Source organism: Notechis scutatus, chromosome Z (genome assembly GCF_049901735.1).
Source record: "Notechis scutatus isolate UNSWTSFEM ecotype Mainland chromosome Z, rNotScu1.2, whole genome shotgun sequence".
In the NCBI taxonomy this organism is placed as follows: Eukaryota; Metazoa; Chordata; class Lepidosauria; order Squamata; family Elapidae; genus Notechis; species Notechis scutatus.
The window spans coordinates 42104670-42176758 of record NC_142025.1 but is presented as its reverse complement, the minus strand read 5'-3'; the positions used below and the strand labels follow the sequence as shown (position 1 = coordinate 42176758).

Genomic DNA, 72089 nt, shown 5'->3' with positions numbered 1-72089 from the left:
ACACCTACATTTATTCATACTTTAGAAAGAGAAATCGATTTATAATTGTAGTTGCAACTTCTATAAAGAAGTTTGGAAGCCACTTTTTATATCTTTTTTTTTCTTTTCTATTTTTCTGCTATTGTTTTCTTTTCCTTTCCTTTTTTCCTTTTTTCCTTTTTTTAATTTTTGTGTGTGTGTGTGTTTTAGGGACAGCTTTGCTACATATGCTGCAAACCATACCTTCTGAGCGTTTCCTAATATTGGAATGATTTATAACTTACAAAACCAAGATGATTTTCAAAGGTGTACGGTAAGCTTCAATTTCAATACCTTTCAGAACATTCCACTGATTGCATCTCCACCCCAAACTGTAAAAGTCAGCTTATGGCACATGCAATACATATCAAATGGAATTTAAATCAGTCTTATGAAAGATAAACTATAATTTAGAATTAGATATGATGAAAAAATATTAAAAGATCTACAGGCCAGTTCTTCAAATCTTAGATCAACACTACTACATAAGCAGTATTTATGTGTGTATGGTATATAGTTCTCAAAGAACTATATACCATACACACATTTTTAACTTTAAATAATATATAGCACTTTTAACATCTCTATCACATATATAAGTTTGAATGCATAAGATGGTTGCCATTCTCCCAAGTAAAGTAAAGTAGTGCTTCTCCTTTTTCTTTACAAATGATTTTTTTTCCCCTTGGATAACTGTATTTTTGGGCAATTTCCCCCATGACTTGCTGAGGATATTTTCACAAAAAGGTGACACATATTAAACTGTATCCTGTGGATCTGTCACTATGTAAATGCCATATTTCTTTAGATTGAATGGCAGAAATATGATTGTATCAGTAGGATCCTAGAATTTCTTGCCATTATAACTGCCTGGAGAATTCTATCCTACAATGGACGTGCCTTCTTTCATTCTTACATCTTTGGCTAGATTTTTAAGTGCCTTCCAAATGTCCAGTTTCCTACCCCTTTAATTTTAAATTCTTGACCCTATCTGATTGATTCATAGCAGCCGCCAAATTATATAAGTAATATCAGTGGCTTTTCCTGATATTCCTCAGAGATTTTTATGATTTTGTAGTACCAGCTTCATGACATAGAGTCCTAGAACGGAACAACCTTTTTCTGAGTGTAGATCACAGACATTAGATTATGAGACCAATCACCAGAGATCACATTCTTCACACTTCTTGCCAGTTTAATGCAGCACAAAAGGCAAAGTAGCATGATGGTGTCATAGTTTGTATAAAACCAGAATGTTCTTTTTTATTTTTGCAACATACCATACTTACTTTTCAAAGAGATCTGGACATGCAAGGCTCCTGTGCAAAGTTTAGATTCTCATTCCGTAGATAGAATTACATAAGAAAGAGGAAAGCAAATAGGCAGAATGAGAAAAACGTTGCAAGATAGGGGATAGTTTATAAACTAGACTAGATGGGAAAGAGGAGCAGTGATTGTCATCTCAGTGCAGTTATGCTAGCAGACAATGAGTAAAAGAAACTTATAGACTGCCAATATGTTGCAAGCTGCAGCATTTTAAGAGAAGTTGCTTTAAGGCAAAAAAAAAATACTTTTTTTATTTTCCTTGGCTTCAATAAGTAAGAGTGGCTGACTTCAAAATGAAACTCAGATTTCAAGAATTATGCCAATTAATCATGATCAACACTCAACATATTTTGTTTCCAGACATTTGGCACCACTCAAAAAAAAGAATGCTGTTAGATTGTGGGCTCTCCATTTGATCTGTATGTTATAAATTCTGTAAAACATTTAACAAGGAAGAAAATATTGTTTCAGTAGAATAAGGGAATGGTAATAATAGCTTTTTTAAATCAAGAGAAACTGAACATTGTCCCCAAAATAGAATAATAAGTTCTGAATGACATCTTGTGCCAAATTTCATAATTGTACTTATCAATTGATGATACAGATATCAGAATCAGAGGAGATATTCAGCAGGTTCTGACCAGTTCTGGAGAACCGATAGCGGACATTTTGAGTAGTTCAGAGAACCAGTAGTGAAAATTTTGAGTAGTTGGAATATCACCTCTGACTGGCCCCACCCCCACTTATTTTCTGCTTCCTGAGTCCCAGCTGATTGGCTGGGTCTTCTTTTGTTGCCCTGCACAGGAGAACAGAGTTGGAAAGAAGGTTAGTGGGGGTGGGGAGAGAATGAGGATTTTACAGTATCCTTCCCCTGGACTGGGGTGGGAAGGGAGATATTACAGCATCCTTCCCCTGCCATGTCCACCAAGCCACGCCCACCAAGCCATACCATGCCCACTGAGCCATGCCCATAGAACCACTAATAAATTTTTTTGAATCCCATCACTGATCAGAATGCATCTAGTACATATACACAGTTGGTGAAGATGTTCTCACAATTTTCAGAGCATTTGTCAAAGTTATCTAAAACAAAAACTAAGCCTAAGTTTCCTCAGTTCTCTTTGCTGCTCCAACTGAATTCATTCATAAATGAGATTGAAATTTTGTTTATTCATTTTCTGAATCCCATCTTCCTATTTCCTGACATTAAACATAAGTAATGAAATTCTGTGTTAATCTTGTTTTCCTGGTCATGCTCCAGTGATGAGAACTTGACACCTATTTGGGAGATTCTGAGAAAATCAGGCCTCTGAAGGTAGTCCATTTTCTTTGCTGTTTCAGTTTCCTGGGACACAGAGATGGTACATGCATGATCACACAAGGATTGAAAGGAGGGCAGAAATCGGTGGTGAAGTGAAAACTGTGTCATACACAGATATTTTTAAGTATTCCATTAAGAGACCAAAAATAAAAAAGGACTCTTATTGGGAAGAAAGTAAAAATGTCCCAATTGAAAGAAATTAGGTAGTGAAAATATGGAAGAATTGCAGTCAATTTCTAATCTTTTAGATATTGCAAATGCCTGAAAGGCAAAGGAAGGATTGCCAGTACACAACATATCATTTATTTTTGATTATATTAATTAGTTGTGGTACCACAACAAAAGGCAAAATAAGACTTTTTCTAGCAATAGCTTTCAGTTGGACTTCTTTGTTCGTAGAATAGCTATAAAGAAGATAGGATTATTCGTTGCTATTAAGGAGCTCCATAAGCAATGAAAGAAGTCAACTACATACAATTGTTTGGGGTTTGTGTGTTTATTTGTTTTCTATAAACAAAACATGATAGAATAGGCACACTGGATGTTGCTGGTAGCTTGTTCTTGAGAGCAGAACACAATTTCTTTTGGTTCCAAGAAAAGTATGGAAATATAACTATAAAGTTAGATTGCTCATTATGTGAAGGATCTTTTTTTTACAGGTTTTACTTAGAGTTTTAGCAAATTGAAACCACAGACTGTGATATTTAAACAGTGGAGGAAATAGACAACTGTGCTTTGATAAAATTGATATGATTTGAAGTCTCTCTAACCCTCTATAAGTAAGTCAAAATCAATATTTATTCACCTGTAAAGGTAGCTAAATGAATAGAAACTTCCATAAACTTAGAATTATGAGTCAGGAAACATTTCAGTTGCTCTTTTGAGATGCTTGATTAATTTATCAAAAGGTGAAAGTTCTTGTCTTTCTAGAATTAATTTGTAGACTTTGTTTGCCTTGAGTTACATGTCTGCCTGCTTCCTGTCTGTCTGCTTGCCTGCCTGCCTATCATCTATCTATCTATCTATCTATCTATCTATCTATCTATCTATCTATCTATCCATCCATCCATCCATCCATCCATCCATCCACATTCCATAATTATTATTTTTAACAAGTACCAAATAAACCATGATAGAATAAAAATATAATGTTGCTGAAATAATATCAGCATGCACCAAATAAAAATCTGAGCCCCTAGCTTGTTGCTGGATCAACTCTTAATAAACACTTCAAACTTTGGTTACTTTAATGTAATGATTGAATTTGTACATAAAAATAATAAAAGAGAGGAAGAGAAATTACGCAAGCTAGTCCATCATCATAAGCACTCATGGTCAAGAGGTACCTCATAGTTAAGAGGTAGCATGAATGAAAAATGTACTTTTAAACAAATCAATAAATATGTGTTTTTCTCTTGCAATAATGAAAATAAATCAATACACGTCTCAACCTTCCCTCTTCTAAAATAAGATAAGTTCACCATTGGCATATGATGATACGTGTCTCTGATCCTGACTGCTGATGATAAACATTGCAGTACTTTAACATAAAAACTTTACATTGCCTGAGTTAGTTAAAGTTTGGGACAGGTTGAAAATAATTTTAAAAATCCAATAGATAATATTGAACTGATAGTAACTGTCTAAAATTTCTTTAATGTTTTCTTACTTTTCATACTCCAGAGATAATGAAGCATTAGGTGAAATCTATATGAATGTAGTATAGAATTTATATTCTATGCCATTTGGATGAAAACAAAAAGCTAAGGTATACCATGCCCGATGGAAAGAAGTTTAGTTTAAGCCAGTTGTTGACCAATAAAAGCCAAGCTCTGTCTTCAGCTGTAATTAGCCCTGCATTCAGATACAACCTAAGGAGAATTTTGTCTGAACTCTTTCTAGATTATTAAAATTATAATGGAATCATCTTAAGAACATATGGGACTTGGAATAGAACTTTAGTCTCAAAAACATATTGTCACTGAGTTGTCAGTGACATGCTTTTTGGGGTCCTCTATGAACTTATTGCATAAAAAAATTCCAACATGTTAAACTCGAGACCTGGCCTAACATCCCCATCTATTTGTTTTGGAGCAAAAATTACCAGTTTAGTCCTATTATAATGAATGGGTAGGTACTCCTTCCTGCTGGGTCTTAATCAAGACCCAGAATACTATTCTAATCCTTTTAAAGATATGGGGCAAGAGTACTGGACCATCAACATAAAGTAAAATAGAACTGTATTGGGGCTGAAATTCCATCCTATCAAGACAATCTACTAATGAATTAAGGTTAAATGTAAGTAATGTTATTTATCATGATGTCATAATTTCATTCATCATACGATCGTTCATAAATTAGGCTCTTCCTGGCTTACTCACTCATCCACATGTATATATCCTATACCAGCCCCCAAAATTACCTTAAAAGATATGTTTTATTTGATCTCAATACATTGTGACTATGTATAAAAGAAGAGAGAAAATCGAATTCTCCGCAACTTAAAATCAGGACAATTATTGCAGCCATATCAGTGGTGAGATTCAATTTTTTTTACTATCGGTTCCATGGACATTGCTTGGTGGGCATGGTAGGGGAAGGATACTTTAAAATCTCCATTCCCATCCAACTCCAGGGGAAGGTTGCTGCAAAATCCCATTCCCTCGCCACTCCACTAACTTGCTTTCCAGCTCCGTTCTCCTGTGCAGGACAACAAAAGAAGACCTGGCCGATCAGCTGGGACTTGGGAGGCAGAGAATAGATGGGGACAGGGCCAGTCAGAGGTGATATTTGCCAATTCTCCTAACTACTCAAAATTTCCACTACCCGTCCTTCATAACTGGTCAGAACCTGCTGAATACCACCTCTGAGCCATATGATGAACAAGATAGCCAAGATGGAAATTTCCTTATTATATCTTTCTTTTTGTATGTTTGTGTGCATGTGTGTGTTCTCCTAGTATTTAGTATGTTTTATTACTTAAAACTGTTTCAATATTAATAAGAAAAACTTAAAAATAAAATAGATAAATAAAGATTTCAGATCATATGCACAATTACTCTAAAGATAGGACATTGGAAACAAAGAATAATAATCACCAGTTGTCAAGACAATCCTTCTGCTTCTGGATTAGATGGATTTTTGTCTGATGATAGAATAACCAAGGCATTTCTTAGATTCTTATGATTAAACAACAATACTAAAATTAACTATGCTATAATTTTCATTATTAAAATACCATTTTGACACTTTGATAAAAGAGATACTGTGCTACTATAAAAACCAATAAAGCTACATTGTAATTATTCATTAATTCAGGTTCTGTAGGGAAAGAGTTTTTATCGCAGAAAAATCCTGAAAGGTGAATGAGGAAGCTATGCAAGTTATAATAAAAAGAAATGAAAAAATAAAATAAGAAACATGTACTGTACTATGTTCGTAGACCTAAAATTTTCTCCTTTGATGTGATCTGAAATATAAGGTCCATATAAGTATTTGCTATTTGCTATTAATATTTAGTATATGAAATCATCAACTCATGGAAAGAACGACTTCATTTTAACAACTCCTTACATTGTAGGCACAGGGCTAGAAAGTGAAGAAAAAAATGAAGAAGACAATAGGAAGCTACTTCCATATTAAGACAAGAATGTTTTAAATATATGCCTCAGAGGTGATATTCAGCAGGTTCTGATCAGTTCTGGAGAACCAATAGTGGAAATTTTGAGTAGTTCGGAGAAAGGTAGCAGATATTTTGAGTAGTTTGCAGAACTGATATATACCACCTCTGACTGGCCCCACCCCCATCTATTCTCTGCCTCCAAGTTCCAGCTGATTGGCTGGGTCTTCTTTTGTAGCCTTGCACAGGAGAATGGAGCTGGAAAGCAGGTTAGTGGGTTGGAGAGGGAATGGGTTTTTGCAGTAATCTTCCCCTGCCACGCATCAAGCAACGCCCACAGAACCAGTAGTAAAAAAATTTAAATCCCACCACTGCCACAACTGTAGCTGTTTACCTAAAATTTAGTTTGACTTAGGGATCAGGACATTCATATAAATTTTACTGTGTAATTAAGTGTAATATCTTATAGGATATTCATGATTTAAAAAGACTATTCAAAAGAAATCTGGAAATTATATTTTCTTTCATTGGAAAGAATAAACATGCGATTTTTTTTTATAGACAATGCTATTGTAAAGTTGTCTGCTTGTTGTCAGAGTAATACAGCATATTATTGAAATTCATGTACATTAATATATAAATGGAGTATATAAAAGTAAATTGTATTTCATTAATAGAATTCAGTATCAATACTACATGAGAATAATTGTCATTTAAATCCAGTACTCCTCCCAGTGTTTGACAGATGCTATTTTTTGTTTCTTTTCCTTAGTATCAAAATCTCTAGGACTGGCTAATTTAATAGCCCCATAATACGTCTAGGTTTGGTAGAGAGAGAGGATGGTGTGGGGAAAAGGTAAGTCCCAACAACAGCATATTTGCAGTACAATTTGTTTTCCACTATAGATGCTGCATCAACCTACTGCCGTTAGAACAAGAGATGTCAAACTACCCATCACACCAAGAAGAGCCAACTAGTGCTGAGAATATTGTTATACTAGTGCTTGGAACAAACTGAATTTAGTATGAGGACACTTTGCTTCTGCCAATAAATTTCTTAAACTAAACTGACCACTGTGAAATCTCAGGAAAAGAAGATGCAGTTACTTTAAGGAGTTACTAACAGGTACATGAGTACTTTCACTTGCTCTGAGCCAACTTTTTTTCTCCAAACTGTGGCACAGTTCTTTGATATATTTTTTTGAAAACAGAAAGACCTACTAACTTTTTTCTGAGTTCTTCAAACTCAGTTCTCCATTAATACGACAGTAAAGAAACTTTTAAAAATATTTTATTTCTTTAATACATTTATTATATTTGATAAATAATTTTATTTTAATAAGTAACTTTTATTCTATTCTCATTAATAGTCATGTTGGCAGTGCAGTGAGATAATATAATTATTAGTCATGTTGGCAATGCAGACATGTTGTCATGGTATCCCTTAAATCATATCCCTTAAATCATATCCCTTAAATCATATCCCTTAAATCATATCCCTTAAATCTGGAATACCTACCCGACTCTGTAGTTTCTTCCCCAAACCCCAAAAACTTTAACCTTAGACTGTCTACTATTGACCTCACCCCTTTCCTAAGAGGTCTGTAGGGGGCGTGCATAAGCGCACCAACGTGCCTACCGTCCCTGTCCTATTGTTTCTCTTATTCTTTTATTTTTCTTATATGTAACCATTTCATGTATTCACAACTATGTATACATTTATACTTATTATCTTGTAAACAATTGGCAAATCAAATAAATAAATAAATAAATAAATATAAAATATCAATAGTGCTAGTACTTTTGTTTGATATAGCTGATGTATGAATGCAAGACTTCCTTCTGTGATGCAGAGCATGCATCCTAGAAGCCACACCTAAAAGTTAATTTTGTATGATAAGAAGAAGCTGCCAAATATTTTTGTGGGCAGGTATCAGGTGTTGAATGTCAAACATCAAGCAATACAATTCTGTTCAAATTTGGTCAGAAATAAATCCTACTGTGCTCATAGTACTTAGAGACCCAAGTACATGGGATTGCAGGCTTAAATAAAATGATGGAGAACTTCAGGTTAATTTGATGCTTTTTTACTCATAAATAAGTCCTGATATTTCATCAAGGTTATTTCCAAGTCAATATAAGAAAGTCATATCATTACACTAGCACATTGCCAATTATCATGTGGTACTCTCCCTGGGCTTAGAAAATAAGGTATCAATTTTCCTTTGTTTTGTATGTATTGCTATGTATTTTTACTTATGTATTGATGGAAATATCTGAAGACTGGAATATTTAGCTATGTAATAGTTTATAGGCCAACTTACAGAGTTTTTAAAAGTTGGTTTGAGGTCTCCATATTTTCCACAAATGATATGGAAATTTGCTACTTGCCTTTTTTAATTTGCAGGGGCATCCAGGGTATTCACACGTCATAAAATTATTATAGAAGTGATGCAAATTATATAACTTGCCTCTAATAGATATATTCTATTCTAATAAAGATCTATGTTCTTTTTTTTTGGTAACCATTTTTTTTCCACTTAATAGTTTATATTCAAGAAAGCAATCTAGTCTCTTTCTCTTACTCCTGGTTTATATATTCCATGAACTATTCCCATGGAAGAAGAAAAAATCCCAAAATAAAATATTTGCATTCCTTGAAAATAATTTGTTTAAACATTCTTATGTAATTAATTGGATTACTGTGTAGAATTATACTATGGCAGCTAAATGTAGCTGTGGAAGATGAATAAAAAGAAGCATCTAATTGGAACTGCAGAATAATATTATTTTTAATTATATATAAATATAAAACAAATTAGGTTTTGTCCTGCTCTGTACATTTTCACTAGAAATAGAAAAAGATGCTGCCCCATTTCCTTGAAATATGGTTCATGCAGTTATAGTTTGGAACATTTATATATATTTTCTATTTTTTTCTAGTTTTCTTTTCTTTTTTCCTTTTGTTTTCTTCTACTTTTAGCTTTCTCTTTCTGATTTCTTTTTCCCTGCTTACTTTTAGTTTATGTTAGTTTTTAATCTACTTGTTCTAAAGATTTAATAAAAATTGTTTAATAAAACTTAATCATTGTGCAGTTGTTCTGTTGTCCAGACAAACTGAGTATAGATACTTTAGAGCAGGGGTCCCCAACCACCGGTCCACGGACCGGTACCGGTCCGCTGAACAAGTCCTACCGGGCCGCTGGCTTGCTGGCGCCGCCATCTTTTTTTGATGAAAAAGTGCTTCCGGTGAGCTTTTCCGGGTAGAAAGCTCACCGAAGCACGTTTCATCAAAAAAGATAGCGCTTCCGTGAGCTTTTCTGGGAGAAAGCTCACCGGAAGCACGTTTTCATCAAAAAGATGGCGGCGTAAGCGCCGGTGAGCTTTTCTGGGCAGAAAGCCATTTCTACTCAGAAAAGCTCACCGAGGTGTGGCGCCATCTTTGATGAAAAGTGCTTCCGGTGAGGTCACCGGAAGCACTTTTTCATCAAAAAAGATGGCGGCGCCCAGCTGATGCTGGTATTGGGCGCGGCGCCCAGCTGATGCCGGTACCGGGCCACGGCATAAAAAAGGTTGGGGATCACTGCTTTAGAGTACTATTTTTATTGGCTGTGCCTGTACAGTTTCTTTAAAGAATCCATTTCTCTTTCCTACAGTGTATTATATTCTGATTTTAGGCTTCTCCATCTTTTTTTCTTCATCTTGACTTTCCTTTCCTTGAGAAGAAACCTGCATCTCTCTCTCTATATATATGCATCTTTGAAATCCTGGTCAGAGCCTTCTGGACAAATGCCTGAAGGTATGATCTGCTTTTCCTGATAAATTAGGATTTTCTCTACCTTTGAAAACAGAGGCTTCTATTTCATAAGTCAATATATTTCTACTAAATATTCCTTTTTATGTAATGGGGATTATACCTTATTAAACTCAGACTTTCCTGAGGGATTATTGCCCACTTCAGCACAAAAGTATAATTTGGATAGACATGAACGGAAAGCAACTATAGAATCATCTTGCAATCCCATTGTGCTGTTTTTAAGCAGCTCCCTTAGATCAAGTTTTTATAAATACAGAATAACAGTGTTAGAAGGAGGTCTATTAATCGAAACCTGCTGCTCAAGTAGGAAACCCTATACCATCCCAGATAAATCTGTTCCAGTCCAATCTGTTCTTGAAAATATCCAGTAATGGAGCATCCGCAACTTCTGGAGGCAGGCAGTTCCACTGATTAATTGTTATATCTATCTAACTTAATTCTCTCTTTGATAATCTTCTATCCGTTCTTTCTTGTCCTGCTCTGAGATGCTTTGGAGAATAGGTTGACCGCCTCTTCTCTGTGAGATCCCCTCAATTATTGGAAGACTGCTATCATGTCACCCTTAGTCTTTCTATCATGTCAACCCTAGTCTCTATCTTTGTTAGACTAGACAAACCCAGTTCCCACAATAGTTCATTGAAATGTTTAACTTTCAAGCTCCTAATCATCCTGGTTGCTCTTCTCTGCACTCTTTCTAGAGTCTTGACATCTTTTTTGTATAGTGGTAACCAGAAATGACAGAGTAGTCCAAGTCTGATCTTACCAATATAGTATAAAACCTCTCACATCATGTCGATACTAACCCTCTATTGATGCAGCCTTGGCTTTTTTTTTGACAGTACCAGCACATTGCTTGCTCATACTTACTGACTCACATAATCTAGATCCCTGATGTCGAACTCAATTTCATTGAAGGCCGCATCAGGGTTGTGTTTGACCTTGGGTGGCTTGGGTGGGCATGGCTAGAGTGGGCATGGCCAGCTCGACGTCACTCATGTCGGGGGCGCCTGTGGTGGCCCAAGCGCTCTGCCAGCAAAAACAGGCTCCTGATCTCCATTTTGGGCTAGGATGGCCTCCTGCAACCCTCTGCCGGAGAAAACGGAGCTCGCAAGAGCCACATATGGCCCTCCCGAGTTCGGTTTTTTTCTGGCAGAGGAACTGTGGGCCGGTCCTTTGCTGTTTCCATAGTGGTTCCGTGGGCCAATTCTAAGCATCCCGTGGGCCGGATTCGGCCCCCAGGCCTTGATTTTGACATGCCTGATCTAGATGCTTGGGTTATTGTTATTATTCTTAAACAGCATATTATTTCCATTAGTCACACCACAAAACTCTATGATATGTTTTCCTTAATTTTTCCCAAATCTTTTTCATATCTGTCAGCTCCCTGAGATGGATAAATACACTGATATTTACATATTCATACATACATGCATAAGATTTCCAATTCTGTGCGTCCCAAGCTGTGTGCTCCTTGCTCCAAAGTACGCTTGTATTTTGAGAATTTGCCATAATCCAAGATTTTCAAGAAGTTTAAAGGAGGTCTGAGGCACATTGCTTCTGCAGCTGCTTACCAAATATTGTTTTAAAAATCCACAAAAATTCTAGCTGGAGTCTTGCCTGTCCACCATTATGTTTCCAAATCTGTGTTCTATAGATTTATTTGTACAACTTATTCTTGATTTTCCAACAGTTCCAGGCTTGGAAATTAGTCTGTTCATTTGTTCATTCTATCTACAGTTGTTGAAGAGTACTTGAAAATAAAACAAGAAATCTCACTTCATTCTAACAGAGTGAGAAGATGTTCTCTTTTGTAAAAACAGAAAGAGAAAAAAGAAATTACAAATAATTACATCAAATTACAAATTGCATCACTCCTTTGCATTCCTCCAATAGTGCACCCCACAGTGTACCCCACACAGCAAAACAAAAGTTCCACATTGCCTGTTATTTGCCTTATTGAGGTAAAATATTATTACCTTATAGAACTAGCATCGATTTTGCTTTCTGATAAAATGTCAAGCAACTTATATTACAGCCTTCCTGTTTTTATATTCTGACCACCCACATAAAAATCCAATATTTTGCAGTAATTTTGCTTCAGTTTGATCTTTATGGATACCAACCATCTCAAGTGATGCTTTTATTCCTTTTAGCAAGGAGATAGTTTTGCTAAGAGTAGAAAAGCTTTTTGCTTTGGAGGAAAGTTTTAATTGTAGAATGTTGTGGTCAAATACAAAAGGGAGTGGGGAATTGGATTGATTGGATTGGATTTATTTGATATAGGACTGCCATTCCAAATAGCTTTAATTAGTGCATCTGCAAAAAATATAGAGGGATATTATTACATTCATCATTTAAGATATTTAAATATTATTCATTTATTATTATATTTTAAGATATAAATTACACTGAATTATATTAACAATATATGTTGTATTTTATTTAGGTCCATTTCTTCTAGTCTTTCAATCATCCAAATCCTGCTTTTGATCTTTAAAGCATAAAGGGTTTGAGAAGTCAATATCTAAAAAGGGATTTCTCCCTGTACATTCTGTATGAGTATTCCTGCAATACTAATAATCATCCTCAATTTGCAAACACAATTGAGTCCAAAATTTCTGTTCTAAGTTGTTAAGTGAGTTTTGGCCCATTTTGCGACTTTCTTGCCACAGTTGTTTAGTGAATCTGGTTTCACCATTGACTTTGCTTTTCAGAATGTCTCAAAAAAATGATCATATGACTCTGAGACACTGCAAATGTCATAAATATGAGCCAGACATCAAACATCCAAATTTTGACCATGTGACCATGGAGATGCTACAACGGTTGTAAGTGTGACAGTCACTTTTTTCGGTGCTGTTGTAACTGTTGTAACTTAGAACAATCCCTAAAGGAATGGTTGAAAGTCTACCTGTACTAGTTACATATTATATAATATACATTTTATATTATATAAAACAAACAAGACTGGGAACTCTCTCCTAACCCCAGCATAATTTCAATGTTATTATTCATTTACATCACAAGCTTTTGCCAGTTGTAGTTAGCCAGAGCAAAAACATGCCCTGGCATCATACTTTCCTGCTGTGAACCCAAGACATTGCGTTATGGTTTTCTGTGCTCTACTAGTAATATTTGCTTTTATGATAATATCCAACAGTAGCTGCAAGATTTATAAAATCTGTTACTCAGCACTATTCATTTCATAAAAAATGAAGTTTGGTGACTAACTATAGAAAGAACCAGGATGGCATTTACTGGCCATTTCAAGCTAATATGGGCACATCCTATCCAATCCATGGTTATGGTCAACAATGTAGAGAAAAGTAAAGTCTTACACTTAGGCAAGAAAAACCAAGAGTACACATGCAGACTGGGTGAAACCGGGCTTGGAGTAACTGTGAGAGGGATCATGGAGTCTTAATAGACAATCAATTAAATATGAACCAACAGTATGCGGCAGCAGCCAAAAAGGCCAATGCAATCCTAAATTGCATTATTAGAGGGATACAATCAAGATCAAGGGAGATACTAATACCATTCTATAAAGCCTTAGTAAGACTGCATCCAGTTTTGGTCATTATACTATAAAAAATTTGTTGAGACTTTAGAAAAAGTGCAGAGAAGAGCAACCAAGATGATTAGGGGACTGGACGCTAAAATATACAATGAACAGTTGAAAAACTGGACATGGCTAGTCCACTGAAGGACCAGGGGAGACATGATAGCAGTGTTCCAATATTTGAAGCATTGCCCCAGAGAAGAAGGGGTCAAGCTATTTGTCAAAGCACCTGAAAGCCAGACAAGGAATAATGGATGGAAAATAAACAAGGAGAGATTTAACCTGGAAATAAGGAGAAATTTTCTGACAGTGAGAACAATCAATCAGCTTGCCTTCTGAAATTGTGGGAGCTTCATCACTATAAGCTTTCAAGAAGAGGCTGCAAGCTTTTAAGGAGAGATCTGTCAAAAATGGTGTAGGGTCTGCTTGGGTGGTGGTTGGACTAGATGACCTTCAAGGTCCTTCCAACTCTGTTAATCTGTATCTGTATCTGCTGTCTTTCCTTAGCTGTTTCCCTAAATAGCTGAATATAGCTGTCTGCTGGTCTATCAAAATTGCGCAATAACACTAGACTGCATAGACAGCATAACTATAAATGCATAAATCTGAAATAGTGAAGAATAAATAGTATGATGGGATGCCTCTCTCCCATTGCATCCTAACAGAGTGAGGAATCTGAAAGTTAGTATTTATTGTCTGTATAAAAGAAAAAAGAAAGGTAGAGAGATCCCACATAAAATGATTTTATTTGCTTGTGATTTACCTCTTTATGATTCTTTGTTGCTGTTGTTATTGTTTTTAATCTTATTCAACTCAGGTTTCAACAAAATAAAATATAGGAGAAAAACACATGAAAATCTCAGAAAAATCCTGCAACGGTTTGGCAGATATGCTTTTCCTGCCAGCTAGTGACGAGAAGAGAAAAAGCAGTAAATTAAAAAAAACACAACTAATTGCTTTGATAACACATGGTGTACAGACAACTACAGCACAGCACTATTCAGCATGAGTCAGAACACAGCAAAGGCAAAACAGGTAAACACAATGACAGCAATAAATTTAATGCTTTTTTGTCAAAAAGATGGGTGGATAGCACTTCAGTGCAAAAAGTAAGCCAGAATAAAACAGAATCACTAAGTTGGAATGGGCCACCAAGTCCAAATCCCCATTTAGTGCCACAATCCAGTGGTTTTCACTGCAGCTATTTACTTGGTCACCTGGGTTTTACTTTCCTACACTTTTAAAATAATCTCATGATTACATTTTTCTTTTTGTCATATTTTACACAAAAAAAAAACCCTGCTGTTTGATCTTCTTTGTTTGATCTTCTTTGATCTTCTCTGTTTTTAATTTTATTCAACTCAGGTTTCAACAAAATAAAATATAGGAGAAAAACACATGAAAATCTCAGAAAAATCCTGCAACGGTTTGGCAGATATGCTTTTCCTGCCGGCTAGTGGCGAGAAGAGAAAAAGCATCACTAGCAGCTGTTGGGTGAAAAAGGAGGGCCCCACAAATTTTAAAATTAAGATTAAATCATAAATCGAAAATATTTAATCATAAAGAAAAGGTCACCTCACAGGAACGTTAGCTATGCTTGCTGCATCAGTTTTAAGAATAATAAAGGCAGGATACAAAACAAAAAACAAAAATATATTAAAATTAAAGAGAAAGAGCTATACTTGTTTTAAACTAACAGAGTACAAAATAGTTTGAGTAAGATGGTACCTTTTAACTTAATCAAAGCAAAATGTAATAAGAACATAAAATGTTGCTTTATCCTTACTTGCAACATTGATCCAACTGACTTCTATCTAGAAGTAGCAAATCCCAGCAATTCTTCAGGATTTCAGCAAGCTTTTCTAGCATAAAATGCAAGAATAAAATTTGTTGCATTCAATGCTCAAATGCTTTTTTCATTGTAATAGAAAGTCTTATGGCATCGCCTAGATGATGATTATATCATTTGATCCTGTTAAGTCCCAGACAGTGAATAAATAAATGTTCCTTTGGAGACCCAGGTGAGCCCACTGTACTCCACTGGATGTCATCCTACCCTGTGGGCAAGTATCTTCATAAATCTACCCAATACCAATAAATGAAAGGAAATTATGATTTATTTTCAGTGAAACACTTCATATGCACTAAGAGTAATAACGTAAGAAAGAACCTCTCAAACCTCACCTGCCAAGGAAAAACAAAAACTCCTAAAGCACATAAAATTATTACAATAGAACTGATAGTGTCAGCAAGCAGATACAAAAGGGAAACTGTTTAAGATTATTTTCTCCTGGACTTAGAAGATGTGTATCTCCTAATTAGACTACCTTGTTGATATAATCAACTTTTTGCTGCTAATCATATCCAGATGTATCAAGTGTAAATTACTGTCAATACCACTTTTTTAATTGGCTGCAAAAAAAGGCAAGAGCAATCTATAAATTGCTCTTACTAAAGGAGAGAAAGCCAACTCCACTTTGCTCAAACCATCAGAAAATTTTTTTTGGATGTGTACCTCTAATGAGTAATTTACAGATTAAATCAAATGGATTTCTTTTCCATGTACCACTGAAGGTGATGATTAAAGGTGTAGGCACAAATATAGAGTACAGACAATTACAACTTGATTGTTAGTTTTGCAAATGGACCCAAATTCCTTGAGTCTGAGTGCCTACTAATTGGCAAGGAAATTGGTCAGTCAGAAATGATAATAGCTTTGTGAGGATAAAAGTTTAAGCTTCTGGTAAGGGCTTGTTTTCTCTTCTTGTATGATATAAGGGAATTTTAGGTCAACAAACTGCCACTACACTATGTTATCAAATGTTGAGGTATCAACTGGCAGCTCTAGACCTAAGCCCATTAGGACCTAGATAGATAATCTAATACAATAGTTTAGATCACGGGTGTCAAACTCATGCCATTGTGTGACATGTCACAATGTTTTTTCCCCTTCACAGAACTGGGGTGGACATGGCCTAAGTGTGGCCCAAATTTCAGCAAATATTGCTACTAGTGGTTTCGTATTCAAACTTGTTCTTCCTTCCTTTGTGGAACAGATTCTTATTTGTTCCTTTAGAATTTTTCTCTGTGTGCACCAAATTAAAGCCATGACAACTTATTTTTCTGCCTTGTCTCTATGATGTCTTCATTTTTCTCTCCAACCTGTAGAAACCCATCCTTTCTTCTGCCAGTATTATAACAGTCTTCTCATCCTTATTCTGACTCAATCCAAGATCAGCCTCAAAGTGCACCACATTTGTTAAAGTTTGTAATTTGCAAGGTGATCTGGTGGTTGTAGTAAATGGGAACAGAAACAACAGAGCCAGGAATGGGGTCAGCAAATATTATGATGATACAGTTTTCTGCCAAGTCAAAATTGGTTCATGATACTCCAGCTTAGATGTAGAGAAAAACCTCCAGCATCTTCTAAAATCGCCCAACCAATACTGTGCCTATATAACTTTGCCTTAACAATAATAAAATGACAGCAGAAATGGTGATTATTGTAGGGTGGGAATGGCCGTTGAATTATAGCAGAAACCACAGTCTTTGTGGATTTATTTGTTTCTCTTGTACACCCCAAATTTTGTTATGCTGTCTCACTATCTAGCAAATGGATGCTTTTGCCTGTAGCTATGAAGTCTTGACTAAACCTAGAATAAAATAAACAATGGAATAAGTATCAGAAATGCCTGCAGTAAAGCAGTCTGAGCAAAGTATTTTATATACTATTGTTGATGTAATGATTTTGTTAAAAAATCTCATTGAATACTTTTTATATTCTACATATTATTATAATATGTAGTTTGCTTAAAAACACTTTTTAATTGAAATTTGGGGTTCTGTGTCTTAATGACAGTAGGCCTGACATTCAAAATACTTTAAAATACTGCTTTAGATAAACCACTTGATCCACTCTAATGATTCGTCCTGGGGCTATAGGTACTTTGTGAGCTGAGAGATGCTGTCTGATGGGCTAAATAAAGTTTTCCCTTGGGTGGGGGCTTGATCCAGATTGCTGATAAAAAGATGAGAAAAAAAAGGATAATAATTCATGGGGAGAGCAACTCCAAAGGAAGTTTTGTTCATTCAACAGCCTGGTGGCAACTGCATACTGAACACATACAATTGTAATCTGGGGGGAGGGGAGGGGGCTAGTCAGATGACTCATATGACAAACACCTGGAAGTCATTAGATTTAAGCCCTCCCCAAGCTCTGGACTATAAAGCATAGCAGATTCTTAGCCTGGCACTTGGTATTCCACCAAGCAACTACTGGGTCACCTTTCTCAGTAGCAGTAAGTGCTGTGGTTCGTTGGCGCTGTCAGACTGGCTGCTTGCCTCTGCCTGGATGTTGCTTTAATTCAATTTTATACATCCAGATCGATTATGGGGCGGGTGCTATGGGTTACGTAGATGTCTCCTTTGCCTTCTATGGTCTTCTCTAGCGGGACGTGGGAGGAGAACCTTCGCATTCATCCTTCACTTTTTTTCTTCTCTCGCTTCCTCTCTTACCACAGCTTCAGAGAACTTTGAAACAGGCGCAAAAGCGGGAAAGGAGCGCTCTCGCTTCTCTCGACGGTATCCTCACCGCTGCTCTGCTAGGATTCTTCGGCGGGAGAAAAAGCTGGAAATGAAGAAGGTCGTGCTGCTTTTGGTCATGCTCTTTCTATCATCCGCGCATGCCGTGGGGGAAGAACTGGGAGACCAGCACGAGCTGAACTACTGGGCGGATTGGTCCGACGGAGGCGAGCAGAACCAGGTGAGACGAAGCGACAACTTTGGGGTATCCCCGCAACTTAGGTTGCGTTTGAAAATGGGCGAGGCCGAGGATGCTGGATGGCGGGGCACGGGTGGGCGAGGGAGCAAAGAACAAAGCGGGAAGGAGCTGACAGTGTAAATGGGCATCCCTGACGCCGCCAGCTTTTGGCAGGTGCGCCAAGGAATGTTGGCCGTTCGCGCTCAGCCGAGGCGACGTCGGGGCGAATTATCCGCTCTATTCCGCCTCTCTGCATCCTCCTTTCGGCCCAGGCGAGTGCGCCGGATTGTGCTGACGGAGCGCCACGTTCTCCTTTCAAAATTGAGGTCGCCGGTGAAAAAGAGCGATTGCTTCCTGGCGTCGCTCCTTCCCGCGCGCTTTCTAGCAGTTGTTGCGTTTTTAGCGTGAGTAAACGCATCAGAGTTTTTAATCTTACTTTTTTAATGTGCCATGGATGTCCTATTTAGGGTGCCATATCACCAGGCAGCCTTTCTTCATTTTGTTCTCATCACAGCAACCCAGTGAGGTAGGCTGGTCTTAGAGATAATCGGAATTTGGCGAAATTGTATGTTGTTAATCCACCAAATCCTATTATTGTGTCCATAGAACGGGACTAATTTCAAATCGCTCTTTACTGCAATTATTAACCAGAAGAGGATTTCTTTCTTTCAAAGAAAACATAAATATGTCTAAGGTATGATTCTAAAAATGGATTTGGGAGCCAAATTGTGAAATCTGCATATGACAGAGCAAAGTGGTTAGCAAACTTAAAAGTTATTTGAACTCAAGAAAAACAGGGATTTCTTAAACTAAAAGCTTGAATGGGGGTGTAGGGAAAAAATTAAAAGTTGCAAGCAGTCCATCATTAGAACAACATGCTTAGATGCTCCTCTACATGCAGAAACAAAGTCTTTTCTTGTCTGGAGGAAGCCAAGCAGTGTAGATCACAAATGGGAAAAAATAGCCCTCAACCGAGTTGAGAATCTAAAATCACCCAATGTAGTATGATACCCATACATAAGAAGACTGTGTTCATATCTGAAAAAAAGACAGCAAGAGTCATCTTATCTGATCACAGGTCTTTTTCATGCCAGAATAACATCACTTCTCTTTACTGCCATCATCTTTTCTGAATTGCTCCTTCCGCAAAATGTAGGGAATGTCTACATCTGGCAACTTAATTAAATGGAAAGATATATTAAACTTTAGGGAAAGATATATTGAATTCCATTATATTACTTGCTTGTCCTGGTTTTCAGGTTGTGTTTCTATCTGCATTAGGAGAACAATAACAAATTTGCCTATAAGATAGGTTAAAACCCCAAGGCCAAGCCCCTTCTTCTCATCTATTCATAATATTTCCTTTCCAGGCCTCTATAACCAACACCATCAATATTCCCTTCTTATAATGTTGGATGATATGGTATTTTCTTTGGATGGCATTGTATATCCTCAGTCAATATACTGATCATTCCTTTAACCATAGCTTGCTGACCATAATTGGGTGAAAAATAAAAGTAATTGCGAATAGGAATTGCATATGTCATGGGAAGAAACCATTTGAGAAAACAATAACATACACGTTTTTTAAAGAAATAGACCTTAAAGCTGTTTAATTTGAGACATGACTTTTTTCTCTTATGTTTACATAAGACAATAATTCTTGCATTTCAAATAAGGAGTGAGAACAGGAAAAATTATACCTGCGCCTATTTCCCTTAAATAATTTTCAAGGAAAGAGAAAATGCCAATTGAAATGATTAGTTTTTGCCATTGGGAGAAGCCTTAATTCCCAACTCCCATTACAATTTAAAATCCATGTTTGCTTCTAACAAAAATAAAACAGTGTACCAGTATCATTTTTATTTTATCAATCACCGGCATCTCATCTAACATGGCCTTATAAGTTCGTTCTGGACAGAAATTAAAAAGCTGAAGAAATGAATATGTTAGCAATTAAATGTAATAGGGAAAGTAAATATTCATATTGAAATTATTGTGCTTATTTGCTTAAACTCATCCATTTATCAAGTTGAATTCATTGGGTGTTAGTATATTTATAAGTATTCCAGCTCTTTTCACTATTTAATACCAATTACATAAACTGCTCAAATTTACACAATTATATGAAGCTATATTATGGAAAGAAGAATCAAAGATATTTGACATAAAGATGCCCAGTATAAATCTGTATTCAAATCCCATTAGAGCTTTATTTGATATGATAAATGATATGAAAGTACTGTTAAACAATTTAATATTCAAAGGGACCTGATGTGGTGCTATCTACAGATGGTCCTGTTTGCTCAATTGGCACTATATTCCATCATAATATTTTACTGATTCCTATGGAAAAAGTTGAAACATAATTTTTGGATCCAAAATTCACAGATTCATGCTGGCTGATAGTCATGTATCTTTTCTGTAAAATATAATCTCCAGAGCAACCTACCCATGTCATTGTATAAGCAATCATAAAACAGAATACTTAAGAAGATATGAAGCTGCCCTGGTTGTATCAGACCTTGGTTCATTTAATATTCCTCGCTACCATCTTCTAAGTCAACACCTGTCAGACAATCTCATGGTTTATTCATAAAATACATCCATAATTTATAAGTGATCGAACAAGTTCATTGTTTCATACTTTTTGCAAGGGATTAAGATGGATTATCTAGATACAAAAAAAGTTAAGAATGAAAACAGATCACATTCTAAACCCACTATACTTGTTTTTAAAACTTTACTCAACCAATCTATTAATTTTGAACCCAATCTTGACTACTTTCAGCTCCTAATTTTCAATGCCCTCTTGTGGCCTACATGTACCTAAATGCAGGAAGCTTTTGATCCTAAATTAACATTTACATCAATTTGCTCATTTGAATTTAGAGGGGGGGAAATCCCTTTCCTTTGAGATAAGCTGCTTTTGAATGTGAAAGGTAAAAGAAACCTCAGAATATGCTAATCTACTAGGTTAAGTGCTTTTTGTTATTTAATGGGTGCCACATTTTATAAGTGAAGCTGAGCTGAAGCTGAAAAAGTAGTCTTTTTATATTTCTGTTTCAGGAAAAGTTGCCTTTCCCTTTTGAACACTTTCTTCAGAGGATTGCCAGAAGACCCAGACCTCAGCAATTCTATGGGTTAATGGGCAAACGGGATGCTGGTAAGAACCATTTACATTTCGTATTTAGGTGCAGCTAAAAATGATTCAAATTAAAAATATTTAATAAAATAAAGCATGTATTCTCTCAATTTAGTGTTTATAATTAGTATATTTATTATTCATTATTTATTTATAGTTATTTAAAATATTTATTTTGATTCCATTAAAAATGTTTTAGGAATATTCTTAATATCATGAAACATATTTTTGTACATTTAGCAAGACACCATAGAAAAAACTAAGTATGTAAAATAAGAGTCTTACTTCCTACAAATAAATTATGAATTTTGAAAGAAATGAAATGAAAATCCTGAATAAAATCAAGGTTGCAGACATGCATCAAATGGAATGTCCTTTACTCAAGAAAAAATAATATGAGAATCATATAAAAAGCATATCCCATTTTATAATGGAGCACATACAGTAAACACTCCTGGGATATTGTGCCTAGACTAAAAAGGTTTCACATCCATGAATTATTCAGAAAACAATTAAGGCATTAATTGCTACACACCAATATTGTGGTTCTTTGAAATGCTTTCCTTCTTTTTTAAATGATAAATCATGATATGCACTTGGTAATTATTTTGTTTTTTGATTTCCAGGATATACCCCTGTCTCACGCAAAAGTAAGTTGGAATTGGTTTTATTTATGAATTTATATCCTGCTGTTATTATTTTCATAAATATCTCAAGTTGACAAACAAACAATACTCCTGACTATTCTTCCTTTTTCCTTTGGGTTGATCTGGGAGAGTGTGATTTTCTTCCCATTTTCCTGTGCACCATTAATCAATTACTTCTATATAAGATTCATCCAGAATTGCAAATATATATTTGATTCTAGGAAAATTGTATCAAAGCCAGCATTTCCAGTGAATGCATAGAAATCTTGGCATATATTCAAGGGCCCTTCATGAACAAGATATGTTCAGAAATTCCAAATAGAATAATCCATTCTTACCCTGTACTTTAGAAGAGAGTAATTTCAGAATAAGATTTTTCCAATCTAGCATAATCCCTGTGCATACCTAGTTAGAAATTAGTTCCACTGAGCATAGTAGACATGAAAATGGACATTAAGACCAACAGTACTTTTTCAGCAGTACAGTTGAGCAAGGAGTGGGACCAAAGGCCCCATTCTTTTAAAACAGCTTTCTGTACATGTGACTAGCACTCTCATTGGCTGATTTGTTCATTTTCAGCTTGTGTATATTATATAACTGTTTAAATTTTCATTTATGGTGGAATGATGTTTTAATTTTACTGATCTTTAGTCATTTACTGATATTAATCATAGCATTGGTTTTTTGGATTGATTTCAGCAGAATACAGAATAAGTTCCTTCTTCATATTCCTCAGCAAATATTCCATTAAATTCTAGAGGCTAATATCTAAGCAAAAATATATAAGAATATCTTTCTAGGGCCAGTCTTAGCATATACTGTATCACTTATTAAACTCACAATATCCCTTATTAACATTTAGCACCATCAGTGGCATTTACTTGCAATACAGCTTAAGTTTATAACCCTAGTTTGACACAATTTGACAGTTACTTGGAAAATGATAACTTTTAAAGCAATTTGAAGAAGTAGAACCAACATTGTTATTAGTGAAAGTTATTAATCAAACTGGATAAGCAATCTTTGCATGAATAAAAAATCTTGCCAAAATTATTAACTGTCCACTGAAGCTCATTTATACAAATTATTTCATTACTAAATGGAAGTGAGCTACCAGAATGAATGTTAATTACATAACACATACTACCAGTGGAATACTGATTAGGATATGGAAACATAGAAACAGAAGCTATAGAGGAAAAAGGTAACAGTCCGTACCATATGGACATATAGCAACAGGGAAAATATTTCTAGCTTTGCTTTCTTTTTGATGTGCCAGTATAGGTTAATCATCTTAGACAGAAATGGTCTTCCTTTTGGAAGAGAGCTTGCAATGTTAAAAAGGGGGGAAAGAAGAAAAGATTAATATGATAGATAATGCAGCATTGCTAGGTCAGGTTCTCTGACGTTGGTACCGCCTGGAAAGAAACATCAAACAGGCTATATGATGGATTTTCCTCAGAAAGGATGTTTACATCCTTTCCTGAACTTCTACGTTCTGTTTATAACAAATGCTGGATATACAAGTTATTACTTATAACTAATTATTTGCACATTATTCTAAACAAGCAAAAAATATGAACAAAATCAGTTATGTACTGTATATACGAGTATAAGCCTAGTTTTTCAGCCCATTTTTTGTGCTGAAAAATCCCCTCGGCTTATACTCGAGTCAGATTCCCTCTGAAAAAAAAATGGTGTGGAGTCGCGCCTCCGGCGGCAGCGACTCCCAACAGTTTAGCCGGGAAGGAAAGGCAAAAAGCGCTTTGCCTTTCCTTTTCCCGAGGCGGCGGGACTGGGGCCACGCCGGCGTAGTGACTCCTGACTCAGGGGGCCTCCGAGGGAGGGGAAGAGAGTGACTCCTGCCTCCCGCTGTCATCATCATCTTCTTCTTTTGGGTTAGTGAATCAATTAAACCTTTCATGATAGTGAGATCGTTTCCCAAATTAATTATTTTTATTTTTGAAATTTACCAGTAGCTGCTGCATTTCCCACCCTCGGCTTATACTTGAGTCAATAAGTTTTCCCAGTTTTTTGTGTAAAATTAGGTGCCTCGGCTTATATTCGGGTCGACTTATACTCGAGTATATACGGTATATCCTGTAATACCGTAGTAATAGCATTTAGATTTATATACCATCCCAAAGTGCTTTACAGCACTCTCTGAGTGATATGCAATGTCAGCATATTGTCCCCAACAATCTGGGTCCTCATTTTACTGACCTCAGAAGGATGGAAGGCTGAGTCAACCTTGAACCAGTCAGGATCGAACTCCTGTCTGTAGAGAGTCAGCTTGCAATACTGCATTCTAACCACTGTGCCACTATGCATAGACCCTCTAATGTGAGAAGAGAAATGGATCCATTCAGGCTGTTCAGTTTTCTATTATTGTCTCTATTTGTACCTCAGATTAAGTTTCACTGATTCTTCATTCCTAAAACTTTTAGGGATAAGATTCTTTAAACAAAGCAAGGCTTACTTCTGAGCAAGCTCATGCAGGCTGTACTACGAAATCCCAATTTTATAATCACAGGGTAATATTTTATTATGAAACAATGAATCTGATATTTTTCTCCAGGACACTTTGTTGATAAAAAGAGCTGTCACTTTATCTATTTAACATAAACTACTCCCAGTGTGATTTCAAGTTCTGCCATACCCTGACATCAAAGCTTAGTAGCAAATCTCCCACCAAACTGATTTATTTTAATATAGGTGGAAAACAAAGGCAAACTTTCTTGGATAAACTTATTACTCTTTAATCCCACCTGGTATCATAGCTTTATTCAATTTCATAATATAACTATTTTATTTACTGAAGTCCTTAGGGATTAAAACAAATTAAAAGAAAATGCATTCCCTGGCTGCTAAAAGGCTGCCTGAAAATTATGGCTGAAATGCCCCATTGAGAACATTGAGACTTATTCCCAAGTAAGTTTACAGATAATAAACCTGTCCAAGGTTCCAGGTGTGTCTTAACATATTCTCTCTGATCCCAGACCTGGTATTAGGATGTTTGTGGAGTTCGAGTCCAGTCTTTTTTCTACATGATGGGAATGCCGTTTTAGTCCAGGAAGTCATCTTATTTTAATTCTGTTTCTTGTGTATGGGATGCATTGTAAGCAGCCCAGAACCTTTTTAGAGGAATCTTAATAAATCCATTACGAGAGACAGAGAGAGAGAGAGAGAGAGACAGGCAGGCAGGCAGGCAGGCAGGCAAGCATTGTATTGATTTTTCTAGTATAGTGTGCATTACAGTACATTCATTGCAAGCCAGCTCAGTAAAATAGTTGATCTTTTTTATAAATAGAGCAGAGAATCACAGAGATATGTTAAGCAATCTGATTTTTATACTTTTCTCCAAACTGTCTAAAGCTTTAGCCAAAACCCAAAAGCTTAGTTTACAAGACTAAAATACTATATATTTTATTTTGACTGGGTTTTACAACATATAAAATAGTCTACCAAAGATTTGAAAATGCCTTTGGTGTTCCTGATTGAGTGTTGAATTAAATCTTGGAGATCAGATCTTTTTGAATCACACTTATTTCATCCAAAGCTTCTGCACACTTATTCCACTATATATATTGGCTGCTGTCAAAATTATGATCTGGTAAAGAAAGAAAGAAATCTCACAATGCTTACAAATATGTTATATGCGGAAGGTATTCTGGACCTTGAAAGCCTGGCCATTTATTTTACATTGATCAATAATTTGAAGAACTTTGGGAGAAAACTCTCCAAAGAATAATTTATAATAGGTTGAGATCATATCAAAGCAATTTTTAAAAATGGCACAGGTTTTTGTCAAACAAAGTATATACAATTTGTAAATTGATTGCATTAATAACTTTTAAAAAATGTTAACTGGGTACACAATAAAGAAATAATTATTAGAGAAAGAGAGAATTACACCATTGTAGAAGCAGAAATAGACACTACATATATTAAGAGGCTATATATTTCTAGCCTGGAAACTGCCATAACTTGAGTGGCAAGATTGATGTCAGAGCCAAGCCCAGAAATGTCATAGTAAAATTCAGTCAAGGTCAATCCTTTATTCCAGTGGTCCCCAACCTTTTTTGTACCAGGGACCAGTTTCAAGCACAAACACTTTTTCAAGGATGGGGGAGAATCCGAGTTTGGTGGTTTGCTTGCAGACGTCTCATTACCTGACTAGGTAACATCTGATGTTGTTACCTAGTCGGGTAATAAAACGTCTGCCAGCAAACCACCAAGTTCAGGGAGCGCCTCGGCCCTGCCTCCCCTCAGCCCCATCCCTCAGGTGCCTCCCTCCCTCCCTCAGGTGTCTGCCTCGTTCCTCTCTCAGTCGCTCTCTCGCTGCTCCACCAGCCCAGGAAGAAACTGCTTCAAAGAAGCCAGGGGAGTAGCTTTTCCTGTCGCCGCAGCTCCTCCGAAGCGCCCGTTTGCCCCCACCCGCCCGCCCACGCACAGTTCAATCCACAGTGCTCCGTTCTGCCTGCCTGCCTGCCTTCTTCGTTTCGGAGCAGCTTCTGCTGATAAAAAGAGGCGAATAGTTATTATTCTCAGCCGAAGCTGCTCGAAACGAAGAAGGCAGGCAGGCAGGCAGAACGGAGCACTGTGGATTGAAGCGCGCGTGGGCGGGCGGGTGGGGGTAAACGGGCGCTTCGAGGAGCTGCGGCGACAGGAAAGCCACCACCACCACCCCGGCTTCTTTGAAGCAGTTTCTTCCTGGGCTGGTGGAGCAGCGCAGAGAGCGACTGAGAGAGGAACGAGGCGGGAGGAAATCGAAGCCGCTGAGCCAGAGAGCAGGACAGGCTTCGGTTGCTTCCTCCCTCCCCTTCTTTCATTTGTGTCCTTGATCCCCGATCCCAGCAGGATTCACCGAAGGCAAAGAAAGCCGCCATTTTTTTTCTTTTTTTTTTTTGCGGCCCGGTACAGAGTGCTCCACGGACCCGGACTGGTCCGCGGCCCAGTGGTTGAGGACCCCTGCTTTATTCCTTACATTTAGCGGACAGAAATCTTGCCAACATAAAGCTATAACTTTCTAAGCTAGATATATCCTGAGAAATTCTAGGATCTGGCTACCCTGAATTTCTTCCTCACTTCTTCATCCAATTTGGGACTGTGAAATATCTTGATCCAGGTCTCTCTCTGGGAAACTTCTGTGTTGCCAAATCCTTCCCTCATTGCTCTTCCAGGAGCTGGTCTGTAAACAAATCACTAAACTCAGAGAGCACCAGTGACTCTATATTCCAAAGTATGTTGAAATAACTCCCTAGGGCAGGGGTGTCCAACCTTGGCAACTTTAAGACTTGTGGACTTCAACTCCCAGAATTCCTCAGCCAGCAAAGCTGGCTGAGGAATTCTGGGAGTTGAAGTCCACAAGTCTTAAAGTTGCCAAGGTTGGACACCCCTGCCCTAGTGTCTATGAATAATAAACTAGTGCTTTAAAATACAGCCTAGCCAAATAGCTCACTTATGAAAGCCACTTTTTATTATTAATCAGTCCCTTTTAAATGAACTAAGATGGGCAATTATTCAGCAAAGATCAGATTATGCAAAAATATGATTTTTTTTACCTTTATTTGTACTAAAATTTTCCATAACTAGAGCTCACATAGCCCTGAGTTCAACTATATTTAGAGTCTGTTTTTACTGTGTATTTCAACATGAAAATGCATTCACATTCCTTTTTTTTTTTAAGGCCTCTTTCAAATGTACTGTATTTAAACACCCCACAAATATATTTTTCAGGATATAAAACAGACTCATTTGTTGGACTCATGGGCAAAAGATCTTTAAATTCTGGTATGTATAAACTATAAAATGAAACTCAAACAAAAACCTACTTATAAACAATTTTTAATTTTAATTTTTCAATACACAGCCTTCGTACAATATTTAAGACAAAGATAGATAACCTGAGTTCTCCAAGAAGTTGCCCATAGTCACTTTTTATGGAAGTAACATAAACAGGAAGGATGGTCTTTGGAGTCCAAAACCATTCAAAAAACACAGGTTCCTCCATGAATTTCTTCTTTATAGGCACAATTATTATAAATGTACCTTTCTTATATGATCCTATAGATCTTTATGAAATGAGATCAATTTTTATGTTATACAGCATCAATTCCCAGTTCATTATGATGTAATTTATAAATTTGAAATCTGCTAGTCTATCCAGGGGGTATGTATTTTTAATAACTTAATTAAAAACATTTTTAAAACTACTGAAATATTTTAAAAGAAACAGTTTCTCTTATTTCTATAAACCAAACCATATCATCTAATGATTTTGCAATTCTTTAATGTATGCCAAAGGAAACTATTTTCTGAAATTATAATTATCAAGTGCTTTATATTTCAATCTAGCAGTATTGAAAGCTGCAGCATACCAAGATCATATCTTACTTAGGTTTACAAATTACTTTGAATCATAAGCAATTAAGGGAATAATTTATCTGAGAAAGATAGCCATTAAATGCTCTTGCATTTGTAAATACCAATTAACAGAGCTGAGTTTGAGATGAAATTCAATTTGTATTGTGATCATATGTTTGAAAATATAAAATAATAACAACTATCGGTTTTTAAAACTTTTTTTTTCAAAATTGCAATAGGACATAACCCTACTAAAGAATAAGTTCTCACAGCACTATTACTGTGAGCAATATTCTGCAGTTTCACTGTATTAACCAATATTTTATACCAGCATCCTCTACAAAGTCATCTGAAATATTTAATCAATGTTCTATATTGTACAAATTGCCTTAGTAAAGCAAGTTAATTATGCAACACAATAGATTGTGGTCTAGCTGTCAGGTTGTCTGCTAGTATAGATATAAAAACATTCAAACTGCTATTACAAGAGGCCTTGGAGAGTTCATTTCTAAAAGACACCATATGAATATTTGAATTTCAAAAAAACCTACCTTAAATAAATTGCTATTCTGTAGATATGTATATACAACTTCATCAGAATCAGTGGGGATTATTTTGAGAAACATACTATGTCTATAAATTACACTACTGGAGACATTAATATTTAGTCAGACTCAGGAGAATAAATTCATATCTTATTAACATATGAACATGTTTACAGTTTCAGTTCCTTTGTCTGGTAATCTAAAATAGTCACTAACAAATAAATCAGATTCTACTGAATGTATTCAGTACATTCATGTAAGTTTACTTAGGTTAAAAATCTAAACCAGAAACACATTGAACTGGTAATTGAAAAAGTGTCTGTGAAAGAGACAAAATAATTAAATCTTAAGATGTCAGTTCCTTTATTTACAGTGATGAAGGCCAGACTTTTAAGCATTTATGAAAACCAACAAAAAGTAAGATCTATCACTTGCCTTTATAATTGCCAATATACTAACACAATTTTCCCAGACAAAGATATGTAAACATGAACTCTGCAAATTCTCAAGCTGGTATGGCCATTTCTGAAAATTTTGGGAGCTAAATCTATACATTTAGAGATTATCCAGACTGAGGAAGACTCTCTTAAATCAACAGTGATTATCACTGTAAGGCAATTCTATGTTTTATTGTAAGTACTTTAAAAATCACCTAGTTTAGTCTCCTGCTCACTGCAGTATATAGTAGATGGTGAATAACGCACTTGCCATGTGATCATAGAAATTCCTCAAATGAAAATAGGAGGACCACCTTATGATGCAAATAGTTCTTCGAACATTCTGTTGTCATTCTGAGTGATAAAATCTTCAGAGGAGTCCAGAGTGCCTGAATAACATTGAAATATTTTCATGATCAATGACTTTCTAAGACAACACAAGCACAGAAGTTCTGAGGGATAAATTAAATGCCAATATTGGGGGCTAGTTCAGATGAGTTAAAATCTTTGAATCAAATTTATGTGGCACTTAAAATTAGGAAGCAACACTCTAGTTGTGGTCTGATGGGCACAGCTTACAATGGAAATTCATCACACTGAGCCTTAATTTTGAGACAAGCTTATCAGGATATGTAAATATTCATTATATTCAATTAATCTTCACTGTTTTGTTTCCTTGTTAGGATCTTCTGAATGGAGTGCCCTGCAAATGTTTGAAAGAAGACGCAAATGAGACAGTTTTTCCATTGTCCATTGAAATGTTTAAGTAGCCAGCTTAATGTAATGAAAAATAGCCATTGTAAGGAATATTTATTTATTTATTTATTTTTAAGATGAAAATTTCAATTACAATGATTTTCTCTATTGTGGCAGTGATGTATGCATATGAACATGGTAAGCTTTACAGTAATATTTTGAATGGAATATAGAAATCAGTGGTGTTTCACAAGAAAGCACATTATATATTGTGTGAAAAAATGTTCAACTGTAAAAAAAGTGGTAAGAATTAAGAAAAAAAAGAGAATCCTTTGTTAATTTAGTATTTGCTAAACCACCAAATTGGTTTGTGATCATAACAAAAAAGAAAAGGAAAAGCCCAGTAATTTCTATCATCAAAATTTGCACGTGTAGCATGTTTTTGTTTATTTTGCCTATATATATTAAAGAAATGAGGTGAATTTAAATGTCTTCACTTCATTGTCTGATACCTTGCCACAATTCACAGACATCAGATAAAAGTAACAGTCTATTCAGAAGGTTTTGAAATACCCATTTTGTGCATGAATATCATTAATTAAAACAGGAGCACCAGATCTCAAATTTTAAAAAAAGGAAAAGTAATGATTGTGAATTTTATTAGTGAATGATTGAGTATTGTCCATTAGTCAATCTTGACAGAATTTCTAGCACTGGCATTTATAGTTTTGCACTTAGCAAGTTGAGGAAGGCTGATCAAGCAGATTAAGAATGGTGCATGTTTGGTGACTATCTGGCTTTCAACTAATCTAAGCAACTTGGACAGGTGTACAGTAGGTTCAGGGAGCTTCTAAAGTTGTCTAAAGTTTCTAAATTTCCAAAGTTAATACAGTAAGATTTCAAGATTCACAGCTGAAGATAAAGCAGTTGCAGAATTTTCTGACTTCCTTGGGTTTCCTTACTTGTTATGTGCAAAGCAGAAGCACTGCCCCAAGAAAACAGATTAGGAAAGCAATGGTAGGATGAGAATCATAAGGATAAACTGCCGTTCTTGAACACATACTGTATATACACCTTGATTATATAGCCATATCATGATTTAGTTTCAAAGCTCCAAATGACTAAATAGAGAGAAATCCTTTCTGTTAGATGAGCCCTCTAATGATTCTCTGGATTTTTGCAAACAAGATTTGCTTTTGTGTAGCATTGCTGTCCCTAATGTAATGGAAATCATGTGAAGAAAATGCATCAATTTTAAGATTCTACTACATAAACAAAATAATGTGAATTACCTAGAGTTCTTACCACTTTTGGAACATATACAGTAAAACTGCACATCTTGCTTAGCCATGGTAGATCTTGTATGATTCACAGCTTCCCATGTTGTACCAAGTTAATCAACTGTGATTAAGCAAATAATGATATGTGATGTTATCTTTATATGAATGCACACTGAATATAAGCAGTCAGCACTTTTGTCAATTCTAAATCTACTGCTAATCAATTACTACAGTGAACTATAAATTCTAGTATGATGAATTCCTATTTTTTGTGTGAAGGAATGGAGTCCCAGGAATAAATTTTATAACATATTCTAACTTCGTCTTTGAAAACAGAGAAGTCTGAAGTTGCATTTTGCAAGCAGCTCAGTTTTATCATATACTATTTTGATCCTATAAAAAGTCATATCCAGGTTTAGGGGGGAGCAATCTTAAAATACTTTTCTTTAAAAAAAAGTTTATATGCTCTATTTGGATTGCTATAAACTGTAAGCCTATATAGTAGTTTAGCTAAAAGCTAATAAAAAACAACTTATCAATTAACCATCTGTATTTGTCTATCTTTGTCCCAGAAATATCAAGCATTTATTTTTCTTTAAAAAATGCAACAGATTCTAGTTTCCTAATCATGAAATATGATCTAAACAATATGACAAATTTAATAAAAAGTATTATTAAAAGGTAAGTAAGAATCTAACAAAAAAGAAGTAGGCACTTTATTTATAATTATTTTCTCCTATCAGATGTGTTTCCTTAGAAAATTAAGCTACACTCACATGGTTTAGCTGTCTTGATAATAGCTAAAGAATAGCTAAGCAGCTATTCTTTTTCTATGGAAAGAAAGCTGGCTTCTACAAACATAAGTCATTGCATGCATTTGAGATTCTATATCCCCCACCTACCTCTTTTTCTGTTCTTGGCTTTCAGAGATTCCCCTATTCTCTTCAAAGTGAATTGTGTGTACATAATTGATTTAGCTCTAAACCAACACATAAAATGTAAGGCTGAAATGAATGTGGAAATTTTATTGTTCAATATATGGTTTCTTTAATTCAAGAATTGAAAAACTTTGAATGACTAGGGATTACCTTTAAAGTTGTTTGGATTCTACCAGTTCGCACCTATTTGCTAGAACCGGTTGTTAACATTCTAAGCAGTTCAGAGAACCGGTTGTTAGAAGAAATTACTGGCCTAATCCTGTAAGGAAGGCAGGAAGGAAACATTCTGGTGTTGCTTACAAAAACTGCCTCTCCATTAACCCTTATTACATTCTTGGCAGGACTAGACTTCCTGTCTCAGGAACTTCTCTGGAGTTTTTCCCCCCTCCTTTTCTGGTACTTTGCTTGTGTGGAGTGACCATTCAAAGTTACAATGGCACTGAAAAAAGTGACTTATGACCATTTTTCACATTTACGACTGTTGCAGCATCCTCACAGTCATGAGAGGCCAGGCGAGGAGATGCGTGCCTCGATGTGAGTGATATTGAGTTGGCCACACCCAGCCAATAACATGACCACCAAGCCACATCCACCATCTAAGCCATGCCCACAGAACCGGTTGTTAAAAATTTGAATCCCACCCCTGATAGACACCATCTTCTTCCACTACCTGCATAACCTCCTACTCTCCATCCCCAGTTCTTCTTGTCAAGAGTGCACTATCTGAAACTCTAGGCTAAAAGCAATGTTTTCAATGGGCAAAACTATGGGTAAAACTGTTCTGATGATAATTTCCACCTGCATTATTCCATTACTTTCAGGAGAAAAAAACAACCTGGGATTGCTAGCTGAAAGTATCTCTTCTTCCATCCTCATAGAGGGGGCCTAGTTCTTTTCCCACTTGACACACAATCTTTCCCATCATTACTTGTTTCTTCTGTATGATTCCTGCAGTCCCAAATACCCCCTTCTTCCTCTCCATAGTTGCACCTACTGTTTTAACTTAATCTCCCTCGAAAAAAAAGAAATAGAAATAGACCATCTGCTCTACAAAGCGTGGAGGCAAGGCAAAAGAACAGAAGACTCTCTACATTTTAAATCCCATGTGAATGACAGCTTCCTAATTAGGAAGAGAACCACTTTCTTATAATTCTTAAAGCGGAAGTTCCCAAACTTTCTGGCTTGGTGGCCCATTGGGGGAGGGGGAGAGAATAAATAGTTCCTTGCAAGTAGCAGGTGAGCATGCACAAGCAGCTCCATTTATGTGAATGATGGGCATGTGATTGTTCGCGTAAGCTTCAGAACTTCATGCATGATCGCAAGTTTGGTGCCGCTCATGCAAGCAAAGCTTCAAACACGAGCACAAGCATCTGCCACTCATGTGAGGGGAGCTTCGCACGTACACATGCTCTCGCTTAACACCTGCATGGTCCAGTTCCGAACAAGCCACGGCCAGTAGCGGACCACAATCCGGGGTTGGGACCCTGCTGTAAAGAACTCTCAGCATTGTAAGCTCCTCAAAGAATCCAATTATATTTTAGAACTGTAAAAGCTGTTCCCACTCCCTGGGAATAATATACCTCAGGCCTGTCTTTTCCAACTGACTTCCCCCAATCTGAGCACCCATATGCCGCTTTCCAACTGAAAACCCGGAAGCACTTTCCAACCGAAAACCCGGAAGCAACCAAAAACCCGGAAGCGCCATCAAAACAAGATGGCAGCGCCCAAGCTTTGCGGCCCGGTAAAAAATGATCTATGGACCAGTACCGGTCTGGGGACTGGTGGTTGGGGACCCCTGCTGTAGATGCTCCAACTAAATGCAAGCATGAGATAAATGAAGCCTGGTTTGTTTTCAATCTTTTAAGTGACCAAAAACTACTAGCGAAAGTGGCATTTGATCATAAGGCAAGGAGGCATCAAGAAATGTTTCCCCTTTTGCATTTGAGCATTCAAGAAGGGACAGGAAAGCAGAAAGGGAAAGAGGAAAGACAAAGAAGGAAAGGTGGCAAGAGAACAAGGAAAGAAAAAAGGGAAAGAGGGAAGGAAGAAGAAAGAATGGAAAGAGAAGAGGGGAGAAAAAAGAAGAAAAAGGGAACGACCAGAAAACAGGCCACTTTTTAGGCCTTATTCAGGCCAAAAACGGCCCCAAAACACCAAAAACAGCCTGAAACGCCCCCCAAAACAGCCAAAAAAAACAGGCATGCACACACCAGCCAGCTGGTCTTTGGTTTTCTGGTGCTCCGGCACACACACATACATGTGCCTGCACACATGTTCCGGTTTGGGCACTCGGTGTCAAAAAGGTTCACCATCACTGCCCTAGGCCTAGGATGGAGTAAAAAGGCCTTGATCTTTACACTGGAGGAAAGGAACGCAAGGTTTTTCGGCACAGGAGTGTCACTCTCACTGGGGCAACAACTGGGCCTGGGCCACAGGTTAGGGTTAGGGTTAGGGTTGTGGTTTGGGCAAGTGGTGACAGCAGGCAAGCAAGCACAGACCAAGAGCAGCTGGACCTGGGCATGGGTGCCGCATGATCTGGGTGTACAGTGACAGCTGGCAAGTAAGGGGGGAATCACACAGTCCCTGTACTCAGAGCAACTTATCAAACATTAGGCATTCTACGGCAGGCAAGTGTGTGAAGAGTGGAAGCAGTTGTGCCTGGGCCGTATGGTCCAGGTGAACGGTGAAGGCAGGCAAATGGGCAAAGAGTGGGAATGGGCAAGGAGCCAGAGAGCAGCCAGACAGCAGCTAGGCAGCAGGCATGACTCTAGGCAAGTGGCCAAGGCAGACCAGGTAAGATAAGGAGTGATTTGGAGGGGCAGGGTAGGATGGGGCGGGAACAACCAGTAGTGTGATCAGCCTGGACAAAAAGTTAACAAATGGTTCAGTCAAAATGGTGTAAACTGGCTGAATCCAACCTCTTTATCTATCTGGTTATATCTCTGCCTATATAATACATGTAAACTCAAATCTATCAACTACCCGCAACATGAAGCCTCTCTGTTGAAGTCCCAAGCCAACTGGCAGGTACCACAATTATTAAAAGATGTTGAGATTCTAAAAATAGTGCAGAGAAGAGCAACAAATATTTATTCGGGAAATTAAAAGGCTAAAATGAGGGACGCGGTGGCTCAGTGGCTAAGATGCTGAGCTTGTCGATGAGAAAGGTCGGCAATTCGGCAGTTCAAATCCCTAGCGCTGCATAACAGAGTGAGCTCCCATTACTCGTCCCAGCTTCTGCCAACCCAGCAGTTTGAAAGCATGTAAAAATGCAAGTAGAAAAATAGAAACTACCTTTGGTGGGAAGGTAGCAGCATTCTGTGCGCCTTTGGCATTTAGTCATGCCGGCCACATGATCATGGAGATGTCTTCGGACAGCGCTGACTCTTTGGCTTTGTAACAGAAATGAGCACTGCCTCCTAGAGCTGGAAACGACTAGCACACATGTGTGAGGGGAACCTTTACCTTTAAAGGCTAAAATATATGAGGAACAATTGCAGGAATTGGGTATGTCTAGTTTAATGAAAAGAAGGACCAAGGATGATATGATAGCAGTGTTCCCACATCTAAGGGGCTGCCATAAAGAAGAAGGAGTCAACCTATTTATCAAAGCACCTGAAGGCAGGACAAGAAGCAATGGATGACAAGTAATCAAGGAGAGAAGCAACTTAGATTAAGGAGAAATTTCCTGACAGAACAATTAATCAGTGATATAACTTGCCTCCAGAAGCTGTGGGTATTCCAATACTGGAGGTTTTTAAGAAAAGATTGGAGAATCATTTGTTTGAAATGGTATAGGTCTCCCTCCTTGAGCAGGGGGTTGGACTAGAAGACCTCCAAGGTCCCTTCCAACTTTATTATTCGGCCATTCTGTTAAGCTCTTAGAGAAAGTCAGGATGGTTGGGCATCCTGATTGGAGCTGACCACACTTTGGGGGTGGGGGCTAAATTTTCACAGAACAAATGCAATAGCAGACAAGACACCTCTGGACATCCTGACTGATGGCATGACTCTTCTGTCGGCACAAGTGGGGTGGGCCAATCCCAGTGAGATGAGATGGTAGCCTGAACCCATGCCACAAAGGGCTTTAAAGGTAATTACCAACACCTTGAATTGTACCCTGAAGCAAATCGGCAGTCAGTGCAGCTTGTGAACCAGTAGTCCTATTTATCCCAACTTTAAATCTGCTACTCAAACGTTGCATATTTTAAGGGACATTACTATAATCTATAATTATGCTTAACAATAAGGTAGTTCAAACTAAGCCTGAGTGGACAATTATTGTGAAATAAATATGTTAAATTGATTTCTGTACAGTGAAGAAGTTTACAATTCCATGAAAGAATTTTCTGATTGCTTATTCTCTTTGTGTTTTTTCTTTTGTGGGCTTAAGTCATGCCCTGAAATTTCTTTCATTTTTCTAAGGAATAATAATAATAAAAAAAATATAAAAGTCCCAATTAAAAGTAGCATTTTAATTAAAGGTCATGTCTCTTTCGAAGTGATAATAGTTGCAATTTTGTTCCTCCAGAAACTCAGTTGCGTTGGATTCAATTTAAGCTGGTAAATGCTTTTCCAGACAAATAAACAGACCAGCTTCAGAGAAGAAAGAAGAAATAAACTTCATATTGATTTTTATAGCTATAGATAATTGCTAACGCTATAAGACATGGGGCTGCACAGCCTGGAGGACTACGGGTAGTCCTCAACTTACAACAGTTTACTTAGTGACCATTCAAAGTTATAACAGTACTGAAAAAAGTGACTTATGACCATTTTTCACACGTATGACCATTGCAGCATCTCCATGGTCCATGTGATCACAATTCAGACTTGGCAACTAACTCATATTTATGACAGTTGCAGTGTCCTGAGGTTGGGTGATCACCTTTGATAACCTTAAGACAAGCAAAGTCAATGGGGACACTAGATTCACTTAACTATCTTACTAATTTAACAATGGCAGTGATTCACTTAACAACCGTGGCAAGAGTAGTCGTAAAATGGAACCTTGACAAAGGTCTCACTTAACAACATAAATTTTGGGCTCAATTGCAGTCGTTGGTTGAGGACTAACTACACTAGATTGCAGGATAAGGATACAGAAAATTCCAATTTTTTTGCCATCTAGTGGTTGTTTAAATGTTTATAGCCCTGTTTTAGTAGCCTTATAATAGCATTTTTGAATAAAAAAACATTGAGACCTCCAAATTGTTAACAAAAACTCCTTCATTTATATGTATCTAATATTGCCTTATGGGTAACATAATTCTTCCTTTTTTTGTAAACTATGCTTTGCAAATGGGGGAATTGCCCCATTCCATTTTGACTTCCACTGTCATCTAGAACATGGGTGTCAAACTCGCAGCGTCATGTTGCCATCACGTGATGTTTCATTATGTTTTTTTCCTTCACGGAGCTGGGGTGGGCGTGGCCTGTGCATGACACATCCAGTCTGCAGGCTGCCAGTTTGACACCCCTGAATTCTAGAGAGATAGCATTGACTGGAGATATGCCCAAGGCAGACTTTTGAAGAGGCACAAGAGATTTCTGACTTCAGAACAAGGACAAGACTAATCAATTCAGAAGCCAAATGGTAGAAATTATGTATGTATGTATGTATGTATGTATGTATGTATGTATGTATGTTTTCTTAAGTTTTTGCGGGTATTTATATGTATGTTATTCAGCTTTGTTTGGGTATTTTCCCATGTCATTATAGTTGTGCTTTAAAGTTGTAGCAACGTTTTGGCAGAATCTCACCTGCCATCATCAGGCTTCTGTATTGTGTTCGTCTGTGAGTCAGACTTTCACAGCCGTTTCTGTTTTAAAATTGGTGCTAGCCTACTGCTGTGCCAGAATGTTTTTTTCTTCATCCTGATTGGTTGGGAGTCTTGGTCTGTGTTTACTGGTCTTGGAGTTTGCTGTGTTCTGCTTGATTGGTGTTTCTAATATCTTCTGTCTGTTTTGTAGCTTTTTTTTTTTTTTTTGTCTTGATTGGCTGGCAACATTGTGTTTCCTGTATTGGAGGCTTTTAGTGTGGTTTGGCTCTGAGTAAACGGACGCCTATCATTTATTAGGAATCTAGGCTTCATCTGGGTGCCTGGTTGGGGTGTGTTTGAGCTGGAGGTATCGGGGGTCTGTTTGTGCCCAGGTGTTTGCCTGGCTTGTGGTGTGGAGATTTTTTTGTTTGTGAGTGCAGGCTTCCAAATAATTGACAGTCTGGTGGAGTCATCTCTTCTATTCATGCTTTCAGGTCTTTTTTCAATCTCTATGGCTTCTCTGATAATTCTGTGGCTGGGGTTTTCTATAGTGGCTAGGGTTTTGGTGCCATTGAAGTCGATGCTATGACCTGTGGCTTTCATGTGTTGGACTAGTGAGGAAGTGTGTTTAAAAGCACAACTATAATGGTGTGGGAAAATACCCAAACAAAGCTGAATACACACACACACACACACACACACACGTACGCACATGCACACACACATATATACATGGAATCTTAAATCTGAAAGTGTAGGCATGGCTGCTTCCAGTTTCAGTGACAACTGCAGAGTGGTAGGCATGTACACCCTTGGACTTCTAATATATAAGATATATTATATATTATTATATAATATATATAATATATATATAAACTGTATTTCCCCCAAAATAAGACCTATCCTGAAAGTAAATCCTAGATTGATTTTTACATGTGCGCTCAATATGAGCCCTACCCCCAAAATAAGCCCTACCCCCCCCATTTCAGGGTACATGGGTAAAAATTAAGTTAGGATGGGAATAGGGGGATGGAGCTGCCCTACTACTTACCTTTGGACAGTTGCAGGCCTCGCACACTCCAACACCTGCCTTGCTGGCCTATTTCTTTGATCTGCTCTGTTATCCCCTGCAGAGGTCTTCAGAAAAGCCTTGCTGGCCACAGAAAAAGAAGTTCCTGAAGGCCTCTGACAGCAAAAAGGAAGCCATGGGTGATGTGTGCAAGTGAGGCGAGTCAGTGGATGACAACTTCCCTGAAAATTAGACCTGGTACCCTTTTTGGTGACAAAAAAATATAAGGCAGGGTCTTATTTTCAGGGGAACATAGTATATACACATATACATAATGCATGCATGATATGCATGTATGTATGTTAGCAAACAAAAAGTTTGCTAACGTGGATTCTTAAATCTGAAAGTCTAGGCATGGCTGGTTTCAGTGACAACTGCGGAGTGGTAGGCATGTACATCCTTGGACTTCTAATCCAGCTGGGCAGCTAGGTCCAGTATTTACACATTAATAAGTGCACATAAAACCAATCAAATTAAGGCACAGTGCCATTTATTTAACAGCCCTCTGCAAATGGCTTGAAACTTTCTAAAGGCTAATTTGGCGGGGTTATTTCCCCTTCTATAGAAAAATGCAGCCGTAACTAATAGATCCAAAACAATGCAGTTCCCCGGGACATTGGGCAAAGTGAGAAAGGAAGATAAAAGCAGGCTCTTAAAAACTTCCATTTCTTGTTGCCGTCAGAGTCACACTATCTGATGGGATGGGGGTGTGTGGGGAAAGGGAAGGGAAGCCCTTTGCTTCTTTCAAAGTACCAAGTGACTTTACAAGACAGTGGTTCAGCTGTTACTTAAGGGATTTCCAATATCTTTGCTGTCAGTTATTATAGCCATAAAACAAATTTGTCCAATAGATAAGTACCAATGTTACTTTATGGTGTATCATTTATTTTCTACTGCTGTTTTTTGTTTTGCTGTCCACACGCTATTTAAGTAATAGGATAAACCTTTCCTTTCCTTTCGTTTTCTAACTTCCTACTTTTCTTCATTAGCTTTTCAATAATTATAAGTAATGCACAGAAAATGCAGCTAGTAAAGCAATGGATTTTAAACTTTACCATATCTTCATAATTTAAATTATTTTTTGTAATGAACAACTAGTGCAGTAATCAGAAAATCTCCTACTTCTTTTGCAAAGTGCCTGTGGCAGAAAGCACAAATTGATGCTATCATTTTGTCTACATTGTTAACTGAAATCTATTTTTCTCTTAAAAACAGAATGTTTATATTATATTTTGATTTCTCAGTGCTGACCCCGTAACCCAATTCATCAGAACAAAATATTGGTTAAGAACATTTCTTTTTCTTTTCTTTTAATTGACAATGAAGAAAGTACTTTAGGAAATACAGGATATAAGTAACATTGTACGGAGACAGGCAGAATATCCAGAACAGTTACTGCCACCTGCTGATGAAAATAAGGAAGTAAACAGAAATCGACAAGATTTAAACACAGGAATTCCACAAATGTTAACTTACAGAATTCATCCAGGAAATGTGGGTGGCATATCTTCAGCAACAAAGTTTTATCTAGGTGTGCTTCGCCACAATAACTGCATATCATTTGACAGGAAAGCCAGCAAGTGAAGTTTATACAGGTAGTTCTCTACTTGCACAATTGAGCCCAAAATCTCCATTGTTAAGACAGATAATTGTTAACTGAGTTTTGCTCCATTTTTCTCGCTACTGTTAGGTGAACCACTGCAGTTGTTAATAACAATGTTGTTAATGAATCTGACTTCTCCATTGATAGAAGGTCGCAAAAGATAATCATGTTAGCCCTGACACTGCAACTGGTATAGATACATGCCAGTTGACAAATGTTCGAATTTTGATTGTGTGACCATGGGGATGCTGCAACTATCATAAGTGTGAAAAATAGTTGTAGCTCCACTTTTCAGTGCTGTTGTAACTTTCAGTGATCATTAAACAAATGGTTGTGTATTGAGGAGTATCTGTATGGCATTGCAGCAAACGCTGTTATATGCAGAAGAATGCACAAGTTTATTTTTAGGCAATCCGAACAGCACCAGGTATTCGTGCATGTATGTGATGTGTGTAAGTTTTCCATTCTAAAGAATGAGAAAAAAAATAATCTCCCAATGATGGAAAAAACTAAATGCTGGCACATAGAGGGAGAGAGAGAGGGAGAGAGAAAGGGAGGGGGGAGAAATGGGAGGAAGGGATAGAGGGGGAGAGGAATGGAGAGAGGGATAAAAGGGGAGAGAGGGGGAAAAAAAGGGAGAAATGGGTAGAGAGGGAGAGAGGGAAAAAGGGGGAGGAGAGAGATGGAGGGACAGAAAGGGAGGGAGGGGAGAGAGAGGAAGAGGGGGAGAGAGACGGCCAGACTGAAAAGCACCTGCTTACACATTCAATTTTGGCAAGCTTGTTTGCTACTGTAATAACTTTTTCTAACAAGCTAAATCAGAGCTTAAAGAAAATATGTCTGTTTATAATTATGTTTATTATTTATGTGTCATACAAATTTTTAAATTTAAAAAGATCTAGTTCACTTCCTCTGAACATATTTTGTCTCTAAATCTATTTTCTTCAAAAACAGATAGGAATTTCTTTAGGAAGTTATTTCTTTAGGAAGTGATTTCTTCCCATATTAAGAATTAAGTCTGGAGGATCAAAATCTACTCTTGTTAAACTCTACTCTTACCATTGTTAAAACAGTAGTCGTCTCTATTGAGTATGATTCTTGGTAATGTACAAAGATATAGGCAGGTTTTAGTAAAGAATATTAAAATTATTCCTTCCTTGGTAGTCAAAACTCTGCCATTTTTTATGTTCATTGTATCGGAATTTGCTTTTAGTGTATTTTATGCACTACATTATGGAAATATTGCACTATCAAGTAACTTATAGTTTTTGCAAATCAATTAATTAATCCAGTAGATCAATGTCTTCACCTCAGCAACTTTAAGATACCCCTCCCTGCATGTTGCTGAGAAATTTTGGGAGTTGAAGTCTACACATCTTAAAAGCTGCTGAAGGTATAAATTCCACTCTTAAAATACATCGGAAGTTCTATGGCGCCATCTTGTGGTTTCAGAATAGATTTTAAACAGGAAAAAAAACTTGACAAAAGTTTTATATCAACAAATCCAGGCATTTATTCAAGTATTGTTTAACTTTTTAGAACATGAACATTTTTATTACACATGATGTTATATATGAAGTCTATTTTAACATATTAAATAATCTCCTGCAGAGTTAGAATTAGAAAATATATTTTCTAAATTAATTTGCTTCCAACAGCCCTCTCATTTAGAAAAAATAATTCTGCAAGCTTTACTGAAAAAAAAGATTTAATGCTCAATTGCAACTGTAGAATTGCATTAGTTGTGTAAAGGGGATTCTGCTGAGTGCATAATGTTATATTGGGATTCTGTAGGAAAAATATATGAAAACTCTTTTGCAGAGTTTTAAACAGTGATGGACTGCATCGTGATTTGTAATGTGGTTAGAAAGCTATGAATTGTATATGGTCAAGGTCTGATCATAGAATGATGACAATCACTCTAAGGCAAGGGTGTCAAACTCGTGGGCCAGATACGTCAAACAAGACTTCCCAGATATACACAGCTGGAAATTGCTGGGAATCTTAAACTTACAAAAACTAAAGTTAATTATCCTTTCCCACAGTAAAATAACTAGTATTTACCACTTGAACTCAGATTAGCTTTTATTTTATTTATAAGACTACAAACATACATTAATTGCAGAAAAAGTGCACTTAAACCACTATTAATTCTCTGTATGCTCAAGTTGCTCATGTATCATTTGACATCAGTGTGAATTAAACTACCTGAATAAAGACTTACATTCCAAGCTTTCATTTTATCATTGAAGCTTGTTTTTAGAGTATATCAGTTGTTGCATAGTGCCGTTTAAGGCTAAGAGGCATTCTTTTTATCAGCATGGCTGGAATCATCAACAACATTCTATTTTATCTAAATAAACTAATAAACTAATTTTTTTGAAGAAAAAAACCCAATACATTGCTTTTTAAGTTCCTTTAGGTCAACAAGATTCATCTATTTTAACAAGCTCTTTGGAGAAATTATTCCTCCATATATATATATATATATATATTAAAGCTATTCAGTTATAGCTGATTTGTAATGCTTCAATGTGCGAGCAGATGGATCAGTAGCCTTAATCCACCTCGGCATCCAATAGTACGGGAGCCAAGTAGAATGTCCTGGGTAGTGCTTCTCAAAGATCTGACGATAGAAATATCCTTCCTTTGTTTTGGGAGGATTGAATGGAAATTTCTCTTCAGCTTTCTCCAACAAAAGATCATCCACCTATAGGCCGATTCAAAAGAGCAACATGAGGACTTCATCGGGAATTATTCCTTATTTTAAAAGTTATGAACAAAAACTTATGTTTCTCTGTTCCATTTTCTTTTTCTTTTTAAAATCACACTGCAGAATTATTGGACTAAACAACTTAGAAACAACGTATATAATTCATAAGGACAAAGGTATCCACAGTGGTGTTGATGTGCGTCATGATACATTACCATTCTGCAGTTTTTTATTTTCCCTGCAGATACCTTTGCCTAAGATCCATTGAGAAATTCATTTGAGAAGAGAATGAGAAGGTTGAAGAAATGATGGTGGACCAATTTTTCTCAGATATTATTATCATTACTATTATTATAATAATATTAGGCCATCTATGTTACAAGATCTCTAGCAGAAAAACCAGAATTACTTTAAAATAAACACACCAAAATACACATTCCTAAAATACAACACAAAATACATCTCAGTAAAAATGGAAACAGAAATGAAAACGTGTAGAAAAAAATGTGGATCTGGCCTTGGGAATGAGGAAGAAATGACTCAATTTAAGGAAGAACTTTCAGAAAAGAGTATTCAGTCCCAGAAAAGTGTGAATTAAAAAACCAAACAAACCTGCCTTGTTTTAGTTTGGTAAATAATCTGTTATACTACCTTATAAAGAACAAACCTGGACTTGTCACACCTATTTCTTAACCCTGCCTAATTTGAATGGCTAACAAAAGATCTATTAAAATAATTAAATTACACCTGTCCTCAGGAAGCTCAAATTGACATATTTGGAGAAGAGTCCCATTTTATCTTTAGAATTATAACGTTTGGGAGACGAATGAAAGACAATGCCTGCAGTCACTCAATGAAAATCATAGTCAAATAGATATTTGAATCTGAGCTTCCTTAATGCAAATATTACATCTATTTTTTTTTAAATAATAAATTTGGAAGCTTGGTTATGTGTACACACACGTTTTGAGAATTTACAGAAACAACTCAATTTTTGCTGTCAAAGCTAACATTTTTTTAAAAAAATCAAGATTTAATTCTTTTTTATGTTTCAATTCTGTATTCTGAAAAGCACAATTCAAAGTGAAAATGCAGGTAATGTTGATGCAACTCAAGTTTTGAGATCCAGATTCTGAACCACTGTATATTATAACCTTCAACCCAAAAGCAAGAAAAATCAGAGTATTTAAATAGAAGCGTGATAACCAATTTCAGCCGTCAAGCTACCCAACTCCTTCCCCCAAAACAAAGAAATTAAAAGTCATCCTCATTCACTCTGGAAGGTTGCATATGCAAAGCTAATGGGCTTCATGTGTTTCACAGATGGCCCATTTTTGCCCTAAGTTTTTCATGATCTGCTTTCAATATACTCACACTAGCTCTATTATAGGAATTAAATAGCATTTTAGTCAGACTGGCTTTAAAAATTCAACCTATTACCTGAAGGTCAATATAGTCTTGTAGCATAGAGAACCAAGATTTTTTGATAGAAGCTAAGCCATCACTGAAAGCTTCCTTGGGCCTCCAAAGTATTTCTTTAGGCAATAAGTTAGAATCTTCAAAGGCTTCCCTTAAGAGGTGCTTTTCAATTCCATTCTGTGCAGATATAACATAATCAAGAACACATATAAATACATTCCTTAGGCATAAATGTCAGAAATTCTAAAAAATATTTCAGAAAAAAATCAGCATGACAATCCCGTATTCAGCACATTTTAAAGAGTAACCAAGGTCTTTGGCATGGTTTCTTGTTGTAGAATTTAGGTTTGAATGCTAAATCTGTCAGTTCAATTGAGATCAGTTTAAAGAAATTGCATCTATAGCAAGACAACTAATGATCAAAACTTAAGGCTGAAAATCACAAGCATATACAAAGCTTCAGAGAGTAATCAGTGGATCTTAAATGTAGACTGTGGCTTCATTAGATAACACTGTAATTTCCTCTTTTGTCTAGTAGCAAAGGCTAGCTTACCTTTGGAATTCTGAGTTCTGCTGGCAAAGAAAGGTAGTAAGCAGTAAACTGGTGATCCAAAAATGGAACTCTTAATTCAAGACTGAAAACAGAAACAAATATTATTGGTGTACAAAATAAGCATATAGATTTGAAAAAGGTATTCTGTGCAACTTATACACTAACAGAAAGTAACCCATGATTAAATCATGATTTATTTAAAACCACCCACTGTCTACTTTGCCTTGCAACATTAAGCTTTAATTAGGAAACAAGCCATGCTTCGCCAAGAATAACACGTAAGCATTATAGCTTAGTAAGATAAATGACACATTCCAGGTTCCTTTGATTTAACAATGCCAACTACTGGGGCACCAGAAGTGTTCCTTCTCTGTGGCAATGTCCTCTGAAAGACCAGTAGGGTGGAGGCCTACTGGGTCTCCAGGGGAAACTTCATTTTAGAGAGCAAGGACTTGTCTTCTAGAATAAAGTTCCCTGGAGAGCTAGATGGCCTCCATCCTCCTGGTCTTGCAGAGGGCATTGAAGACCTGCTCCAGATCTTTGGCAAAAATGACCGAAGCCCCTTTCTGAGCAGTGCAGTGTACTTCTTTTTATCCAGTATTTGCCAATTTTGTTTTTATTCTTTTACTGCTTTTGTGGTTTTTATTTGTAAGCTGCCCAGAGTTACTGGGAATCTGGTGGCATAACGATGTAAATAATAAACAAAATAAATATGAGAAAAGGCCATTGTTCAAGTATATAACCTTGATTATATAAATTGTCCATTAGTTTTTTCCCAAATCAGTACCCTCTCAATATACATGCCTCTCCACATCTTCAACTAGCATGGCTACACAGGCAGAAATACATCTAATTTCCAATCAGGAAGGCTTTTCAGGTCTCTTCACCAAAACAGTAACTTGTTTTTTGAATAATACTTCCAAATAGTTCAACCTTGAGAATTATTTATTTATTCTGAATTAAAGAAATAATTTGAACTGAACATATGTAACTCTTTTTGATTATTATTTTAACTAGTGCTAACATTTTTTTTCCTTGTCACATCATTAGAAATTACTTGTAACTGAATTTATTCTAGTGGTCATCTGTTCTTTCAAATATATAAACATAGCATTGTGCTGTATTCTCAGTGGGATTTATAGCTAAGGACAGCACGCCTCAACTGGATATGCACTTATATAGTGTTGCCTTTCTCACTTAATTCTCTTTGGACTATGCAATAGTCTCGGAACCCTTACCAAAGCAAATACAATGGTACCTCAGTGCTCATCATTAATTTACTCCAGAAGATTGATGACTACCAAAAGTGATGCATACCAAATATTTTTTTTTGAATAATGTAGTAAGTCATAAAGCAGCCGACACCAACAAGCTCTACACCTTGTGCATTGACTACCAAACAATGAGTACCAGAACAAAATGTCACATCAAAATGCGTTGAGTACCAAATTCAAGGAGTTTCAAAGCAGTTGAGTGGGTATCACTGTGTATGAAGATGGAATATATATACTCAACTGCTTTGAAACTCATCGGATTTGGTACTCAAAATCTCACTTTGGGAGAAGCCCCAAATTAAACTATTTATTCTAAATAAATGAATTGAGTCTCTCATGACACGAACAGTCAAAGCTGGAGACCAAGCCTGACATAGCTACTATACTGTTAGAAGGATATGTGATGCTATCATAAGTTCATTAGTCATAAATTTGGAATGGATACATGGACTGTTGGATACAAAACTGTTCTACAACAAAACTGGAGAACAATCACACTGCTTCCTAACTGAGGATACAACTGCTTTTGATACAAAAGAGGATGTTAGAATCAACTTTAGATCTTCCCTTGGATAGAACGAAGCAAACAGCCAAGTAAGGGCATAACTTTCTGCCACAAAAAGAGCATTAGCAAAACAGTGACCTGGAGACTCTAAACCTTGAATATGGTTGCAAATGCTTGAAGCCCAAAGATTTCATGCCATAGATTCTCTCAATCATGTCTATCCTCTTATTTAAAAATATAAATGTGAAGTAGAAAGAAGGATAAAAATTTGATGAAGTAAAACTATATAGCAAAATTGTACTTCACACAAAATATGAAAGACATTCCCAATAATAAGCTTGAAAAATGGAGACAAAACTCTACGGGCAAAACATGTTCTTCATCAAAAACCTCCTTCATTATAAAAAGTTTCTAGAAGGATTTTGGTGCAAATGTAGAAGCAAAATATGAGATCTATAGAGAGAGACTTGAAAGGAATTAAAGGATCTACAGCTGAGCATTACCCATAGGCAGCAGTTGTTCTGTCAGCACGGAGAACATCAAACAGGTAGAGCTCTCTGAGAAGCCTCTCACTTTCCTCAGCAGCTTCTTCAGCTGTTGGTGCCTACAAGGGAGTATGGAAATTATTTTCATGCAAAGGCAGTTTGGCTGCTGCTATGCATAACTGTGTGCAGTTCATAAAAAAGCACTGAAAATGTTTCTTTTGGTTCAGGAGCAATTGGGTTGCCATTCCACAAACTTTCAATACAGAAGTTAATGCTTGGACCCAGAAAAATTATGGACTTTTGCATTAGCAGAAAGTACTTCTGCTCTTACACCATAAGCACTTTTGTGTGTTAACCTTCCTTATACCTTCAGAAATCCAGAAAGGCGGATGGTAAATATTCTAAAACAGTAATTATACAGAGTATCTCACTCTATACAAGCAGAAGTGAATTAACATAGAAATACATTCAATATAGACACATATCTTATTTAAAATGCCTCTTTTTCTCCTACCATTTGAAGTGTACAGAAACTAGGGGCACTATTACATTTGTAAAAACTGTCTCAAGAATGTTTCATGGAGGATCATGGAAATTCAGCACCCTGACATTTCAACGTATATTAATTTATATTCATTAAAATAAAGATGACAATAATTTTAAAATCAATAACATAAGGTATATAGGGTAAATATGTATTTCATTGATATGCTTATTCCTGCCTTGTACCTCAGCAGCAACTATTAGTTTATCTCAGATGATCATGCCTGATTTGATGCAGAGAACCATCAATACTCCCTCTTCTTGGACGTCCAGTTTGAGCCTCTCTTCAGTGACAGACCGAAATCCACGATCGTGCGTGGTTTTGATCTGTGCTCGCCACTGGAGCGCTCCAAGCCGGCTGGTTTCAGGGCTAAGCCACCTTGTAGAGGTGGTGAAGAAGGGGGAGACTGCCAGCAGGGTCGAGGAGAACCGCATCTCTCCTCCCCAGCTGGCCATTACTCCCTTTCCCAAAGGCGGTTGCAGCAGTTGTCAGAAATGGCCACCTCAAAGAAGAACTTGACCGAAAAAGAATGTGCAGGAGGAAGATAAGAAGAGAAAGATTTTTGGCTGACCGGGTCAAACTGAAAAAGCAACAATATAAGGTACCCTGGAATTTGAATTATAAAGAAGCATTGTTCCCAAAGAAGACTTTGAAGCAGCAAATGAGAGAGGGAAGGGAAAGGATTTGGTGGGGTTTTTTCCTTTCCTTCCCCATATTGACAACTAAGAGATTTAAGCAAGAAACTGGCTAAAATCCACTTTGACATTAACAGACATTTAAGCTGAAAATAAAATGTCAAAGGAGTAATAAAGATTTCTGGATTCTCAAAAAATTTTAAAAGGAGAGGAGAGAAAAGGAAAAAACAAAAGGGTGGGATCTGGAAAAAGAGAGGAGACCACCTGGAAGTGAAACTTTAACAAGATTCCTAAAAGATACATTCTAACGGAAACTTTGTAACAAAATAGAACCCCAGGAAGAGAAAGTGGGGAAAAAGAAGAAGAAACAGCTTTGGATTACATTGGTTATTGGATCTAAAGGACTAAAATTAATCGGGTGGTTGTTTAAAAGTTTTTAAAATGGTATCACTCTTGGAAGAATTGAAAATGGAACTTAAAAAACAGAAAGAAGATGCACAAGAAGAAAGAGGTTTTTTTGGCTTCGCATTTCAATTTTTAGAAATGGAGATCCTGAACTATGAGAAACAGCAAGAAATGCCAGTAGAATAAGAAGGGTGGGACAAAGAAGAAGCCATCTTCAATGATCAAGTAATTCTATGTGGGGAAAAGAAAGGAAAGGGGGGAAAGAGCGAAAAATTTAAGATCTGAAAAAACAACCCCCAAAAAAGAATAGTTTGAAAAGTAATTACAACATTAGGAAGAAACAGAAGAGAGGATTACAGAAGAGAGAATCAGAATTAGAGAGACAATGGGTCAAAAAGGGGAGGGAGAAGAAGAGGGGGAAGAAGGAAAGGAAAATAAATTATAAAGGACAGAAACAGGATATAGAGAAACAAGGAAAATGTACAAGGATTAAAGGTATAAGCCTATTTAGAAGACATAGAGATAATGGGTGAAAACTTAATTGAAAAGGGGATTCTACAAGGGTGCATAAGATAGTATTGTTATATTAGAAACAGAAATGTACTTTGAAAATATGAAACAAGTGTGATTAAAATGATAGATAAAATACCGTATATACTCGAGTATAAGTCGACTCGAATATAAGCCGAGGCACCTAATTTTACCACAAAAACTGGGAAAACTTATTGACTCGAGTATAAGCCTAGGGTGGGAAATGCAGCAGCTACTGGTAAATTTCAAAAATAAAAATAGATACCAATAAAAACTTTCACTAGGACAGTTGAGAATAAGTTTGATGTTCACAATTTCCTCTTTGAAAGAGACCAGTAAATAGGGAACAAGATGAAGAAGAAGTGTGTTTTTTCACACTTTTCACACTGCAAGTGAACAAAAATGGCATCATAGGAACAGGCTTATTCTCAGTCCAAAGGTTTGTTTCTGATTTCTTCCCTGATTTAAGGGAAATTTGGGAAAGCGATCTCACTATCATGAAAGGTTTAATTGATTCACTAACCCAAAGAAGATGATGATGATGACAGTGGGAGGCAGGAGTCACTCTCTCCCTTGCAAGAAAAAGCAAGAGCCGTTCTTATGATCTCTCTCTCTCTCTCTCTCTCTTTCTCTCTCGTATACAGTCAAGCCCTTTCCAGCGCGTGCGATCGTCGCCGCTGCTTGCACCTTGCAAATGCAAAATCCCGAGGTTTTTGCATTTGCAAGGTGCAAAGTGGCGGGGTGGATCGCGCGCGCTGGAAAGGGCTTGACTGTATTACGGAGAGAGAGAGAGAGATCATAGAACGGCTCTCTTGCTTTTTCGCCAGCCCCGGGCACTGGGGGCTTGCAAGGGAGAGAGTGACTCCTGCCTCCCACTGTCATCATCATCCTTTCTTTTGGGTTAATGAATCAATTAATTTGGGAAACGATCTCACTATCATGAAAGTCAGTGTTCTCTGCCCGTGTGGGCGTTTGGAAGAAAACGCCCGCGGCATATCCACGCGCGTGTAAGGGGAATCAGAAATCCCGTGTTCAACGCCTAGCACGGCAGAAGAGAAAACGCAGCTGTGAGCAAATACTGCGAAAACCTGATTGATCAGAAGGAAGGAGGCAAAAGAGGGAGGGGTGGTGGTGGACAGAGGTCCCACTGATATTTGTGAAACACTCGGGTCCGGCAGCGCTTAAAGTCAGCGTTCGCTCCCACCACCAAAGCCACGAAGTCCCCCAATCGCGCAGCCCAGAATCGCCCTCCCTCAGGGGCAGCAACGACGCCCGGTGTTTCCCGAGACAAGAAGCTCCGCCGTGCAATGAAAGCGCCCTGGCTCTAGGGCTCGCGGGCTCAGAAACAACGCGAGCCGAGGTGGCTTCAGCTCTGCTTAGCTTGTTCCTCATCCCCAGCTGCTTTCAGTCCGCTCGGGAGGAGGAGGTGGTGGTGGTGGCGGCTCGCGTTGTTTTCTGAGCCCGCGAGCCCAGAGCTCAGAAAACAACGCGACCCGCAGCCACCACCTCCTCCCCTCCTCCCGAGCGGACTGAAAGCAGCTGGGGCTGAGGAAACAAAGCCAAGCGGAGCAGCCACCTCGGCTCGCATTGTTTTCTGAGCCTGCGAGCCTAGAGCTCAGAAAACGCGACCCACCACCACCACCTCCTCCCCTCCTCCCGAGCGGACTGAAAGCAGCTGGGGCTGAGGAAACGAAGCCAAGCGGAGCCAAAGCCACCTCGGCTCGCGTTGTTTTCTGAGCCCGTGAGCCTAGAGCCAGGCGCTTTCATTGCACGGCGGAGCTTCTTGTCTCGGGAAACACCGGGCGTCGTTGCTGCCCCTGAGGGGGAGGGCGATTCTGGGCTGCGCGATTGGGAGACTTTGTGGCTTTGGATGGGTGGGTGGGTGGGAGCGAGGACGGACGGAGTCCGCGAAGTGGGGCTTGCCTGCCCTTGCTGGCTGCCTCTGCTTCCTTAGGGGCGGGGAAGGAGGCTCATCTGGACCAAGGGTGAGTCTCCCCCTCAGTTTCCCCTGAAGGATCTTCCGTCGCTTTTGCCTTCTCCTTACGTCTTCCCTCTGTTAAAATCCCCCCCACACACACACACACTTATTTTTGGGCGGATAGATTTCGTGTCTGAGCATTCTCACATGATGGTGGGTCTTCCCCCCCTCCTAAAACAGTTAAAAAAAGAAAAAACAATATATCCTCATGCAAGAACTTTTCTGCTTCCGATTACCCCCATGCTTACAAGTTGCAAAGGAAACATGGAAGCAGGGAAGCGGCTGCCCAGCTCCGGAGCTCCACACCATTTTTTTTTCAGAGGGGAATCTCACTTGAGTATAAGCCGAGGGGTTTTTTTTCAGCACAAAAAATGTGCTGAAAAACTCGGCTTATACTCGAGTATATACGGTACTCACTGTATATACTCGAGTATATACGGTACTCAATGTAATGGAATGTTTGTTAATAAATAAATGAAATAAGAATGAGAGAATGAAATTAGGAAAGAAGGGGAACACTTTAATTATTACTAATGTGTTATAAAAATTTAAGTGAAGAGGAATATGAAAAAATATGAAAAAATTATGGAAATATTATAAGTGTTCCTAAGGAAGTATGATATCCCATTGAAAAGAAATGTTAAAGATATTAAAGATTATAATTAACATTAATGATAGAGCTGAATTGGAATAGAATAAGTATTTTATTTGTTATAAAAGACTCCCTCTTCTTGATCCCAAATTATATAGTTATGTCTAGTAACAGAGGGACATGAAGGAAAATGTGAGCTTTCCAATAACCTGGGATCCCTCCCTCCCCTACAACTGGTAGCACATGACTTGTAATCCACTGCTGCTGCATTGGGAAGGGTCCAAACCAGGGGTGAAATTAAAAATTTTTCCCTACCAGCTCTGTGGGTGTGGCTTGGTATAATAGTAATAGCAACCAAGGGCGATTTTTTAACAATTCAAATCATCCCTACCATCTCTTTCGAGCCAGGCCAAGGTGGTTGAATTTCACCCCGTGTCAAATCAATGTATAACCACTTCTGCATCTGTAACTAAATCTTAAAACGGATAATGGTGGCTTTCATGTACTTTTCAGTTCTCAACTTTGGGTGGGAAAAAGTAGTTTGTTGCTCACTTCTTCCTGCTTGCAAATGAAATTCAGCTATGTTTATAAATATTAGCACCTGTAAAATTACTTTAAAAAGCATTCTCTTATTATGGTGATTGGCAAGAAAGATTACATTACCTTATGAAAATAGATATATCCTTGAGTCAACTCATCTGATCCTTCTCCTGAGAAAATGACCACACTATCTGTTTTCTTTCGGATGTATTTGGAGACCAGATACATGGCTAGAATGAGAAACAATTTTCCCTCAAAAATGTTTATTAATCTCACACAAGACCTATATGCAGTTGTACTTTTCACAGTAACTTGCATGACATATTTCTTTTCATAGCCATTCAACAAAGGTTATATAGAAATCTATTCTTTAAACTTAACAGAAGTTTAGATACCTTGATTCAACAATCTTTGCAGTATAATGCACCATTTGAGCTAGCTTGAGGATACAAACAGACAAACAGATAAACACAATGAGAGTTTTGGTAGTGTATAGATGTAATGCATGCAAACTTAGGCACATGTAATTGGGCTGGTAAAGATAAACTTTCTCATCAAGTCCTTTTTATGGTATTCTTCCTCCCTCTACCTCCACCAATGATACGATCAAAGTACCCTGATGAAGAAAATAATGTACAAGAAATTCTAATAGAATAGTGTCACCTCTCTCCAGTTTTCAGAGAACCTACATTTAACATTTAGCAATAGCAATAGCATTTAGACTTATATACCACTTCATAGTGCTTTATATCCTCTATAAGTGGTTGACAGAGTCAGCATATTGCCCCCAGTAGTCTGGGTCCCCATTTTACTGACCTTGAATGATGGAAGGTTGACTCAATTTTGAGTCAGTCAGGATGAAAGGACTATGGGCAGAGTTACCCTGCATACTGCACTCTAACCACTACAGCTCTTAAGCCTATCTCATCTAGCAACATCCACACATTCAGCATTATTAGATAGCTGGAAGACTGGCACTTTCCCCCCAGACTTAAATTTGGATTCCATTCAATGGAAGCATACAGAGATGTATTAACTTAGGTAAGAATATAAAAAAGGAAAGGGAATCTATAATTTCAATACGTAGATAACAATAATGTGAAGGGCCTTAAGAGGCTGCCTGAAACACTAGACCATAATACTCACAATACTTACATTTTATCAGAATGTAAGAAGCTGTTTAGAATTTCAAACAGGAATTCTTTTCATCGTAACTGGAAATGCCTGGCATGTAACTTGAGACTTTCTATGTGCCAAAATAGAGCCTACCAAGTAAATTGTAAATTTTCACAAGAGCATCTATCTGATCTGATATGGAAAATTTTATGACCATAAAGGCAGGATAACCTAATAATTTTCATAAATAGTACTACGTTTCCATTAAAACCATTCGTTGGTTATTCAGAAAAAATATTTTTCCATCCTCTTTTAATCTTTTTTTCTCTATTATCAGTAAATACAACGCTAGGCAGAAAAAAATATATGGAAGCTACTACATGGAAGCTATTGAAGGATTAAAATTCTACTTAATTTATGCCTGTATTAAAAGCAGGACTGAGCAGGACGACAGACCAACTTCCATAATTTGTAAGCCTTACCCACTGATGCTCGTATTGTTGTGATGTCATATGTTTCCAAGGAAAGTATTACTTCTTCTAGTGACTGAATCCCTTCTTGAGAACTAAACATAACCTCATGATGCTCACTTCCAATGTGAGCTGCTACCTATTAAAAGCAACCATTTACATTAAACTTGTTAAAGTGAATTTTCATCCAGTATGCAGTCAATAGAAGTTGAATTCTGCAAAATATATTTTACAAATTCATATGTTTTATTTTTCTCAATCTATTATGCTACTGCTCTAATGGGGATTACACAGAAGACTAAGGTGAAGAGTTATCTTATTCAGCATCTAATTTCCATTGCTAGCCAATCAACATTTTGTGAAAGTCACAGTAAGGCATGAATGTGCTAATGTTCTATTTTAGTTGCTAGCCAACAACATGTGTTCAATGGAATATTGTTCCCAATAGAGATCACAGAGAATTAGTCTAACAATAATAACATACAAGGCAATCAATTTATCTTGTGCCAGAAAATGCTATAAATTCATTATATAGTTCAGGACAAAGTATTCTCTTTGCTTGCTTGGAATCTACCAATAATCAATTTTACTGCTTTGATCTGTGAAATTTTGTTCAAATCTATCCATTCTAACTTACCAGCCTAGAACCTTGCTTAAATGCAAACATGAAAGCTAAATTTCTAGAAAATATTTCTGTGCCTCCTATTATTCTCCAGATGGTGTAAGAAAAAGTGTTTTCATAAAAAAAAAAAAAAGAAACCCTGCTAAACCGGTAATACCACTGTACCTTTCTCGCAGCCAGCACATCAGGGCTATCTTCCATCCCAATAGAAAATGTTTGCAAGGGATAGGAAATTTTTTGTTCTTTCATAAGTTTGATAAGTATGGCTGCCACCAAGCTAGAATCCAAGCCACCTGGTAAAATATGAATTGTTGTTGATATTGGTTATCTTTTTTTCCTTATCATTTAGAAGTTTTAAACAACTTAGATATTCTTCCTTTCCATTGGAATCCTTTTTCAAAGGAATAGACTTTCCAATAAGTTTTAGAGAGTTCTGAAAATATTTGGAAAATTATCTGGATTGTAATGACTATTGCTATATCATCCTTTATTTTATGACTGGAATAATTTTTTGCAGTTTAAGAACTGGAAGACAACTATAAAATTAGATAGAGTTTTCTATCTAATCCCATTAGTTACAGCATATCAAAAGCTCTTTTGCTCTGAATTAAGCCTTCATGGCTTCAAACAGACCAAATAAATTTATAAGGAATCCTTTATCCTTTGCATCCTTTATCTAAAAAAAGCACCGACTAGAGATTTATCAATTGATATCAAGATAGAAAATAGGCTCTTTATTGCTATGGAAAATGTATATCTATTATTATACAGTTGACTCTGTAAAATATGTAAAAGCAGTAGCTATTAAACATTTCCTAAATATACTGTTGCTAACAGAATGAAAATCGAGGTAGTCCTCGACCATTTTTCACAACTGAGTACACTTATTGACCGTTCAAAGTTATAACAGCATTGAAAACAGTGATTTATGACCATTTTTCACAATTTTGACCATTACAGATTTCCATGGTCATGTGATTGACATTCGGCTGCTTGACAACTGACTCAGTTACGATGGTTGGAATGTCTTGACATTATGTGATGACCTTTTGAAACCTTCCGACAAGCAAAGTCAATAAGGAAACTATTTTACTAATTTAACAACTGCAGTGATTTATTTAACAAAACTCACTTAACAAATTTCTCACTTAGCAAGATACATTTTGGGCTCAGTTGTGGTCATAAGTTGAGGACTACCTATACTGCAAATACAGGGCAGCTACATAAGATACATTAAAGAAATTTGTGCCATCAAGTCAGCATTGACTTAATATTGCCAGGTCCATGTATTTTCCTTGGCAACATTTTTAGAAGTGATATGCCACTGATTCCTTCCTATAGCTGGGAATATATATCTGGCGCAAAGTCATTCAACTGGCTTCATGTCTGACATGGGACTAGAATTCATAAGTCTCTCATTTTCTAATCTGAATACTTTTAACCACTACACAAAGCTGCCTCTCCATATGTTATGTTAAAGGATCTGTTGTTGTTATTTTACCTGATAAGAGACAACCAATTCTTCTATGGGACATCAAACGTTTTCTAACAGCATTTTCAAACAAAAGTCGAATGTTGCTTTTCACAGTTTCAACATCAAAACCTAACAGGAAAATAGAAGTTCCATTAAAATAGATCAAAAGGGAGGACAAAGTACTAATCCATTTTCTATTAACCGCTTACAAAACTTCAAGATAGCAATACCATTTAGACTTATATACCGTTTCACAGTGCTTTACAGCAGGGATCCCCAACCTTTTCGACGCCGCGGCCCGGTTCCGGCGTCAGCTGGGCGCCAGCGCCCGGTTCCAGCGTCAGCTGGGCGCCGCCATCTTTTTTGACGAAAAATCACTTCCGGTGACGTCACGAAGTGATTTTTCGATCAAAAAATGGCGGCGCTAGCGCTCTGGTGAGCTTTTTCGGCAGAAATGGCTTTCAACCCGAAAAGCTCACTGGCGCTGGCGCCGCCATCTTTTTGACGAAAAATTGCTTTTTTTACCAAAAAGATGGCGGCGCCCAGCAACCAGCGGCCCGGTAAGGCTTGTTCCGCGGCCCGGTACCGGTCCGCGGACCGGCGGTTGGGGACCCCTGCTTTACAGCCCTCTCCAAGCGGTTTAGAGTCAGCATATTGCCCACAACAATCTGGGTCCTCATTTTACCAACTTCGGATGGATGGAAGGCTAAGTCAACCTTGATCCTGGTGAGATTCGAACTGCCAAACTGCTGGCAGCCAGTGATCAGCAGAAGTAGCCTGCAGTACTGCATTCTAACCACTGCGCCACTGCCGCTCTTATTATCACTCCTTGCAATAAAGTTAGAAATAACCAATGAAGTTGGTTCTTGGCCGAAATTCTAGAGCTCACCAATCAATATTAGATCAGAAGAAATATCTGGCTCCTCCCCAGAAATACAGGGGTGGAGAAGGGTGGAGCAGAAAGTGACTGAAATACCCTCTCCTGAGTAGACTTAATCCATCCCTTCTGATTGATGTCTTCCAAACATGACAAAAGTTTCCCCTGCTCCAAGAGCATGAAATACTCTGACAGGAAGACACATATTCCAATAAAGGAGAATAATTGTAGCTAAGGGTTGAAATGGGGGTGCTTTCTGAGCTTGATTGTTTCTCTACAGATGTTTCATTACCCAAAGTAGATATGATTACCTAGTTAGGGTAATGAAATGTCTGCAACAAAACAACCAAGCTGGGGAAAGCAGCAAAGACCCCTCAGACACATATTCACTGGAATGGAATACAACCTGCCTGACACGTGAACCTGCCTCAAAACTGAACAATGCTGTTACCTGACGGCAAATTTTGTACTGTACTGTAGGCAGCATGCAAAGGTTCCTCTTTAGGGCTGTGAAATTTGACCACTTCCACTGATGCAACTTTCCCACTTAGCTTTAAGTCCAAGACTTCATAATGTCCAGGAAGAAAAGGCTCCACTTTGAGAGGACTGGACATATTGTGTTTCAAGTCGATCAGACCTACAAATATAAGATAGCATATAGATTGAGCAGTTATTTTACACTCGGCCTGTCAAAATAACTTTCAAACATGTAGATTTCAGAATACCAATTTAACAGTGAACTGTGAACAATAAAAGAACATTTATTTGTTATAAGCCTAGTTCAAGTCACAATAGCTGCACTATGCATGTGTCGAGGAATGCAGGCATGATATTCCGCTCTGGGAAAAAATCGGGGCCGGACAAGAGACCCCCGCCGCGCCCGGGGAGCGCCTGCTGCTTTCCTCGCCGGGCCGGGCGGCGGCGTGTTGCACGGAGGCTGGTCTGTGGCTGGCCCAGCTCCCTTTTCCTGCCGCTCAGTGGCCTCCGCTCGCACCGCCCGGGCTCCGCTCAGGCATCCGGCTGGGGCTGTCAGGAGTTGCTACCGCCGGCGCAGCTCCACGCGGCTCCAGTCCCGCGTTGCCTCGGGAAGGGAAAGGCAAAACCAGGAGCCGCTGCTGCCGTTGCAAAGCACCACCGCGGCTCTTCCTTTTTGCCTTTCCCTTCCTGAGGCAACGCGGGACTGGAGCCGCGCGGAGCCACGCCAGCAACTCCTGACTCGGGGCCTCCGAGGGGAGGGGAAGGAGGAGAAGAAGGGGTGGGGGGAAAGGAGGGGGCGATTCCCAAAAAAATCGGAATTCCGATTTTAATCGGAAGAATATCATGCCTGGGAATGTAACAGACTGTGATCCTTTCCATATCCTCTGACTAGGGGAAATTCAAAAAGTCTGATTGTTATAAGCCAGAGGAGAGTTGTGTATATTTTCCAATTCTTTGTCCAGCTCTCCTTCCACATTTATCTAGTGAAAATTGTAACCATGGAAGATTGGAAAGAAAATTCAAGAAATTACCAATCTTCATAAGATCTTGGTGCTCTTGCATATACATCTAAGAAAGGGGAGCAAAAACATCAAAGAAAAAAGATGTCACTGTTTTAAGAACTGTATTAACCTTAATTAATGCAGAGTCTGTTTTTTATCATGATTATTGATCTAGGAATTAATCAACTAGTTTGTTGCCTATAGACTGAGAGAGAATGACTGTCCCAAAATCACCCAGCTGGCTTTCTTATCTAAGACAAGACTAGAACTCACAATCTCTTGGTTTCTGGCCAAGTGCCTTAACCACTAAACCAAATTGGTTCCGAATTAACTTTAATAATCATTTACTTAAAGTTGGGGCATCTCTACTGTAGGCTGACATAGAAGCCTTAAAAAGTAATGTCTGTTTTAATTAAATGTATGCATGCATTCTTGCTATGCTTATTTTCACACAAGTTTATGACATTTCTTTCGACTAATTTTTTGAAAGTTTGTAAGCTGTATGGAAATTATAGTTCAGCAAGGACTTCTAATTTCTAACATTTCTTTCAAATACCCCGAAACTAAAACAAAACTCATAATAAACAAGATCACACAATAATTTATACAATATTTTACTATAAAACCTATGTCTTGTATTCCTTTCATGGGTTTAACTTTCTGCAGAAAGGTGTCACATCTTACTATTAGGAAGTTTCTGGTTGATTCTAAAGAAGAGATTTTGTGGGATGAGGCATGACACTTTCAGTATTAAGCAGGGTAACCATTTATAATATTTTTCTGAGTATAAGACACACACCCCCTCTAAAATGTGGGTGGAAATGTTTGTGCGTCTTACACACAGAATATTGCAGTGGGGGGAGGGGGGTTGGTGAGGCACCGATCAGCTGTACAGGCCATGACGGCAAACAAGCTGCGGTGAATGGTCGGCAGCAAATAGGCCATGACAGCAAATGGGCTGTGGTGAACGGGTGGGATAAATACCGGATGGATGCTAGGAGGCAGAGGCAGATTTTTCCCCCTTCTTTTCCTTCCCAAAAGCTAGGTGCCTCTTATACTTTGGAGTGTCTTATACGGTAGCTCTATTTGAGGAGTTCTGATTCAAGACTGTTATTAAAGGATAGTTATTAAAGTACAGAATTTGAGTTACCTTTTGCTTCAGAGCAAACACCCAAGAAGCCATCATCAGTTAGGGCCCTAAACAATGGTCTAACTCCATATGTATCTCTCCCCAGAAACACCTTTCTATTTGCACTGTCAAGCAAAACGAATGCAAATACACCATCGAGCATAGAGGCAGTTTCTTCTATTCCTCCTTTGTTATAAAGATGAAGAATGACCTCTCCATCTACTAAGGTCTGGTATTCAAATCCAAACTGTTTCTGTAGCTATGAGAAAAGAAACATATTTAAAGAGATACATATTAGAATACAGAAGAATAAACACAACAGCCTAAACCAAACTATATGTTCACAAGAGCGGGGGGGGGGGGGGGATACAAAAATACAAGCTTCCCTTTAGTGAAATCAGATCTCAGTTTCCTACATATTTCTTTTTTCATAGTTTATCTATTAGCTTGAAGAGTTCCCCTCTATTGATAGGGTACTGAAGACCGTCAGAAATGCTGCAGCTTTTAGACAATCTACTATTTCCCTTAACCTGCAATAGGAGGCTCTAAATATATCGATTCATTTAGTTGTACAAAAAGAGCAGTGGGAGAAGAGCATATCGCAGGAATAACCATATGACTGAAGCCCTGATATTTCTCCCCCTCGCACACGACAAGTGACCCTGCTGGGGACCATAAGAGGCTAATTGAGCCTATGATTATGAACAAAAGTATTTTACACTGGAATGCCCAACTAGGAGAATTTTACTTGTATGCTTTGATCTTTGGGGGAAAGGTGTTCTTTAAAAAGTTCTTCCAGACATTTCAATCACTGAATATTAGATTTTATTTGTTTCAGGATTTGACATCCTCAATCTTATTTGTCAGGATCTGACATCCTCATTCTCTAATGGAGGCTTCTATTTCTATGCTCAAATTTATTATAGTCTTTGTTCTTTTAACTAAATGCCATTCTAGGAACTTATATAGGGGAGAGAAATATAATAAATATTAGGTTATTTAAGTGTAATCTTGAGGGAAGAGAATAATAAACAATGACAAATTTATTTGTAACTTGACAAAATAGAAAAATATGTTTGTCCTTGCTAATCAATCAATATATTTTAGAGGACCCTAATAAGAGTATGAGATCCTTTTGAATGCTTAATATTAAATTGCACATTTTCTATGGCAAGTTTTAGTCTTTTAGTCAAACATTTGCTTTGTTTACATTTTTTTTTTTGCCATGAATTACCCAATCCATTGGCCCAATATTTTTGCAATTTTCTCAAGTTTCTAGATTCAAGAGAAAGGTGTGGTGTTAAAACTAGTCCATTTTCAATATAAGGAATTTATATGCTGATTTTCAGTTTTTCCAACCCAGCTTATAAAAACATCTTAACATACAGACATGTTAAACATGCATAACAATCTGTTCAGACACCAGATAGTAGGGAATGCTAACAAAACCATTAGAATGTAGTTCTTATCATATTTGTACCTGTTTGAAGTTGTAGATCTCTCCATTGTAACACAGCCACAAATAGGGAAATTTTTTCACCCTTAAAGGCTGCATTCCATATAGCTGATCAACAATTGCTAGACGATGGAAGCCAAAGCAGCAGTTGGTAAAGCCATTGACATTTTCAAACCGGAAAGCATCTGGACCTCTGTGGCCTATTTTCATAGCAGAGAGACACTGGGCAGAGAGGCATCCATCACTTCCAAAAAGGGCCCATATGCCACACATAGTGATGATGATGAATAAAGGCTACTGAGAAAAAAATTGAACAAGGAAGATCATTTTTTTTTAATGTTCTGAAATCCATATCTTTACACCATTCCATGAAAACAAATGGTAGCAATGCTAGCAATGCTAGCGGATGGTAAAAATGCTAGCAATGGTAAAGGAATAAGTAAATATGTATACTGAAAAATGTGAGGAAATGCAAAAGATGTCTTGATGTTAATAATAATGTATAAAGTTTTTTTTTTTAAAAAAAAAGTTGAAACTTAATAAATTTATTTTTTAAAAAAATAAGAAAATAAATGTGGCACCTAACTTGTCATTAAAAAACACATCACATACAAAATTTCAATATTTTATTTTAAATAGTTAAGCTATATTTCAGGGATCTACAAACTTGAGAACTTTAAGAATTGTGGGCTTCAACTCCCAGAATTCCTCAGACAGCATGGCTGAGGGAAGAATTATGGAAGTCCACAAGTCTTAAAGTTGCCAAGATTAGAGATTCCTGAAATATTTTGTGGTACTTCAACTAGTTTGCATTAATTACATATTAATTAATACCAATTTTGATGTTTTTATTATTAGTTTGGTCTTCAGAAGAAATTTGTGTTGTTTCATTTCTGTGCATACCTAATTCCAAAAAGTTCTGCAGAATATGGCATAAGCATATTTTGATATTTTTTCCCATTATTCCAGCTTAATTACAATTAAGCAACTTTCCTATTGCAATTGAAACTTCCCTACATGCGTGTTTGGCAATGCTGTCAAACAAGTGTGATCTCGCTTGACATTGAGTCAAGCTACTTAACAAAACATCCTCAACCATTAATTCATCAATATTTCAATTTTAATCTATTATGTCATGATGATTATTTTAAAAAACAAGAAAAAAAATAAGAGAACTCCTTACCTCTGTGATGGTGAACCTATGGCATGCGAGCCGGAAATGGCACGCAGAGCCATCTCCACCGGCACGCGAGCCATTGCTCCAGAGCAGGTCCACTGTGTAGGTGTGTGCACTGCCTACCTGCCAACTGATCGTTGGGTAGCTGCCACGCATGTGCGGGGGGTGGGACATGTGCAGGAGATGCACACGCATGTACAGAAATGTGTGGTGCATGGTGGATTGCACACACATGCGCAGAGGCACGTGGCAGGGGGGTCATGCGTGTATGCACAGGGGGCATGGGCCCCCCATGTGCGCACCCACACTTTTGGCACACAAGAATGGAAAAGTTCGCCATCACTGCCTTACCTTCCTAATTATGAATAAAGAGTAGAATCTGATGGCAATGAAGTAACAGCTACCTACTTAGAGTAGACCACAACTAAGGATCAGTAATAATAAATAAATCCTACATATGATGTTCAAGGAAACATACAAACTTTCTCCTCACAACAACACATCTATGACTGTGAGATAGCTTGGGCTAAAAGAAAGTAACTGGCCCAAAACTTCTCAATCACTTCTTTGAACATGGACTTGGTTTTCCCATTCAAAAACTTAGCCACTTATCCCCCTGCCCTAAAATTTATCTATCTTCACGTGTCTTGTCTACTTTCACATTAATTTATGAATGTCTTATGAAAATCTTCACATCAATCAACATTAGTCAATCTTCCTGCATGTTTTATTGTAAAAAATTGATTTTTCAATTTTCTATATAATGCTAAGGCCCATGGAAACTGAAGGAAATCAGTATTCTAATCGTATTATTGGCTTTAATCAAACAGTCGTTCTGGCTGAATTAAATTAAATGAATTAATGAATGAACTGATGAATAGGCATGTGGCAACATCCAACTGACCTATCATTAGGGCTGGAAGCCAACTATGGTCAGACTAAATTAATTTAGATGGAAAACCACCAGGAAGTGCCAGAGCTGTATGTATGTTAAATGAGGAAAGTATCTGGAAACAAAGCACTGCCAACTTCATACAGTTGGTAAGAAAATTGCCTGGATGAATATGTGAGGTCAGAGAGCAAAAGCAATAGCACTTAGACTTATATACCACTTCACAGTGCATTACAGCCCTCTCTAAGCGGCTTACAATATCAGAGTATTGCCCCCAACAATCTGGGTTCTCATTTTACCCACCTCAGAAGGAAGGAAGACTGAGTCAACCTTGAGCCAGTGAGAATCGAACTGCCAAATTGCAGGTAGCCGGCAGCCAGCAGAAGTAGCCTGCAGTACTGAACTCTAACCACTGCGCCACCGTGGCTCAAATCAGACTTCTCTTTTATAAAGCAGCGGTCGCCAACTGGTAGGCTGTGGCCCAATGGTGGTCCATGAGAAAATTTTGGTGGACCACAGAGAAATGTCACCCTCAGAGCACTCCCCAAAGCAATTAATTCAGGATGTGCAGAAACACAAGGCTGCGCCGACCACATGGGAACACTCCCTGCCCACTCACTCCTTACCTGGCAAACTTGCCTGCTAAATTGCTATTTTTCCTTTTTCCGACCATCATCTGTTCTGCTGTGCCAGGAGATTTAGTTTAGCTAGGAAGCAGGAAATGGTTGGATTTCTTGCTTTCTAGCTAGTTTTTAGATCTTTGGCTCTGCTTTTAAGCAGAGGCGAACCTCCCTTAGTACTGAAGGTTCTATTATTCAGTGCAGACTCACGGCAAGCAAATTTTATATGATAGACTCAGGTATCTGATGGCAGATATATGGATCACTGAATGATTCTGTGAGCAACTCAATCTGCCTACCTGCTTTGCCTGATTTTGGGTAAAAGTTGCTCTTTTTAAATAAAAATTCAATATTTATATACATGGTGTGTTGTGAGTTAATTTTGTGAGTTTGCTTGCTAGCAAATTTTATGTGACAGACTGAGCAAGCCAATGGCAGACAGATACCCTGTTTCTCCAACAATACGGCCTCCCCCAATAGGAAGTCCCAGCATGTTTTATAGGCATGAAATGAAATTAAACCCCTCCCCCCAAATTAAGGCCTATATTAAAACTTGCAAAATGGGGGGGAGGGGCTTGCCATTAGGAAGTACTTTTGTTGCACACCCGGATATGGTGCTGCCTGCGTTGACCCCGATATGAAGTGCCCCACCAACGCCGAGGTCAACATCCAAGCCGTCGCCACCCGCCCACCCAAAGATTCAAGGGGGGGGGGGGAATTAAGACCCAGCCTTATTATATGAGAAACACGGTAGATCTTTGAATGAATCTGTGATTCAGTGAGCAACTCAATCTGTTTGCTTTGCCTTTTAACTTGGGTAAAAGTTGCTCTTTTTTATAAAAAATTCAATATTTATGTAAATATATATAATATTTACATACAAGCCATGCCCAGCCAGTCACATGACCACCAAGCCACGCCCACAAATTAGGCCACGCCCACAAAACTGGTTAGTCATCCCTGGGATTTAAAATTATGAGTTTGGTGGTCCCTGAAGTCCAAAAGGTTGGCGACCCCTGTTATAAAGCACAGGTAGTCCTTAACTTACAACATTCATTAGTGAACTTTCAACTGAAAAAGGACGCATGACCATTTTTCACACTTTTGACTGTTGCAACAGTCCCATGGTCAGGTGATCAAAATCCAGACGCTTGACAACTAATTCATATTTATAAAGGTTGCAGTATCTCAGAATCATGTGAGACAGCCTTCTGACAAGCAAAGTCAATGAGTAAACGAAATTCACTTAACAACCATGTTACTAACTTAACAATTGCAATAACGACTTAACAACTGTGGCAAGAAAGGTCATAAAATGGGGCAAAACTCACTTTAAAATGTCCTACTTAGCAACAGAAATTTTGGGCTCAGTTGTGGTCATAAATTGAGGATTACCTGTATTCTGCTTTGAAGAAAAAATTGGCTAAGGGCAAAACACCAAAGGTATGAAATACAGTATCTGGAAGAGATTTTAATGTTAAAAAAGATAACATAGCCGTGGAGTTGTAGAACTTTTGAAAGCACATCCAAACACAGCCACGCTCCTGGCTAACTAATTGCATGGATTTGCAATTACACTGGGTGAATTCAGACACCACCCACAAATTAGCCAGCAGCTAATTTTAAGCTAGCCTGTTGTGCTAACCATACTCCTAACATAACAGTTTACATTCTCCTGCTTTTTCATCTTGCACAAATGAGAACCGACAGTGGGCATAATTAGAAAGTAGCGTTTTTTAAAAACCTATTGAACCAGATGTTCAAAACTTCAGGTGCAGTTTTCTTTTGTTTGCACTCCGTACTTTTAAACGATTAATTACGGTCACTTCCGTTTTGTTCGTGAATAAAAACTAGAGCCCCTCGACGGCCCGCAGGAAAGCAGTCCGTTGCAGAGGGCTTTTTTCCAGGCAGCGGGAAAACAGTTGGAACCTGAATTGCACGTGTTTTGCAGCCCTGAATGGCAAAGCGGGAATTATGGGCATAAACAGAAGGGGTGGAAAACTAATAAATCCCGGGTCCGTACAGCCCAGCCTTGAAAAAAGATCCCCTCGCTGGCTTACCCTTTCAACTTCAACTCCGATTTTGCACCAGGAAAATATGCTTTCACAGGCGAGAAGAGATCAGTCACTAGCAGGCTCGACAGGTGAACCGCATGCCCTTTGGCCGAGCTCAAGAGAAAGGAAAGCACAACGCGGAAACCAATCACAAACCCACCCGGCTACTCCTTCTGTAAGACTGAGCCGGATTTCATCAGCCAGAGGTCCGCCCACCGCCCGTGCCTGAGACCTCCTCTTTCGGTTGGCCGCATCTCATTGGTTGGACGCTTTCCAGCGCCGCCTGCTCCAGCTGGGACACATTCCCGCTTTGCTTTCCGGAAGCTATCTTCCCGCGGATGGGAGGAAAGCCGTGTCGTTTGGTAGCGCAATTCTCCTATGAAACCGGTTTCAACTCAGCAGCGGTGTTGTGCCTTTTTTTTTTTTACATGACCTGGTGCCGTTAAGGATAATGTCACTGAGGGGGTAAAAAAGCATCTGTACTGGAGATGTGTGTGCAAATTACTGTTCAGTAACCCCAGTATATCTGAATGCGCGGGAGGGGTGAGGGCAAGAGGCCATTTGGCCCGGGCCTCGAGCCGAAAGAATCACTTGTTCTTTTTATCCATGTATGCAAACAAAGGGTCATGCTGTTTGGAATGGTGTTGTTGGGATACAGATAATCAGAGTTGGAAGGGACCTTGTAGGTCATCTAGTCCAACTCCCGGCCCAAGCGGGAGACCCTACACCATTTCTGACAAAAGGCAGTCCAATCTCTTCTTGAAAGTCTCAATTGATGGCGCTCTCACAACTTCCGAGGGCAAGCTGTTCCATTGGTTGATTGTTCTCACTGTCAGAAAGTTTCTCCATATTTCCAGGTTAAATCTCTCCTTGTTCAGTTTCCATCCATTATTCCTTGCCTGGCCTATAGGAGCTTTAGAAAGTAGCTTGACCCCTTCCTCCCTGTGGCAGCCCCTCAAATATTGGAAGACCTTTATCATGTCTCCCCTGATCCTTCTCTTTACTAGACTAGCCATGCCCAGTTCCTGCAACCGTTCATTGTATGTTTTAGCCTCCAGTCCCCTAATCATCCTTGTTGCTCTTCTCTGTACTTTTTCTAGAGTCTCAACATCTTTTTTATAATGTGGTGACAAAAACTGGATGCAGTACTCTAGGTGTGGTCTTACTAAGGCTTAAGAGTGGTATTAGTACTTCCCTTGATCTTGACTGTATCCCTATGTTAATACAACTTAGGATTGCAATAACAATCCAGGATTTTTGAAAGATAGGGTGCAATGGTTCTGAGATGACCTCTGCCAGCTCCTTTAAAACTGTAATCCATCAGGCCCCAGTGATTTGTTTTCATCAAGATCAGACAGGTGTTCTCTTACTATTTTTTTGCTTATTTTAACTTTTATTTCTGCTCTGTCTTTTACAGTTATGTTTTTAGTGGGTTGAGCTAGGGATGCCTTGTTTTGTTTTCACGAGTAACCAGGTTTTTTTCTTTATTTTTATTAAGACTAGACCTAGTCTCATGCAGGATGTAGGCTAGAATTTTGTTAGAATAGGATAGAATAACAGAGTTGGAAGGGACCTTGGAGGTCTTCTAGTCCAAGCCCCTGCTTAAGCAGGAAACCCTATACCACTTCAGACAAATGGTTATCCAACATCTTTTTAAAAACTTCCAGTGTTGGAGAATTCACAACTTCTGGAGGCAACTTGTTCCACTGGTTTATTGTTCTAACTGCCAGGAAATTTTGCCTTGGTTCGAAGTTGCTTCTCTCCCTGATTAGTTTTCACCCATTGCTTCTTGTCCTGCTCTCAGGTGCTTTGGAGAATAACTTGACTCCCTCTTCTTTGTGGCAGCCCCTGAGACATTGGAACGTTGCTATCACGTCTCCCCTAGTCCTTCTTTTCATTAAACTAGACATTCCAGCAACTGTTATTTATATGTTTTAGCCTCCAGTCCCCTAATAATTGTTCTCTGAGAGATCTTGTGTATTAGACCAAGATCTTAATCCCTCCTCCTCCTCCTCCTATCTTCTATCTTTCTGCTATCTCCTATCTTCTTCTAGCTTCTTCTAGCTTCTCTATTTTATATATATGTATGTTTCAGCATAACTCTGGAATGCCTCGAGGAATTTCAATCAAACTTGGTACATAGATGACTTACTCTCTGGAAACAAATACCTGGGGGGTAAGACACCACTAGCACCCCTGGGGGAGAGGGGCTGCCTTAAAATGGTTTCGGCTATGGTAACTGTTCTGTACAGTCAATTTACATACTCGTAGCCCCGCGTCGCGATTGGCTAAAGCGCGCGGCGACCGGATTGGTCGAGCGAGCCGCACTGATTGGCCCGTTGCGAATCCCCGCGATTGGTGGAAACTAATCGTGGGAGATTCGAAGCGGTGCCATTGGCCGCGGCCGACGCGGCTCGGAAATAAAAGCCGCCATTTTTCCTCTCCAAGTTTAAGCTGTATCCAGAGCCAATAAAGAGCTGAAACCAAGTCACTGACTCTGAGCTTCCTTCCCGCGACGGACACGACACTGGCGACGAAGGTGGGATCCAGAGACTGACCACCGAGCACGTGTCCCGAGGAAGACAAAGACCGACGAGATGGCCAGCATGACCCCACCAGCACCCTTCAACCCAGCTACCGAGGACTGGGAATCATACACGGATAGATTCCTAATGTTCCTCGAAAGTAGCAATTTGAAGGATGCGAACGGGCAAAAGAAAAGGGCCGTTTTCCTCACACACTGCGGGCCCGCGGTGTTTAAGATGGCCAAAGCCCTAGCGAAGCCCGAGGATGTGAAGGAAATGGACTGGGCCGATCTCGAGCCACTCCTTCGGAACCACTACGCCCCCGCTGTACCCATCCTCATCCGGCGGGATGAGTTCTATCGGCGGAACCAGCGGCAGGACGAGAGCATCAGCGACTTCATAGCCGCCTTGCGGGACCTTGGGGGGATGTGCGAGTTCCGGGACCTGGACGACGTCCTCCGAGACCGCGTGGTCCTAGGCCTCCGGGATCAGGCACTAAAAAGTCGACTGATGGCAAAAGGCAACATCGACCTCGGGGACGCCCTGGCGAAGCTTCCGCGGCCGAAGCCACCCGGAAGTCAGCAGCCAGACTTCGGAGGGCAGAGAAGCGGGGACCGCACTGAAACCCCGAGGCAAGCCGACGGGAGACCACCACACACCACGGGGACCTGGACTCCGCCTCCGAGACCACGGACGAGGAGGAAGACGTCCACCGGCTACAAACAGGACGGGACCGGCGAGATCAACGAGGTCGTAAGTCGGGGAACCAGTGCGCCGGGTGCGGGGAAATCACCTTCGATCAGAATGCCGGTTCATCGCGCGATCTGCCGGCATTGCAACAAGAAGGGCCACATCGCCCGAGTCTGCCGGCTCAGAAAGGCACACAGCCCCCGCCGGCGAGAACCAAGCAACCGGGGACGAGACGACACCCCCGAGGGCCAGAGATCGCCAAGCCGACAACCGCTGGAGCCGAGACAACCGAGGGCGACGGACGGGGAAGGCCGTCAGAGAGAAGAAACCCACCAGACGGTCACCATCGGCCATGCCGAAACCACTGATGCACGGAAGGTCTACGTGGAGGTGAGCATCGAGGGCGAGCCATGCCAGATGGAGGTAGACTCCGGATCCTACCTCTCCATGGTCGCCTGGAAAGAACTCAAGCGACTGGTGCCAAACATCCAGAAAAGAGGACTGGAGAACCAGAAGCTGATCATCAAGGACTATCAGGGGAACCGCATCCCCGTCATTGGGACCGGACAGTTCGAGGTGACTTTCAAAAACCGCACGCGAAACTCCCCCTGACTATCGTGGACCGGAACCGACCCAGCCTCTTGGGACTCCAATGGTTCGCGCCACTCGGGATCGAGGTCACGGGAATAAATCACACCACAGAGGCCGACTGGGAGCAGCAACTGGCGAGGATTTCCAAGAAGTATTCGACGGCACTCTAGGCAAGTACAAAGGGCCCCCTATCTCTTTCAACCTAGACCCAAATATCGCCCCCATCGCCTAAAACCCAGGCGGGTGCCTTTTGCACTCCGGAAGAAAATAGACGAGCAGATTGACAAGCTCGTCAAACAGGGGTTTTGCAGCCAATCGATCACGCCCGGTGGGAGACCCCTATAGTCACCCCAGTCAAGCCAGATGGGTCAGTAAGGATCTGCGGGGACTATAAGGCCACCCTCAATTGCGCACTGCAACAAAGCGCCTACCCCGTCCCAGTAGTGCAACACCTATTACACTCGCTGGGGGGCAAGGTCTTTGCGGCTCGACCTGGCGCAAGCCTATCAGCAACTGCCGGTCGATGAAGAAACCGCCGAGCGCAAACTATAGTCACCCACCGGGAGCGTTTCGCTGTAACCGACTCAGTTTGGAGTCAGCGTGGCCCCAGGAATTTTCCAGAGCCTCATGGAGAGGCTGCTGCGAGGAATCAAGGGGTGGTCCCTTATTTTGACGATGTATTAGTGTCGGCAGCCAACCAGGAGGAATTAGAGGGTCGCCTAAGGGAGGTGCTAGAAAAATTCAAAGGGGCCGGGCTGAAGGTGAAGAAAGAGAAATGCCAGCTATGCACAGAGCAAGTCGAGTTCCTGGGGTACCTCCTAGACCGACATGGCATCCACCCAACCGGAAGCAAGGTCAAAGCCATAAAGGAAGCCCCCACACCCAAGAACAAAACAGAGCTGCAGGCATTTCTGGGACTGCTAAATTTTTACAATGTGTTCTTGCCACAAAGCGACCGCGGCGGAGCCCTTGCATAGGCTCCTGGACAGGACGGCCAAATGGACCTGGGGGAAACGGAGGACACCGCATTCAAGAATACCAAAGACCTGCTCACCTCGGATGCCGTTCTCATTCAGTATAATGAGACCCTACCCATCGCCGTCACATGCGACGCCTCACCATTTGGCGTCGGCGCCGTCCTCAGCCATACACTTCCAGACGGAAAAGAAGCACCCATCGCTTTCTTTTCAAGAACACTCAGCAAACCCGAAAGAAACTACAGCCAATTAGATAAGGAGGCACTGGCTATCGTCGCAGCGGTAAAGAAGTTCCACGAGTACCTCTACGGCCGCCGATTCACCCTCATCACGGACCACAAGCCACTGCTGGGCATCCTGGCGGGGAACAAGGCCACCCGAACATCCTATCCCCCAGGATGACAAGGTGGTCTGAGTTCCTCGCCGCCTACGACTACCGACTCACACACAGACCCGGTAAGACGATCTCCCATGCAGGCGCGTTGAGCCGCTCGCCGCTTCCCGACCTAGCAGCGATCCAGCTCCCACGGCGACCACCCTCAGCATAGAGACATTACCCGACCTACCCATAACCGCGTCAGACATTGCCCGAGAGACTAATAAAGACAAGCGTCTGGCGCGGGTATTACATTGGGTAGAAAAGGGATGGCCAGAGAAAGACAACGATGAAGCATTCAGGACATTCCGAAACCGGCAAACAGAACTGTCTCTACAGAAAGGTTGTTTGCTATGGGGGGACAGGGTGGTCATACGGAAAAACTGCAAGGGAAAGTATTAAAATTATTACACGAAGGGCACCCGGGATTGTGAGGACTAAAGCTTTGGCCAGAAGCTATGCTTGGTGGCCAGGTATGGAC

The 72089-nt window shown here is 38.8% G+C and overlaps 2 protein-coding genes across 4 annotated transcripts; one reads left to right on the top strand and one right to left on the bottom strand.

The window, feature by feature from the left end:
* Window positions 1-17882: 17882 nt before the first annotated feature.
* On the top strand, window positions 17883-32081 carry TAC1 (tachykinin precursor 1). Of its 2 annotated transcripts, XM_026675657.2 has the most exons (7): window positions 17910-17961; window positions 18184-18208; window positions 18239-18425; window positions 21492-21588; window positions 22194-22217; window positions 27954-28007; window positions 30246-32081. In XM_026675657.2, the coding sequence occupies exons 3-7, from the start codon at window positions 18297-18299 to the stop codon at window positions 30293-30295; spliced, it is 354 nt and encodes a 117-aa protein (XP_026531442.1). In that variant the 5' UTR covers window positions 17910-17961; window positions 18184-18208; window positions 18239-18296; the 3' UTR covers window positions 30296-32081. The 2 variants fall into 2 exon arrangements, with proteins under 2 accessions (XP_087801005.1, XP_026531442.1); XM_087944879.1 differs by lacking the exon at window positions 27954-28007 and having other exon boundaries at window positions 17883-17961; window positions 18184-18425.
* A 10896-nt stretch (window positions 32082-42977) lies between these two features.
* On the bottom strand, window positions 42978-66632 carry ASNS (asparagine synthetase (glutamine-hydrolyzing)). 2 transcript variants are annotated; one of them, XM_026675653.2, is made up of 12 exons: window positions 66456-66632; window positions 61731-62003; window positions 60272-60509; window positions 58095-58280; window positions 56794-56895; window positions 55458-55585; window positions 54683-54809; window positions 53208-53314; window positions 47878-47978; window positions 45596-45677; window positions 45064-45219; window positions 42978-43620 (listed from the first exon to the last, which is right to left on the bottom strand). In XM_026675653.2, exons 2-12 carry the CDS (start codon window positions 61977-61979, stop codon window positions 43411-43413), a joined length of 1686 nt encoding a protein of 561 aa, XP_026531438.1. In that variant the 5' UTR covers window positions 61980-62003; window positions 66456-66632; the 3' UTR covers window positions 42978-43410. The 2 variants fall into 2 exon arrangements, with proteins under 2 accessions (XP_026531438.1, XP_026531439.1); XM_026675654.2 differs by having other exon boundaries at window positions 61731-62000.
* Window positions 66633-72089: the final 5457 nt, after the last annotated feature.

Excerpts from the sequence above, each read along its gene's own strand:
- TAC1 (XM_026675657.2), top strand. The coding sequence starts at position 18,297 with ATGAAGAAGGTCGTGCTGCTTTTGGTCATGCTCTTTCTATCATCCGCG. Across the intron at positions 18,426-21,491 it reads ACGGAGGCGAGCAGAACCAG|GAAAAGTTGCCTTTCCCTTT; the intron begins GTGAGACGAAGC and ends TTTCTGTTTCAG. Across the intron at positions 21,589-22,193 it reads AATGGGCAAACGGGATGCTG|GATATACCCCTGTCTCACGC; the intron begins GTAAGAACCATT and ends TTTGATTTCCAG.
- ASNS (XM_026675653.2), bottom strand. The coding sequence starts at position 61,979 with ATGTGTGGCATATGGGCCCTTTTTGGAAGTGATGGATGCCTCTCTGCC. Across the intron at positions 58,281-60,271 it reads TGTTTGCTCTGAAGCAAAAG|GTCTGATCGACTTGAAACAC; the intron begins GTAACTCAAATT and ends TTATATTTGTAG. Across the intron at positions 43,621-45,063 it reads AAGACTATATTGACCTTCAG|GTGGATGATCTTTTGTTGGA; the intron begins GTAATAGGTTGA and ends ATCGGCCTATAG.